This window comes from Mustela nigripes, chromosome 1 (genome assembly GCF_022355385.1).
Source record: "Mustela nigripes isolate SB6536 chromosome 1, MUSNIG.SB6536, whole genome shotgun sequence".
Taxonomy (NCBI): domain Eukaryota; kingdom Metazoa; phylum Chordata; class Mammalia; order Carnivora; family Mustelidae; genus Mustela; species Mustela nigripes.
Window position 1 is genome coordinate 246,285,175 of NC_081557.1, and position 72,089 is coordinate 246,357,263.

General features: G+C 40.6%; 1 protein-coding gene across 1 annotated transcript; it reads right to left on the minus strand.

Annotated features, from left to right (window-relative positions):
* Window positions 1–2,892: 2,892 nt before the first annotated feature.
* On the minus strand, window positions 2,893–46,662 carry KDR (kinase insert domain receptor). Its single transcript, XM_059384164.1, has 30 exons — window positions 46,286–46,662; window positions 42,011–42,104; window positions 39,913–40,109; window positions 36,809–36,939; window positions 36,415–36,583; window positions 35,671–35,810; window positions 34,870–35,047; window positions 33,332–33,446; window positions 33,080–33,243; window positions 31,081–31,234; window positions 30,037–30,160; window positions 29,406–29,514; window positions 28,210–28,551; window positions 25,951–26,097; window positions 25,464–25,595; window positions 22,761–22,867; window positions 22,199–22,334; window positions 21,736–21,840; window positions 20,287–20,400; window positions 19,620–19,708; window positions 18,471–18,624; window positions 16,442–16,539; window positions 14,097–14,219; window positions 13,834–13,945; window positions 13,449–13,548; window positions 12,945–13,050; window positions 11,733–11,884; window positions 6,842–6,941; window positions 6,255–6,340; window positions 2,893–4,471 (listed from the first exon to the last, which is right to left on the minus strand). Exons 1-30 carry the CDS (start codon window positions 46,350–46,352, stop codon window positions 4,249–4,251), a joined length of 4,068 nt encoding a protein of 1,355 aa, XP_059240147.1. The 5' UTR covers window positions 46,353–46,662; the 3' UTR covers window positions 2,893–4,248.
* Between the last annotated feature and the right edge of the window lie 25,427 nt (window positions 46,663–72,089).

Sequence of the window (72,089 nt, forward strand, 5' to 3'; positions counted from 1 at the left end):
TATTACTAACTAATTCTGTAAGATCAGACTCAGGAATGTTTTCTGGCATGACATCCTCAGGTACAAATGACTTCAAGAATGAAAACTGGGCTGAACACTGAAATTCACTGATGAATAAAGGTGATAAGAGAAGAATGGGGATCTTTTTTTCTCTCTTCATGACAGATCCTCAGGGCAATTTGCCAACCACACTACATAGGAGAGAGGGGGAAAAGGCACAGCAATATACCATGATCTATTCACAATGATTGAATAAAGTTCCCTTCAACCAACTTCAAGCACAGGCTACTTAAGAGGTGCTCAGGGTAGTTTATATAGGAGTACACTTTGATCTGTGAAACAGATGTACTTATGAAATGTTGCATGGTACCTGATAATATTCTGAAATACCCAAGAAGTCGTTATATAAAATAATCCCTACTGAAGAATTCCTAGTAAAACTAGTAACAATGATGGAATTTATTCTCTCTGCACTTTGGATTTTCATCCTCTGGAAAAGTTTATAAGTAGATCAGGAGTATAAAGGACAGCACAATGTTATTTACAATAAAACCAAAGGTTCCTTCTGTGTTGCCATACTATACCTGCCAACCTGGAATTCTGGAGCACTATCAGGACTTCATCTTGCTTTATAAGCCACTACAGACCTGAGAAAGCCTGTTATGTGAAGTAGCCATGTTATGTCTACTGCCCCTACAGGGAAAGAGCATGCAAGTGTGCAAAGGTGTATACGGAAACCAGAGTCTCAAAAGCTTTAGCCTCCTGTTTGCCTACATTTTATCATCTTGGAGGTTAATGTGTGGGTGAGAGGTAGAAAAACATGCTAGGGGGGGACATAGGAAAATAGGGTTAACTACAAAGTTGTGGGTTTGAGATTTCCACTTTTCTACTTTTCTTTCATTGAGGAGGACAAAGGAATGTGCCTTGTTAAGAAAACTTAGTGGGGTAATGAGCTTAAATCCCCCCACAGCTCTCTCAGTCCTGTGATGATGGAGGAGGAAGGCCGCAGTGGGCAGGGTCAGAGGGTGCGGGACAGAGGAAGGTTAGTGGAAATAGAGTAAGGGGGGAAGGAAGGTGAAGGGCCGGAGCAGTTTGAAAGGAGGCGGAAGAACGAAGCAAGTAAAGGGAGAGAAGGAGGGAGGCCCGGAGCCAAGGGGAGGGGGTGGCCACACCTAAACAAACCCAATGTCTCCAGTTAAGGCTCTGAAAATAAGAACGTGCAGGAAGCGCTTTCAAAAGCCACAAAGTTCTCTTCAAGGGCAAATGAAGAGAGAAAAGGAGCTAAGAACAAGGGGCATGGAAGACAGAAGAGAGAGGAAGGAGAGAGCCAAACCTCACCTCCGGATCATTCTGCCGGAGGTGCTGAAAGCAGTTCTTTATAAAGTGTGAAGTTTCAGCTGAATCCAAATTCCCAGCATCGGAGACAGCGCCAAGGGGCACTTATGAGAAACAAAATCTCTTTTTCCTTCAGCTGAAGAAAATTCTGTTTTTCTATGAGGGTGTCCTGGTCTCTTCTCCCATTCATTTACTGGATGCCATCATCATAACAGGAAAAGACAAGGTCAGGCCTGACAGATAGTGTAACAACGTCTGTCAGAGACCCTAACCCACTAATCCTGGCCAGTAGCCCACATCTGTAATCGCTGTCCCAGGAATCACACACGCCCATGGCGACCCTCCTCTCCACCATACAACTGCACAGAATGGCTCAATGAGATGACAGGGCTTGAAAAGAGTGCAATGAGCATTTCCCCAGCCATGGAGGCAAAGAGGTACATTTAATCAAGAGTACTTCTGTGATCGACAACTGGTTGAAGAAAACGAAGCCAGATTCCTACCTCACTCCATATAGATTTCATTGTAGTAGAAGAAGAACATTTAGAACTTATTTTAGAACTGAGGCAACCTTCTGCATCAAGACTGAAAAACCCAGAAGCCATCAAAAATGATAGGTACATTTGAGGGGTCCTTGGGTGGCTTAGTTAGTTGAGCATCTGACTCTTGATTTTGGCTCAGGTCGTGATCTTGGGGTCATGGGATCAGACCCCATTTTGGACTCCGCCCTCAGCATGGAGATTCTCTCTCCCTCCCTTCCTCTCCCCCACTCACAAGCTCTAAAATAAATAAGTAAATAAAAACTTTTTTTAAAAAATGTATATTTGACTATAAATATTGCAACACTTGTATAAAAAAATACCACAAAGAGTAGGGCCACTCATGGGTGCCAATGATTTTCAGTAATCACTGAATTCAGGTAAAAGTAATCACTCAAAATGTCAAAGTTGGGTCTGACCTCTGACACTGTAAGTATAGAGTCATCTTTGAGAACTACAAGTACGCTTCACACTTCCCTGAGGTGCCTGGGTCTGGCCACCTGTCTGGGGATCTCTCACCCCCTGATTTTCATGGTTGGCAATACAAATACTGTTAGAGTACTTTTATCTCTCAGTCCACGTTTTAAGAATCTCAAAAGTGCTCAGAATATAATGAGAGTTCACACGTGCATGAATTATTTGTGTAACCAAAAAGAAGGGGAAAAGCAACTACACCTCAAGCCAGAAGTACTTTGCCTCAAAATAGTCATGCAATATTATTGCGTTGTATTTTTTTTTAACTAAGCATACATGTACTGGTTTAAAAAGTATAAACTACTTTATAAAAATATTCTTTATAAGAAGAAGGAAACAATTAAGAATGAAAAACCACATGGCAATTTGTCTGATTCCCCCTCCTCCACTTTAGGAGTAAGAGAAATGATAAGAACAGAAATGCAAACTTGCAAAGGGACTCATTTAAGTTTTTTCAATTTTTTTTTTAATAAAATGCTGAAAGCATTATGGCCTTTGTTATGCTACATAGTACTGGTATAAAATGTGAATAGTACAAAGTTCATCATATATAATATAAGGTTTTAATATATTACATTTGTTTCTACATAAACAGACTATAAATATATGTGCCATAGCATGTTTTACAGTCATGGTTCCCAGCATCTCACACTATGGTACCAAATGAAAAATACATATTCTCTTTTAAAAAGGAAAGTACAAGGGCAGAAACCAGTAGAAATAGCTTGACATGTTAAAAGTCTAAATAATACAATAGATGTTGTTAAAACTTTGGCTATAAAATAATTTTGAAATCTGGCTAATAGTCCTTGAGAAAGTGAACAAACCAAATCAGCTCTTACTAGAGTGCAGAGGCCAAATTGCTAAAATACTGACTGATTGGGGTGAAAGGGGCCGAGTTCAGGGAGGGGAGAAGGAACAAAAGAGTAAAATCCCTCCTGAAACTTTGACACCACAGCTTGATACGGAACCTACTGCATTCAGGCTCAGACATATATCACATCGGGACAGATATGTGGGTTTTCATCCAGAAGAAACCAGAAGCTGGTTTATACAGTCAGAACTCTTCAACACGGCAGGGAGTCTCTGTCTGAATGTCCATTCTTTCTGGTGTTCTGAGTGAAGGATCGGCCTGGGAGACAAGGAGCCAGAGCTGCATCATTTCCTTCCTGGGGCTTGGCCAAGAGACACGTAAGAGTCCGGAAGGAACTCTCATTAGGAGTCGGAAACAGCTCAAGGAGCTCTCATTTAGCCCCACTGGGAAGAGCACGAAATCGTCTGAAACCAGTAGCCTCATCTGAAGCCTTTACGTTTCCTAACAGACCCCAGGCCCACCTCCCCCAGAGCCAACACAAGGCGTGCGCAGGCTCCAGTACACTCTCGAAGCAAGCCGACATCTTCCCTTCTGTCCATCCAAACCCCACACGTACGACTTGGCTCAGAACCCATATCCTGAACAAAGCTTCTTGGATGGACTCAGTCCTAAAGGTCTTTCCTATCTTCAACACCTAAAGCACTTGCATTGCTTGGTTTGTCTTCTGGTTTTACCGAGACGTGTCAACTCCCCAGGAGCTGCCACTTCACGGAGGATGCAGCCATTCCTTGAACTTCTTTTGTTAGAACCCACGGGGAGACCCACAGTAAGAGGCATCATACAGGCTTTCTAAATGCATAAACAGAAGGTCAACACCGGGAGAAAACACAAACACATTCTTGAGTCACAAACATCTTCTCAGGAAATGCCTACAGGACTGGCTCCCTGCAGTCTGAGGTCCTTTTTTTTTTTTTTGAAATGAAAATCAAATGTGGCTACTTCCTAGTGATGGAAAGAACAACACTTGAAAATCTGAGCAGCACCTCTCATGTGATTTCCAGGAGTGGGGGACGTGGGTGCCTCCATTTAAACAGGAGGAGAGCTCAATGTGGGCCCAGAGTCAGGCTGGAGAATCTGGGCCGTACTGCTAACTGGTGGTCCAATCTCCACCAGCTTTAACAGTTCAGCCTCCTCGCTGGAGTACACAGTGGTGTCTGTATCATCGGAGTGATACCCAGACTGGTAGCCACTTGTTTGGTTAGAGCCTTCGGATGCCACCGACTCCTTGCTTTTGCTGGGCATCAGTCCACTGTGGAAGAAAGGACAACCGAATGAGCTGGTGGCAAGAAAGCAGTTCTTTCCCGTTTTCCCCTAACCTTGTTCCTGACCCCGTGTGGGCTGTAATCTCCCCGGAGACACAAGCCCCTATCTCCCCCACTTGTTAATCAACGTATCAGGTTTACTCAGACAATGTCTATTTTCAGGTACTAGCATGAGCTAGTAGTTTCAGATAAGTCCTCTTATTCAGGTCCAAGTCTTTCAAGCCTGTGACGAGATGAAAGGCAGTTCTCCGGAGTGATGCAAAGGCTCCAACCAATGGAACATTTTTATGGCATTGAAGATTGACAGGTTTGTATACAATGATAGGAGCCAAGGGGACTCTGACCGTGTAAAAGGAAATTGGGATGTTCTGAGAGTCGATTTCTGCTTTCCTCGCAGTGTTGATTAAGGATTACAAGGCCTATGTACAGTGTTAATAAAGTTCTTGAGCAAATTTAAATTTCAATAACTTGAAGCGTGTGTGTGCAATCAAGCCAGACTGTCAAAAACTGCTTTTTACTCATCAAAAGAACATTCTTTGGAAGGACTGACGGCCTGGGTCACTCAGCAGCAACTAGAGAATGTTTTCAATGGCATGGAATCGTAACAGACCATAATCATGTCAAAGCCTAAAAGTGTAAGCTGTGCTGATCTAAAAAAATCAGGATTTACATTTTTCTCAAGCCATTCTGAGGTGTGGGCTTTTCCCCTTAATACATGTTTTACCAAATTATTCGTGTTAAAAACCACAAAAAGGATTTAATTAAGTCTATGTTCATTTACGGCTTAAAAGGTATTTCAAATAACTAGAAATACAATTTTTCTTTCAATTCAGCCTCAAGTAATTGAGTTTGGTATCTCAGACAATGGCATGGTACCGGGCACATAGTCACCACTGAATAAATATATTTTACATCAATGAATGAAACATGTCATTGGCTCTAACAAGTTCTCACCCTGGGCCTAAAGCAAATAATACAATTGCACAATGGCAATTTTTAATTTACCATTTCTTTATGTGAACATCCTTTGATTTTATTTTACCTTTTCTTTATGTGAACATCCCTCAATAACCCATGGGTGTTCCCATTTTATATAATGTTAGGTTATAAGTACATCAAAGTCTTCAATTCTCACTTAGAGTGAGTTCACTAGCAAATAAATGACTGCTCTTTATCTTAGCATTTTTATAGAGATTTTCATTTATGTAGTAGGTTAAAAACAGGTACATCTATTAAAACAACTATAAATTCCTACAGAACCACATGGGGGAAATCATATTAAAAACCAAATTTAATATTTTTTCCACAATTAAGCCAATGATAATAATAAGCCAAATAATTCAGCCAATAATGTTTAAGTATCTCAAACAAATAGATATTGGCTTATTTATGTATCACACATCTAAAGACAGATGCACTCATTTAGGTACAGGCTTGAAAATTCTTCAGAGTCCACAAAGATTTTAATCATCTCAATTTAAGGGATTACCTCCAATGACCTTTGTTACTTAGCCGGTACTACATAAACATAAAAATTCCCTGGTATTCATAAATTCTCTATAAAAACTGACCACATCCCCTAATTAATTTCAGATTCTTTTTCAAATGTGGCATGTAATTATTTGTTTGATCAGTTTCAGTTCTTCATTAGTTCAGTTGATGCAAACCAACAAAGACACAAAAAGGGAAAACTGTATCTACACTGAAAGTCCTAAGTTCCTTCTAAAAATTCCTGTTGAGATTTGTCTTTTCTATTTGACTGAGCCTTACCTAAAAGATGGAGCTAATTTGGTTCTGTCTTCCAAGGTTTTCAGCTCTTCTGATGCAAGGACCATACCACTGTCCGTCTGGTTGTCCTTTTTAAGAGACAAGGAGATGGCACAGTTGATTGAGTGTGCACACTGACCAACTACTTAATTAAACCGATTTCTTAACTCATCTATCAGACAATACGCTCCAGTGTTCCCCAGGGGCAGGTAAAGATATCATAGCCAGAAAATGGACCAGGTACAAGAAGAAACAACTGCTTCCTAATAGTAAACTCAGGCCTGGAAGAAAAGAATTCAAGAAGCAGAAACTGAGGAGACCTAATGCCATCCCACTTTTCATAGTGATACTATTTACACTTGAGTGGAACTGGGCATGAGGCTAGGCTATCTAGAACCTTGGACTAGGGGCTGTGCTTATGGAAAATCCAATGGGGGGGGGGGTACTGATCAGTTTCATCTCCATAACGACCCCATGACACATACCTTTATAACAAGGCTCCAAGACTCTAATGCTTGGGCTAATATTTATCTAGCTAATATTTCATCCTTTGTGTTATTTTTAAGACTATTTTTAAAAGATGTACTTACATCTGGGATTACTTTTACTTCTGGTTCTTCCAACGGGATATCTTCAAATGTTTTTACACTCACGGGCCGGCTCTTTCGCTTACTGTTCTGCAGATACTGGCTGCAAAAGAACCAATATTTTTATTTGGGTGGTGGTATATTTGGCTGCAGAGACCAAAAGTGATACCTAAATTCATTATCTTTCAACCACAAGTTTAATAGCAACCTTCAAAACATCCTTTGGAAAAAGAAAAACAAAACAAAATAAAAATCTTTCTCTGCTAGCACAGAGTGAAGGCTTCATTTCCTGTGAGGGCCTATTTAAAAGTATAATCTAAGTGAGGGGCCTAGATGAGCTTCTGTTCCTTTGAATCCTATTTCTGAGGGCTGGGGCTGGACTACAGACAACAACAGCAAACTAAGTGATCAACTGTCTTCTGCACGGTGTCCTGATTGCCTGAGATTCCTCCACTGGGCTCTTGACATATTACAGAGCATTGAACATCTTTCTGGCTACCTCCAGAAAAGTTTTTCTAGACAATGCCCACCAAACAACCATTCAGTGAAAGATGGGCAGAGGAAACACCTACAGATCTCACCCAGGTTCTGTAAAAGACACTGAACCCACCAGGATCTGGAGACAACCTCTTCTTTCTGCATGTAATGGAGGCTTAGTGTGTGTGTGTGTTGGGTGGGGAGGGGGGCTGCTGAGTCTCACAATCCCCTATTTTCAGCCCACAGAATGGCTGGTCTTGGAAAAAGGCAGTGGTTCAAGAGTTATGAGATGTTTCATCTATTTCAAAGTCTACTACTGACCACACAAACTTGGGAAAGACATGAATATTTCCACGCCTTTACTGCCCCGTCTTTAAAATGTGTTGGCAATAACTTTCCCTCCCTCACTCACAGAGATATCTCAAGGATGAATGAGGTGGGTGGCAAGTGTCCCTAGAAAGAATGATGCTCTATCAGCCAAAGCCTGTTTTCCTCCTTTGAGTTCCAAAGGGTACCAGTTTCTTTCAGGGGTTCAAAGAATAGGACTTATCAGATTAACGTATCACCTGTTTCCTGGGGGTGCTCCTTCCCTGCTATGTGTCTTTGGGTGAGTCTGATTTTGTTAAAAGCACCAACAATCCAGTGGAAAGAAGGGAAGTTCTTTTTACAACAAGAGACAGGAAATTCACTCTCCACGCTTATCCCAGCATAATTCCTCCCCTTGTCAGGCTTCTGGACATGTTATATATATTCCTGTGTTTTCTGTGACCAAGTGGAATGAGGACACACTTGAGCCAAACAAGGAGAATGGAAATTGGGTCTCCCTTCCCTGGAACCAGGAGGCTGGCTCCTCCCCTTACAGAAAGGAGAGAATGAGGTTCACTAGTGACATCCTCATCCTCATTCAGGAAATTCCACAAAAAAAGAGGACATAATATATACGGAGACAGAGAAAAGCCCACTTCTCCTGAGTCCAATCCCTGAAAGTGGCTGCTGTTAAAAACTACTGATACCACAGTTAATCATTCATTGATTCACTCATTCAGGAATTCTTTACTGAGAATCTCCCACATGCCGGGCACTGTGCTAAATGGTCCCCAACTGCTGTCTCATAGCATCTTCATAAATGATATCTGTTAGGGGTGGGTGTCAGTATCCAAGCTTCAGAAGAGGAAAGCGAGGCATAGAAAGGTTAAGGAACCTGTCCAAAATCACATAGCTAGACTGTTTGAGTTATGAGTATCCATTGAAGGATTTGAAGCATGAGACTGACAAAGTCAGATGCGCCCTTTAGGAAGCTGACTCTGGTAGAGGAAGGTGAAAACAGGCAGTGAGACCAATTTAGGGGCTCTTTTCCATGTCTCTAGAAGAAAGAAGGGCAGCCTGCCCAGGTGAGAGGGTGCCCACAGGGTTTGGGAAAGCAGATAAGATTCCAGAGATATGTGGCATGTAGAATCCACGAGAGGGGGTAAGTTTGGGCCATGATACAGTTGCCTTAGAAAAAAACAGTTGAGGAAGCGAAGACTTAGGGAGGAAATGGCTAGGACGGGGATTCTCGAAATTGGCCTTCAGATTCTAAAGCCCATTGTCTTGTTTTGTTCTGCTACCCTCCTCTACACTGACTCCCTTGGAAAAGCAACAGGAAGGAAAAACTAGAAGAGAACAATGGCTATGACAGTTCAAGTCTTTACGAAGCACCTACTACGCGCACAGCACTGCTCTCTCCCACGCAGGCACTGACCGTGGGGTGGGACCCGTGCAGGGGAGAAGACAGACAGAGGTGGAGAAAGGACAGTTTCACTGCAAGCAGTCTGAGACCACAGCCAAATCCAGGAGCATCTAGCCAGGAGGCTGTCCCAGACGTCAATCCACGAGGAGCACTTAATCATCACCAGCAATTAACCAAAATGAAGAAAAATGGTATGTGCCAAAACCTTTCTCTGGGAGAGAAAATAAATCTTTGATAAGCTGCTTGGAGTAGGAGGTGAGACTCCCGGGGGAAATGACGGAGCAACCACAGATGGTCCCCAAACTGCCCTCAAAGAAAGATGAGTCCAATTAATATGCGTTTTCTTCCAGAAAGCATGCAAACTTGGGGCCAGAGCTGATCCACAGGGGAAATTAGAGACAAAGCGAAGTCTAGACACTAGTGATCTGTCCTGTTCACCCTTCCCCCACACACCCTTCGGCCTCTTTGCTAAATAAATGTTGAACAAATATTTTTAATTAATTTGTAGGGACAGCAAATGATGAGGTACCCACAGTGATGCCTCTATTCAGCTCCATGTATAATGTGATGGGATTGAAAACTATCAAGAGGAAGCAAATGAGAAAGAATCCTCAGCTTTTCTACCTAACCGGAAATGGGGGGAAAAAAACAAAAAACAAAAACAGAAACAGAACAAGTCCACTGAGAAGTATCCCAGCCTCATCTCTGGTCCCCCCAGGGAAGCAGAACCAAAAGAGAGCCTCAAAACGAGGTGTGCCAGGTGCAGATGCCTCCATGCTGCATTTCTTTTAACCCAGATGATTAAAATGTGACTGTGGAGTCTTGTTTTTTATAAAAGGAGAAAGGGTTGCAGGGGTGAAGAGGGGGCTGCCGACAAAAGATTCCAATTTCCATTTTATTTTTCAAATTATGGCTGGATAAAAGAGAAACTGGACTGGAAAGACCCATTCGAAAATCACAGACAGAAAATAGGAGCCAGGCCTGGTGTCACATTTGTCCATGCTTCTGGGGATAAATGCTAGCAGCCCTGATTTAGATCCAGCATTGCCTTTGGCACTCCCATTACACAAACATGACTTCATCGACTCTCGGCACCATATGCAAAGCATCCAAGCGAGCCAAGAGACTGCTGCTCGGGTCCTCCCTCCACCTGGTCACACAAAACCCAAGGAACAGAGTTCATGATCAAATGTAGAATCCACAGGTAAAGGAATAATTAACACACGAGAAGGCCAGTGGAGCTTGAACTAGACTTTTTAAACAGGAGAGTGGAACTATTGGCTTTCAGTTCATTCACCTTTCTCTTTGAGGGTACCTCCTTCTCAGGGCAGAAAACAGGACAAAGAGAAAGACTGGAGGACCTGGATTCATCCTAGAGATGTGATTTTCAGCAGCTTGATGAATAACTATCACCTATCGAGTGCTCTCTAAGTGCCAGGCACATAGAAGTATGTTGTTATACCATGCAATTCTCAAAATAATCATTTCTGAACACCAGCGCCTTCACCTGGGTCACAGCGAAGAGGAGCGTCAGGTCACTAAGAGGCAGACTTAGTTGTCCAACCAGTTCTATCAGACTCTAAAATCTGGATCTTTAACCACAATTGTTTATGCCCACCAGGGGGTTACTCTTAGCCTCACATGCAACATCTTCAGCAAGAAAGATAATAGTTTCTCCCTTGCGTAACTGTACCAGTTATCATGTAGGCAGAATCTGATAACGGAAGGAAAAGTTCTTCGAAAAAATGCTGAAAACTCCCAACAGAAAAGTAACCAGCGGCTTATGTGTTGGCTTCTACCCACTCTGGCCGTGTTCCTGCCATCCTATGTGATTCCACAGAACAAACTGTCCGGGGGGCCTCCTCGCCCTTGACCAGGCGGCCTGGCTAGCCTAGAGCTCCGTGTCCCGCCTGCAGCCACAGCACTCTCAAGAGTGCGGGCTGGACCCTGTGATCAGGGGAGCCAGTTACAGGAGGAAAATACCCAGGGGGAGGGGTGGGGAACAAAGAAGTCCCAGGCTTCGTAAAAGGCAATTTTAATATCATAGTGTAGACACTGTATCAACTCTTTCCTCAGACACAGGTGTTGGAAGAGAGAAAAAAGAAAGCTGCCTTCAGAACCCCTTTACAGATCAGGAGAGGACAGCAGTGCATGTGTTTTAAATAAGTCCAGCATTCCTATTATGCAAATAAAATGCTGAAAATCAGACCAGCGAGGGGCTTCTGAAGATGTGCTGTCCAGTCCAATTCGGGACACATCCCCATGGCACCCTGCATCCTAGCCAGAGAGGCGTAAGTGTGTCCTCATATATGCATAAAACCCTTCCTTCCAGAATCCTTCCTAAGCCATTTAATTCACATTAATAAAAGAGTACATGGGGATAATTTAAATACAGATGTCTATATAAAATTGGTCTCTTTTTCTGGAGATTAACATACTGTGGCATTCCAGCTATTTGCAGCTGCAGGGCTTAGAATTTGAAAGGAACAGCTATGGCAGCAATGTGGACCGCAGATGGGGAGCAACTCACCTACCCCGGCCCTCTTCAAGGAGCACTTCCCCTGATAGCAGTCTCAGGGCTAAGGTTAAATATGGAGGTGAGAGGCAATCTTCCTTCCATCCCCTCCCCAAATGACCTTGAAGTGCCCCCATCCCTCCCCCCAGGAGGATGTTGACCATATACAGTACCTGATTCCTGCTGTGTTGTCATAATGGAATTTGGGGTCACACACTTCCTCTTCCTCCATACAGGAAACAGGTGAGGTAGGCAGAGAGAGTCCAGAATCCTCTTCCATGCTCAAAGTCTCTGATATCGGGAGAACAATGTAGTCTTTGCCATCCTGAAACAACAAACACAGCGTGCTATTGTTATGGCTCCTGCCCCTCAAGAACCTTTTCATGAGAAACAAAGGCCATAGGGGCTCCTTGGTGATGAGGTCGGTGGCTTTCCTATCTGAGTGCAGAACTTAAAGACAACATTAAAGATGGTTTGTCAAAAACAAAAGGGCACTTGAAAGGGATGTGTATATATGAAAGTATGTTAAAAGAGTTAATATAAAAACAAGAGGCGTAAGGGGACCGCCAACAACTGTGGTCAGGAGGAAGACAAAGCAGGCTGTGGCCAGAGATATGACAACAGGACACGGAGGGCTCAGAAATCATTTCTTCACGAAGCCCTACCTACCGAAGCCAGGTCTTTTAAAAGGCATGTCATCCAACTTTAGCCTCTACATTTCAAGGCAATGGAAAAATCTGATAACAGTCTAGAGAAAAGCAATAAATGTGCAGGAAAATGGGTCTTCTGAGAAAAGGTTGCACAATTTAACATTATTTCATCAAGAGAAAGAAAGAAAGGGCAATGTGATACCTTTAAACGTTTGAAAAGCTTACTGATAAAAACAGATTTGACCCATTGTCCCCCACCTGTTCAAAAGAAAAGTAGGAGGAAATTGGCTTCCATTCATGGTAGTAAGAGGCCATTGACTGGAGATTAAATAATTTCGTAATGGTAAAGATTACAATTCTAAAATCCTCCAGTATAAGTTCTGGGCGTCTGGGATTTTACTGAGGAAAAGCCATCTATTTTGCGGGCTTCAGATATCGTGCTGTCTGTGCAGTGTAGTAAAAATTCCTTGAAATTCTGTCCATTGTTGATAGTCTGTGGATCAGCTAATTTTTATTAATTAAGTGACTGGTTGATTTTACTTTAGAAGAGCATCTGAAGACAACAAAAAGATACATCAGGAGGAATGAGTGGTTTGGATCTCATCTGTCTAAAAGGGGAGTTACAGCTTTTTTAAAAAAGCATTATTGCTCAGATCTGCAAGAATATGGTGGCCATGAGAACATCTAGGGAGGAGAGAAGCTCTTGGACACACTTCTTGGATGGAGGTCACAAACCTGCTGAGCATTAGCTTGTAACAGATTTCCCAAGTGTTCCACCAGCTCAGAAAACGTGGGTCTCTGATTGGGCTCTCCGTGCCAGCAGTCAAGCATGGTCTGGTATCTAGAAGACCAAAACACTAATGTCATTAACTATCTCCTTCTTCCTCATCTGGTGCTGAGAAGAAGCACTTGAATGAATAAACATTTGTGAAAAGTCCACCATGAGCCCAGACACTAAATAGTAATATAACACCATATAAAACACATAACCCTATACTTGGAGCATCAAATATGTCTAGGAAATGTTATAAACTGACTTCCAATATAATGGCGGGTATAGATAAAGTGCTGTTGTTTCAAGAAGAGATGACTCTCTGCTTGAGATTATCAAGGAAGACTTCCAGAGAGAAGAAGGGCACAGACGGGGCCACGAAAGAGGTCAGTATCATGAAAAGTCTTCTGGGCAAGGGAAGTTTTTATGCATGAAGAAAGGATGGAAAGATATTTTCGAAGTCTTACATTTCTGGTGTGGCATAATCAGGGGCCCTCATTCGAGTGCCTTCTTTCAATCGCCTACAAAATTCCTCATCGATCTTTACTCCAGGATATGGAGAAGCACCTAGAATAAAACAGGAATGGGACATTATATGATTTTATTTTTTTCTTATAAAAAACCCTGACTCTTGAACATCATCCCAAATATATACATACATATATGTATGTATACACACACACACACACACACACGCATATATATATATATATATTTTAAACGATCCAAAGCTTCCAAGTAACCTTCACCAGATAAAGGTGGAATGCAGGAGAGGAAAAGATGCACTGGGGTCACTGACTTGTATCATTCTCTTGGGAGTATGGATGGAGGGACAAAAAACAAGTGACTTACCTAGCGAAAATATTTCCCAGAGCAAGACACCAAAAGACCACACATCACTCTGAATTGTGTACACTCTGTCAAAAATTGTTTCTGGGGCCATCCATTTCAAAGGGAGGCGAGCCTAAGAGGGTAGAAGACAAGGAATCAGAACCCAATTTAGCACACATCTGAAGAGAAAGCTTCCTTTGTTCCCAACGCAGGTCCTGAAGCTTGAAAAGACGAATTTGGATCCTGCAATTTAACAGAGCACTGGGTTCATCTTTGAAACTTACATCTCCTTTTCTGACATAATCTGGGTCTTTATAAATATCCCGGGCCAAGCCAAAGTCACAGATTTTAACCACGTTCTTCTCGGACAAGAGGATGTTGCGTGCAGCCAGGTCCCTGTGGATACACTGCAAAAAGAATCGTGGGTGCGTTAGGTCTCGGCACAGCTGATGTCTTCTGCACCTGTTGTGATCTCATGCTCAAAAAAGCCCCACTTCAGAAAACCAACTGATTAACAAGCACTGGGCTAATCTCTTTCATCAACCCTTCAAGAAAGAAGTCTGACTTTTGTGGAGGCACACATCTGCTTATCGCATAAAGAGTCCCAGACTTTGGAGTTAAATAATTAAGTTATAGTATGATGACGGAGTCATAAATAGACTTCTCTTGGACACAGTTACGAATGTGTTTCTGGTCACATCCACATATCCCTTTTGCTTGGCACCATATACCGTTAAAACCTGTTATTCTAAGGAGGCCCTAGAACGCCCTCCTACTCGGAATGAATGCTCAGAAACCAGGACAAGGGGTTCTCCTTCATTTGGTGCCCTTTGTTGGTTTCTCAGTTCCACACGGAACTGAAACTGACCAGCTCTGATAAACTTTCCCCTGTGAGGCTCATCCTGTTTCAAAGTGTTGGATTATCGTAAAGGTCTATGAAAGAGATTTCAGCTTCTCATGGGTCAAGTGGATTCTCTGGTGCACTAAAAAAGGAGAAAACCAAATTCGTCCTGCTTTCTCCCCACTCTTTTCCGGTCCTCAGTGTCTCTCTTCTTGATATCCCCATCTTCATCTAACCTCTTACTACTAGCAGCTTTAGCTTCACCTGGTCGATTTGTTGGGGAACAAGAGTCCCGGGGAATATTTGTAAATGAATGAAAGGCTCCGAGGAGAGTTCTGAAGCCAGCACCGGAGTGATCACAGGAGCCAGGCATAGCCGACCAGCCCACACCCTTGTCTCCGTGTAGCACTTCCCTCTGAAAGAGGTATATACGGAAGTCTTCGGCCAAGCATGACTGAGCAAGACAGGAGATTCCAAAAACCAGAAAGTCCTCTCTACTTTTCCCCCAACCAAAGTTTCTTTATTTCAGACCAAGAAACAGGTGGTTTTCAAGAAACCAGCTGGTAGATGCAAGGGAAGTTAGCGGTCCCCACCCCATTCCCTCCCCAGTCGAAAGTTACCCTGACTCAACGCATGCTCTGGTCTTTAAAAATAATAATAAAATAAAATCAGAATCTCCAAGAAAGGCAAAGGGCCTTTTTCTGTGGGAAAATCCCCTAAGACCACTCTGCTCTCCTTTCCCCTTGGGAGAAAGGAGACAAGAGCTCTCAGGCAGAAACTTTCCAGATCCTGAGGTTCTGAAAGCTATGACGAGCTTTAAGCTTCAGAAAAAGAAATGGGTTAGAGATTTCACTCTAATTTAGGAAAACAAAAACAGTAAGTCTTTCCTTCCCTCCAGGAGGGTGCAACCAATGCATTCCGTCAACTGATCATTTTTCCTGAAGCTTAATTTGAATTCTCCTTGTTTAATATAAAACCATCCGTCCTGCCCTTCCCAGAGGGGTGACTTCAACCGACCCCGCTCCTGCCGTGGTGTTTACAGCCTCTGGAATATTTGTAACTTGTCACGTCCCCACCACAGCCTTTGTTTGGCCTACTTTTCTAATTTTAGCTTTTATAATCGCTCTCATCTGAAGCCTGTCCTTCCTGCTTTCTAATTATACCACTAACAAATACTTTTTGATGGATGGGGATGAATGTAAAATAAATTAAAAATAGACTCTCTCACACCAAGATATCTGCAAGTCTCAGTTCCTCACCTTTCCTAGGTCGCTGCTCAGATGTCACAATCTTATACAGCCTTCCTGGTCCGTTCTGTTTAAAATCGGTGTACACAAACACAGAAGTGCATGCACACACAAACATACCATTCTAGTATACTCTCTAACCCTACCCCTTTCCTGCTTATTTTTCCCCATAGGGCTTATTCCCTTCCTACCTACTATGTAGTTGACTTGTTTATATTGTTCACTGCCTGTTCGGCCCAGTAGGATGTAAACTCCATGATGGTGGAGAGCTTTGCCTGTCCGTTCACACAGTATCCTTAGCACTGCCTGCATTTAATAGATGGTCATTAAATATTTACCACATGAATTAATTAATTTTATGAAATCCTTACACCTCCTTAAATTAGCAGGAATGGGGCCTTTCCAACAGAACTCTTTAAGTAGTCCCAGCAGTGGGGAACGAATTACAGTTCCAAACAAACACCGGTGGCTGGCACTGGACATCTTACTTCCAGATCTGCGATCCGAAGAGATACTTAGGGTCCCCTCTGAGCTGTCTTACCTTCCGTGATGCCAAAAACTCCATGCCCTTAGCCACCTGGAAGCTGTAACAGATGAGATGCTCCAAGGTCAGGAAGTTCTTGTACAGATCTTCTGAAACTGTGAGAAGATGCAGGAGGACAGAGATCAGTATTGCCCCCAGAAACTATTTCTTTCTAAGTTTGTTAGAGTAAGCTTCCTTTTAACACTTGGGAGTTAAACCTCTGGAAATAAAAGCAGAGAGAAAAATGCCTGTATCTTCTGTAAATTTGCTGAATCCTCGTATTATTAGCTTTCATCATACCCCTTAGCCAAAAAATGCTGGTTTTTCCATCTTAGTCAAATTGGACCAGCAAATCCAGGAGACACAAGGGAGGTGCGTTTGGCAGAGATGGCAGAGAGCAAAAGAGGACTTTTTTAAGTCTGCTGTTTTAAATTGTTTTTTTTTTTTTTTCATGTACCCAGAGGGATAAACAATAGTTTCATATCAAGAACTCTAAAAATAAAACAACAATATTCAGGGTCATTGAATCTTTTCTCTCCAGGCTTTGTCCTGGGACAAAGGCCAAAGGTCAAATTATAATCTACAACAGATAACTAAAAATATCAGAAATATATTCACTTCTCTCACTTTCAAGCTGAGAAAGAGCTGTAAACACATTAAAACAGGCCTGCGAGGATGCTCTTTTCCCTTCAAGGATATGAAGGAGAGGTGACAGGAACATCGAGAGAAAGATGGTTTTACATAAATTGGTGGTATTTATTTCCATGCAGCTGGTACAAATAAACACTAGGACATTAATGGGTGTTTCAACATGATCACTAAACTCTGGTCAGATAAGATAAGACATGGCTTCTCTCCTAGAGACAAATACCAGAGTAAATGAAAACTCGCTTGTAATAATAACCTCGTAAGTATTAAAAAGACTGAGAACTTTTTCTCAATGAGTTTTTTTAAGCTTAGGGTTAGAGGGCCCTCGGTGAGCCATTAGTGAAACGCTTTCATTTTCCAAATGAAGAAATGGAGGACAAATTCCAGGCCACACCCTTTCTTCTCCAACTGAGTAGCCCAATCCTTTGGGTTTCCAGCCCACTGGCCGCCATTTTGTGAGAGAGAAGGATGAGACAGAGAGGGCCCCACTTGGCATGGGCCCAGTTACATGAGATCTAGATGGCCTCTCCATACTCTTCTAGACTGAGACCCAGCATCATACACCCTGCTCGGCTTCTAAGAGAAAGAAGCCAGATTGAAGTTCTATCTGTAGCCTCATGTCTAAGGAAAGGGAAACAGGCTTCTTTCACTATTTCATGACTGGGTTCTGCTAAGATCATGCCTCAAGAGGAGCCAGATGTCAGGAAGCCCCATCTCTATATCCATGGGGCTGTCTCTGCTCCTTCTAAGGGAAGCAGATCGACAGTGTATCCAGGAGCTGGAAGAAATCCTGGAAATTAGACTGCGAACACAGCTCTACTCAGAGAGAACACTAAAATATCACTGGAAGCATAACTGGATATAGAAAAATATGCTTACCAGGACTCTTCCGAGGAAGTACGGTTTCAAGAAAGACTCGATAAGCCCCTTGGAATGGGGTAGAAACAGCAGGTAACCCCTACACTGCCTTGAAGAGTTTGGGTGACTTCGGCAGAGTGGGGCAGAACTGCTCAAGGCAATGTGGAGGCGATCTACTGTCAGAGAGCCTCCTTTGTCCTTAAGGAACAAAGCACTGAGCCTCACCTGCTACTAGATGCTGAACCAATGGTCTCAAAGCATTAGTTTGGTTGTTGCTGACTGTTGAGCCCGCCTGGGGTACTGGGATTTCTCAGGCTTGCCCCGTACTGTGCCTCGCAACCTAGACAGCTGCTTAGTTAGGGCTTCCACAACTCACTTTTGGGAAAACTGAATGGAAGCAGTCTAGAAATGGAGGTCTCTTCCAAATATTAGGGCGTACTGAACTTTTCCCAGGACAGAATTTCTCATAACACTCTACCACCTTCTCTTTCCTGCAAGAGTATGTGTTCATGTTAAGTGTGGAAAAAGCAATGGCAGATACCTTCCTCTTCCTCCACATCACTGAGGGATTTCTCCTCCACAAATCCAGAGCTGGCTGAGCTCTGACTACTGGTGATACTGTCCAAGCGGCGTTTGGGATCCATAGTGATTTCCCCAACGTATTCTTTCCCTTGACGGAATCGTGCCCCTTTGGTCTATAAAGAAGCAAATGGACACACTCCTTGAATACAAAAGAGATCTCTAGAAAACAATTATAGCTAGCTATTAAAAGCAGATAAGAAGGACATCAGTTTCAGGAATATGGAATCTTTGGGCTAGAATCTGGGGAAAGAGTTCTACCTAATAGATTTTCTTCCATAAAGCCTAGTTTCTTCTTTAGCTTAAAGAAATAAACACCTTGTTTCGGGTCTATTCCAGACATGCTTCTGGCATTAGGACATTAGGGTGCTCTTTACCAAGGGACTGACACTCCAGGGGACCAAATACTGCTAGGAGAGAGAGAAAATAATCCAGAGAGACCAATAATCTGGTCTCTGGATTATCTGATGCTTTCCTCATGTGCACTTGACCTTTGGAGTCCCTCACTAGGCTCTCCTTCTTCTCATGGCTCTGCCCTGAAATGGGCAGTTGATAGTCAGCTAGCTACAGCATCGTTAGGGAAGGAGTGAAATACGGTTGTCCCAGAAAACTGAAGAGTTCTGCTCTGGGATGGTGCTTTTTAAGTTAATTATGAAAAGGAGGCTAAAAGCATTTTAGGAAGTGAGCCGATATATTCATCAATAGTTTATATTTTTCTGAATTGATCTGTTTGTGTCCATGTAATGGCTTGCTTTCTTCCTTACTCTTTACCATGCCTAATTCCCCAGAGGACTGAAAGTTGTTCATCACATAAATTTTCTTATGAGCTAATAAAAAAAAAGAAATGCAAAAAAAAAAAAAAACTTTCCAATTTCCTTTCCTTAATTGTGCCTACCCTCTCCCCTCCTTAGGCACCATCTCTAATGGGTCAGTAGATGAGAGTCACAAAAACAAAAAACCAACCATGAGAAGATATGTGCCCCAGCAGGTAAAGAGGAAATTAAAACAAAGAAGACTCCCCACAAGTTCTTCACAGCATTTTAACAGCGAAAGATTAACCTGTATTTTCCTCCATTTTACAATGTGGTCAGAGCTGAGTTCAATGACATACCTTGTAGGGGACAAATTCATTTCTTTTGTTCCTTAAGTAAGTTGACAGGTTTCCAAACTTGCAAAATTCCACTATCACCATGAGTGGCCCTGCAGACAGCACAGCATGTCAAGAAAGGAAAATGTTTCCATTCGTGTATCTCATCAAGTGTTTAACACATGGATGAACCAGAAGGACACTACATAGAAGGACACTACAAACGGTCACCAGGACAAGATCATCAAAATCAGCTGGTCGCAATGCCCTTATAATGTATCTTTTCTTTTACCAACTGGCAATTCCGCAGCAAGAAGAACCAAAATTTCAGAAGAAAATCCAACCATTTGCTTTTCAACACAATCACTTAAGATGATTTCATTTTAGAGGGAACTACTCTTAAGGTCTTTGCTTTCAAGTTTTTTGAGAAGCTTACTTTTCTCATCTGAACCTCTTATACAAGGAGCAAACTGTGGTATAACAAGAGGGCATTTTTTAATTCACAGGAAGTTCTAGAATAATTTATAGTGACCATTAAACCTCCATGAAATATATTTATATCTAGGAATCTGGCAAAGTATCCTAAGCTAAGGAAATCAAGGCCATGGGAGCTGAGTGGTTTCCTTGAAACACCCGCAGAAAATCATATGCCAAAATCATTAGGCAACCAGAACCATCCACAGATACTCACCTCCTGGCTTGGTACAGGCTCCTAGAAGATTGACCACATTGAGATGATGGCCAATATGAATGAGGATCTTGAGTTCAGACATGAGCGCTCGGTGTTCGCTGTGTGTTGCTCCTTCTACAAATATATGGCAGAGTGAAATCATAAATGTGGGCATTAGCTTAGGAGGATCAGTGCCCCACTGCATGCATGTGTGCAACTTACCCTCTAGGGATAATAAACTGTAACCAAATTTACAGACTAGGTACATTGAAAGTCAAGTATAAATTCTATTTCCATGTCTAAATCCAATCCTTACTTTAAGTGCACCCAGAATGTTTGATATTTAAAGGAATCCATTGTGAAGTCTTTTGCAAAGTGGGGAATACATCTGCAAAGGGAATCATGCCCAGATTTTCCTCTCTTACAAAATTGGATTTTCATATATCAGGTTGACTATGCTTCTTAGGGCCTGATTATTTCAGTCCTTCCTGGTAAGGAAGCAACACCATGTATTAAATACCCTTATGTGTTAGGGGCTATGCTGAAGTTCCCGCCAATCAGTGCCAAGAAGGAAACTTAACAGGGGCCAGCTGGCAAGGCCAGTTGGCACAAGAGCCTGATGAGGCTAGAACTGCAAGTGTGATTCTGCACAGACCGGTACAGTTCCCTCTAATTCACACACATGGTCCACACCTCAGACCCTGATGAGCCACCTCAAAACTACACACTCCCTTAGCCACAAGGAAGAATAGGAAAAAGGAGAGAGATGGCTTTGAAATGCACACGACCTACTGGCCAAGGGTCTGTGGCACTGGCCTCATCATGGAAGCACATCACAACTGGAGCCAACAGCTATAGATGCATCACCTCCCCAAATTAAAATGACAAGACCAGAATTCCATTACATTAGGGCAAACCATTGTTCATAAAGCTTTTAAGCTCTTAACATGTCACCTGTGGTCCTTTTTTTCCCTAGTGTAACCATTATCTTTATAGGAGAAAATCTTTCACATATTCCAATTCTAGGAAACATGCTGTTTTTGTGCTCTACTATTTTTACTTATTATATTAAATCTCTTTCCATGTCTCTACATGGTCTATAATTATCTCACTAATGCATCATAATAAATTAAGAAACAATCTTTACATAACCAAGGTATTATTTTCTTATAGTCAGGACACTAAGTACAGTTGTATAAGCTATGCCCTGCACAAGGGCTCTCAGGCAAGTTGGGAAAGTGGGTGAAGCTGCAGCCCATCCTCAACTTTGCCTGCCAGGCCATGCACCTTGCCAGGGGGCTATAAAAGAGGAACTTTTCCTCAATCTGTACACAGGTATCACCTAAGCCAGCTGCACACTTGGCTAGTGGGCTCACCTAACCACAAAGGTGCTGATGCAAGGCTTTCATCATGTTTCCAGACCAGACGAAACAGAGAGAGGGATATATCACCATTTAATTTTGCCTTTACCTTTTAACATTTTGACGGCCACTGTCTTGCAAGTTGCTGTCTTGTCGATTCCAAAGGCATCTGCTTCAATCACTTGGCCAAAGGCACCACGGCCAAGAGGTTTACCTACAGTCAGTAATGACAGGAAACAAAACAGACTTGGACAAAAGTGGCATGCAGAGATTCCAACTAGATTGAGTCATCACACATCCCAGCTTAACTTGGAAGAATTTAGCTCAACTCCCTTATAGTGGCTTCATTATTTAATACCTCCCCCTTTGCTCTCCAAATGTCCTGCTTTGGATAATTGTACAGGGACCCTACTTCTAAGTGACTAAAAGGATGATTACTCAAATTCAAAAGACAGAATAAATATTCTGAACCTGGATCCAACATGTGAAGAGACTAGATTTGTCAACATCCTAAAGGAGGAAGAGAAGTCCTAGTAAATCCAACATCAAATTAATACCACTTGAAAACACACCTAGTTTCAGCCGGTCTCTGGGGAACTCCCACTTGCTGGCATCATAAGGCAGGCGTTCACAGTGCTCATCCAAGGGGAGTTCATCTGGATCCATGACGATGGACAAGTAGCCTGTCTTCAGTTCCCCTCCATTGGCCTGGAAAGCATTATTCCTTCCAGTCACATACACTCTGTTGTCTGGCTGTTGTTTTTTTGTGCTTATTATTGTTGTTTATAGAAGCCCCATTCCTGATGTCTCATTTTAAAAAACTCATGAAGTTTGAGAGTAAGTCCTATTATAATCCTGTATAGAGTGTCCCCTCAACCCCAAATGAGCTCAGAATGAAGTAGTTAAATCTTAATTACACTAGACAGTCCAAGCCCTTGTCTCCTCTAGTGGCTTCTATCAATTAAAGTCCAGTGGTCCAGCCAAAAGAAAGTGGGAAAGAATGTTATTGTATTGAAATAAAATTGTGCCCATTGAGCCAATAACAATGGGAAGAAACAACTCAAAGAGCCCCAGTCAGCTTTCATTAATCATGAAAACCAACGTACATGGGATGGAAGGAAATGATTTTGTTACCCGCTTAACGGTCCGTAGAACGATGACAAGTAATAACCAGAAGAACATGGCAATCACTGCTGTGCCTACTAGAATAATGACTTCCAAGTTCGTCTTCTCCTGGGCACCTGGAAAGATGAAATTGAATGAGTATCAACAGTTGAAAACTCATACTTTTTGATATAAGATGACAAAGTTCTACACTAAAGTAAGATCTCAAGTTTACCAACTTGGAAAAAAATCCTAGACAATAATAATCACAAGCCTCTAAGTTGGAGGGAGTCTGTAACATTCTTAATGGATAATTAAAGTTTGCAAAGCACTGCCCATGAAAACTTCCAATGATAAAATTCCAAAGTTTAGGATAGAAATTATTTAACAAATAACATGGAGGACATGGGGAGATGGAGAGGAGAAATTGGAAGGGGAGGTGAACCATGAGAGACTATGGACTCTGAAGAACAACCTGAGGGTTTTAAAGGGGCAGGGGGTGGGAGGTTGGGGGAACCAGGTGGTGGGTATTGGGGAGGGCACGTATTGCATGGAGCACTGAGTGTGGTGCAAAAACAATGAATACTGTTATGCTGAAAAGAAATTTAAAAAATAATAAAAATAGAAATTAGGGACATCAAGAATTGAAATGTTTGATGTCTTACAAGAAAAATATACGAAGTGTTTGGAGGAAGAGGAGACTTTAATGGAAAGAAAACAGATCACATTCTACAGGGAAGAAAAGAAGTATGTTTTAATTCACAGTCAGTTCTAAAATAATTTATAGTGACCTCTTTCTGGGGAAAATGAAACTCTGGTTCTACACAGATAGTCTGTTTTCATTTGTATAGAGTTTGAGAAAGGATAATATGAGAAGACAAGCGGCCAGTGAGTGATTGGTTGCCATGCAACCCCTAGGTGCTCATCACTTTAAATACACCATCCCACTTAATCTTCTCAACAACACTCAGCTTTCAGATGGAGAAACCAGCTCAGAGAGGTTAAGCTCCTTCATTAAGGGCACACAGCAAGCTGGGGGAATGGTCAAGAGTTAAACAAAGTCTGTCCAACACCAGTTAGCCATCACACTACCCTGCGCTTGTGTGGCAGGAGCCTGAGTTAGGAAAAGAGAGAAAGCCGAGAAGAGAGCGTCCCTCACGGCCTGGCGAGAAAATGAGTTTAAACCACCCATGAAAGGTAAGGCAGAGGTCGGCCAGGAAAGCTGTACATGCTCAGGGCTCCAGAGGACAGCTCTGAGTGGAAGAAATTAAATGCCAGCGGAGGCTTTCAACTAGGAGTGATTAGCAAAGAGGTGATAAGGAAGCAATTATCACCTAGGGCCCCCCATTGGATGAGTGCAGTGTGAATCAAATAAGCTGTTCAAGTGGCCCAAGGCAGCCTCAACAAGGCAGAAGGACAAGGAATGAACTAGTTAGCCAAGTAAGAGCTAACAGTGAGAACCAAGGACCAAGCATGGCTTGGAATTCGATACTGTTTCCCCGGTGGTCCTACTGAAATAATTTTCTTTTTATACACAGAGGTCTAAAAGTCCATTATACATATAAAAATTTCAAAGATTCAACTGTCTATATACGTTAGTGTGTTAATATTTCCATGTTAACATTTGGAAGGCAGCTATGCGCACCACTATACCACCAACGCCCATGTTAACATTTGGGAACTTAACAGAAGAATTAAACATGGATCTCTCTCCTTCTTAGTATTCCGTTTTGGGTACGAAGTAAATATAAGCTCTGCGGGTAGCCCACTGCAAACAGCCAGCAGAGGTGAGGCAGACAGAGCATGAGAGAGAGCTAGAAGTCCCCACTAGGATCTGCCCTCAACATGAAGCCCCTTGGGAAGTGACAAAAGCACCATGACACTTGAAATTGTTATTTATTTCACGCACTTGAAATCTTTTTTCCAAGTGCAGTTCATGAAATGGTAATAAGCCTACAAATTGGAAAACAAGTCATCAAGATGTAACAGATTTGACAGATGAAGGGAACTAAAATCTAGACTTTGAGAGACAAGTTAGGATGAGTTCATAAAAATTCATCAGTTGTTCCTTCTGTTACCGTGCTTCTTTCTTCCCCTTGCATACCATTCCTTTCACCCACATAATAGAGTTTCATTGCTCCCCTGATAGATTATTTTTTAAAATAGGAATACATTTCTGAAGAGAAAATATCCTGTCACAAATTACCTTCCCATCTGGGGAAATGCCAGATTTCACCTCCCTCCTCCATACAGGAGTTTCCTTTCACATTTAGACACACTAAAATTCCACGTCACAGAAGCAAGGGTCTATTGTTCACAAATAAATTTTAATTGTCTGTAGTCCAAGGAAAACTGTGAACCCTTGTGATTATCTGGATGACATTGATTTTGATGGTTGAGCAGTAATTCCAATGTTTTTCCAAGTAAATACAGGGGTATCGCTTCCGCCACAAGTTAACCGAGCCATTCAATGAAGAAAAAATAAAGGCAAGGTGGGTAATTCCACCTGTCGGGCTAAGAATTTTTCCCAAGCGAGAACTGCAAGGACAAGAAATGTGATCCAAGCAGAATTAAAATAGCATTGATTATGGTTTCTGGTTAAAATAATATGTACTTAGAGTAGAACATATACAAACTACAAAGATTATTAACAAATCACCCAACGTGTGTGAGTTTATATACGATACAAGCTAAGTTCTTAAAACCATGACGTGTCCATGCAACTCCACTGACCTTCTACTATGAAAAATGCCTCCACTTTTGCACACCCAAGAACACTGCATGCCTGGCAGGTATAGAGGCCTTCGTCCTCCTTCCTCACCCTGCGGATGGTTAGGTTCCGGTTCCCATCCTTCAGTACAATACCTGAGAGATAAGAAAAGTAATTGTTTCTATTTGTGATGTGATCTGGTGGAGTTTTTCAGGAAAAAAAAAAAAAAAATCTAAAAATATAAATGGGGTCCTTTCCTTGGACTAGTGTCTGATTCCAAAGCGTGGTACAGGAGACACTGCTGACTCATCATCCCCGGCTTCCCTGAGAATTCAACAAGGCTCTAAATACTTTAATTCGGAGTCTAGAAAATGAGCCAGACCATGGACCCTAATTTGCTTTTTTTTTTTTTTTTTAACTATCTAAAACAAATCTAGACATAATGTGGGGTTTGGGGCATGTCTCCAGGAAAATTCTGCAACCAGTGAGAGAGAGACATATTTTATTCACCTGAGTCTTCTACAAGTGTCTCATTATCTTTAAACCAGGTAACTTGTGGAGGGGGATTCCCAGATGTGGTGCATGAAACTTCAATGGTTTCACCAATGCTTGTAGTCTGATTCTCCAGGTTTCCAGTGATCATGGGTGCCACACGCTCTATGCACACACACAAAAAAATCACACGTTTAGTTCTAACTTTTGAAATGGTTTTAGCATCAGTAAACTAATAAACAGTGTAAACTTCATAAACAGTAGGCTGTTGATTTACTAAACTGCAAATACACAGAAGTTGATGATAGTACCGTTGGTCACTGAGTAAAGTTAAATGGAACAAGTCAGGATGGTTGAGATAAATCACTACATCTCTTTGAACAGTCCTATTAGTGATTCTAACTGGTTGTCATATCACAAAATAAAGGTTGTCACTTTTATGTTTTTTTCCTCTAATTAGACACAATTAGATTAATTAGCTTCCCCAAAGAGAAGCTTTCCCTCCCATGAAAGTTCTAGCCAGTGACACCCATGAATTCCACCATGTTTCTCTTGGAAAGTGTGAAACTTCAGTGTAATTCAACAAAGAATGCCCTATATTTATTTGGCACTTTTTACAAAACTCACTTACACTATTTCTGTTGCTCCCTATCAATCTCAGAATGGACAATAATATTAATCTTATTTCACAGATGAAAAAAAAAACTGCAGTTCAGGAGGTAAGCAACTTGTCCAAGTCCCTGTAACTAAGTAAGTGTCTGAACTAATAACAGAATCTGGCAAACCTAAAGGACTAGTCCAGTGCCATTTCCACTAAAACACAAATGAGCAAGACAACCATCCCTAAAAAAAGTCAAAGGTTTCAAGAAAATTAAGCCCATGGGTATTTCTTGCAATGTACAGCAAAACTTGAGGTTTGCCCTTCCATTAAGGGTTTATAGAAATATCGTGTCCAAAGTAATCAAAAGGAATCTAGCTGAAAGGATCCACTTTAACATTTAACAAAATAAGATTACCTCACTGGTGAACTACATTGGGGTTTAAGCAAATGTCCTGGGCTCTAGTCTATTCTAAGAATAGTTCTAGGAAAAGAACTTGGGAGTTGCTAGAGAAGCAAACCAGTTCCATGTGAGCACAAATTTTCCAGGCATGTCCTTCACGTCTCTTTCTGAATTCTTCTATTACTTTGAAACCAGACTGGTCACCAAGGTGAACAGAAAACACATGGTCCTATATATGATATGATAAGAAGGGCTCTGGGAATGACTTCACCCAAAAATTTTCCTTCTTTTAACATCTTAACACTAGCAAACACTATCCTAGAGTCTGTCTGAAGATGACTCTTAAAATATGCCAAGCCCTCTGAGGAAGATAGTATTCTTCTAAAGCCTTGGTATAGATTCACTCACCTGGGCAGTTTGTTTCCCTTCTTAAGAGTAAAATCAGACAACACCTGTCTCCCAGAAATTGGGAAGGCACACGACAGAGAGGAGAAAATGGAGAGAGTGGACACAAAGAGATCTTCCTAAATTTGTCTGATTTCCCCAGAGACAGAGGCATGACTGCACAGCTTTTGTGTAAGACCCAAGTTAGATGAGGTGTGGAGAGTGGCTCCCTGGGGGAATTTACAAAGCTACCTGCTCATTAAAATGATCATCCCATAGATCTCTACGCTGGACTACATAGGATGACCCAGAGGGACAGGTGGTCCCATCGGCTCTCACATGTCCTAAACAACCCCCTAATCATACTCTTCATGTGGCAGACACCTTACTGAGCACCTCGTATGTGCCACTATGTTCTGTGATGTGAGCTATAGCAAGGAGTAAGACAGAAAACAATTCCTGTCCTCATGGACACAGAGACCTCAGTGTGCCATGACTGTCCAGTGGTTGCCTACATTCTCATCTCGTCTACCTACTCACCACTGTGAACTTCTGAAAACTTCTTAGCTCACAGTAGGCATTCCATCAGTATGTGTCGACTGAAATATACTAATGTCCAGAGTGAAGCAGGAATTTTCCCAGTTTAAGCTAATCCCTTATAGACATTAGTGAAATCCTATCATCAGAGCTGGAAAGAAACATGTTATTTTCTCTCTTTAATACATCACTTCACCACTATTCGCCCCCTTCTGCCTCAAGAACCCTCAGTGAATAGGTAAGTGTGCACCACTCTACTTCATAAGCTCCTATAGGACAGTAATCTTATAGTCCCTAAAAGCACGACATTGAAGGCATTCCAACTGTCTTTGATGACCCCAAATTGCCTCCCTACCTAATACCGTGAGCTGTCGGACCACGCAATGTCTTTTCTTGGTCTTCCTGTCCTGGGCAAAGCACACATAGTCTCCTTGGTCCTGCAAGGATGCATTCTGGAGCTCCATGATCAAAATGTCACTTGTGCCATTAGTGAACTTATAGGCATTCATTTTCCAAAGAGCATCCAAGTTCTTGCAAACAGGTGTGGGCAACTCTCCCGCATGGCTTGGCAGAGCCTGTGAGCTAATCTTGTACCACGTGAGGTCCTCAAACATAGTTCTGTCTGCAGAGCACTGCAAAGACACTCTCTCCTGCTCAGTTGGCTGGGCATGAGGTTGCAAAGTGACTTTAGGGCCCCCTGAAATATAAAACCCATGGTTAGAAAATGATGATTTAATTTGGGCAGCACACGATTCTCTCCTTATTGTCTTCAGACTGCTATAAAGCATCAATTAAAGTGAAGCTCTAGCAATCCCAGGCAATGTAATACAAGAAAACAATCAAACTAGACAGTTCCGGCCCTAAAATGTATTATTTTACCAAAATGCAGTCCACAGATACACATCAAATCTCCACTTTGAGCTCTAAATGCAGTTTTTTGAGATTGAAAAAAAAAAAAGCACCCCAAAACATATTCAAAGCAGATAATTATAACATGGAACTTTAAAAATTAGTTCCTCATTGACAATTCACACTCAGTGACATTAGAGCTGTATTTATGAAAACAAATTAGCTCGGACTGAATTCTTTCACCTAGTCCAGTCAGCTAAAGCTTATCCATAAAACTGAGATGAACAGGCAGAATCAGCAGCATTGGGAGGAAACTGTCTCTATGCCATTATAATTCCCTCCAGAAAACTCAATGCTGTCAACTGTTCAGCACCAAGCCCCCTGAAGGAACCCCAAGAAGCCAAGTGCGGTGTTACACTTGGATGGTGGAGACATGATTACGATGCAGGACTTGTGGCTAAAAACAATGTGAAACAATTCCCTTTCCTGAGGGAATGGGAGTGTCAGTTGCACTGACTTCACATGAGCCCAAGAGCTAGCAGAGTCTTCAATTACAAACAAAAGCACCCAGAATCAGTCCAAGTCCTCTCCTGAAACACCATGGCACTCAGGAATGGCAAGGATCACAGAGTATCAGAGAGCTTAGCGCCAGCTGGTGAGAGACCCCACACCCCCTCCCCACACACACAGAGCGGTACTCACTGGTCACATGGAAGGAGATCACCCTCTCTCCTCTCCCAACTTTGTTGATGGCTTCACATTTGTACAAAGCTGACACATTTGCCGCTTGGATAACAAGGGTACTTACAGTCTATTTAAAAATAAAAAAAAGAAAACCCAGGCCATAAACCAGGGAGGCTGTGTTTATGCACATGAATTCAGACTAAAATTCAACCTGTGAGACCTGCGTACTCCATTCCTACTACTGCACTGACCTCTCTCAAATCCACACAATTATAATTACGCTCGTGTGGTTCATGCATTACCCAAAACAGACACTGGAAAACGAAAAGGAAATAAAGTGTTTTAACACTATGCATTTTCTCATTGCCGTATTTGTAAAATCAGAATCACCTTACACAGATGTACAGATTTAATGGCACATGTGTTTTACCATCCTCTGGTAAGATATTCTTAAGTCGATGGCACTTCTAAAAGTCAGTGGTGTTTTCAAAGTAACTTAATATGTTAGTATTTTATCGTACAATTAATGCGACTATCCATCTTCGATATCCCTCCCATAAGATTGACCTTGGGCTTCCATTCCGTCCTTCTATCCTTCCAGAAAAGAAAAAGAGAGAGAGACTTTCAAATTAAAGAACTTCAAACTCACTTTGTTTTTTCCCTCAATTATGGCAAATTGATTTTTGTTGACTTCGATTTTATTTCCCCCCTGGAAGTCATCCACATCTCTCCATCCTGTACAAGTCTGTGGGTTTGTCATTAAGGCAGCGTGGCTATAAGGAAGAAATAACAGCTCTTATTATGACTTAATTTTTCTTTAGTTCACATCCACAGCAAGGAAAGGAGTCCGAGGTTGGTTATTATGTTCTTAGAAATAACTTTCAGTGCACCCTACCGCATTACACAATTTGGCGCCAATTACAAATAGGCCTCTGCAAAGAAGAAAGAGGTTCTAGGTAGATTCTTCCAGGATACAGGAGGGAAACAGCTATTCTGGGAACAAACCTCCATTCATAAATTGAATCGACAAGACAATTCAAGTTAATTTAGTTCAAAGGAAGACAAGGAAACTAAGAAGTCATTGGGCTTCTTAAAGTAATCTCCCTGGGACTGCAGCCTTTGTGTAGGAAATGGTCAGCATCTGAGGAAGAAACTAGTAGTGGCCATCTCAAAAACAACAACAGGAAGTGAACTGCTCGGGGTGGTAGTGGGTGGCTTGTTGTTTTGTCTTCCTAAGGATGTCTGGACTTGTGTGAGAACCTGATAAGCTGGGCCTGAGAATCCAAAGGCTGCAGCCAGGTCTGAAGCTCCCTCATATCAACCAGCTCTTCCTCTGAGATGGACCTTCTCCCAGATAAGAAGGAGAGAGAGCGGTATTCACCAGTTGACTGGTGAATATAAGGAAAAACACCAAAGTTTAGCAATTGCAAAGTGAGCAAAGGGCCTGCGTTAGGAGACGTCTGCGCACCAGGGCTAAGTTAGGGAGAGAAAGCTAGCTGATCTCAAGGTGGGACACCCCAAGGAAAGACATGTCCTAAAACATAAGACATGGAAATAATAGAAGGATAGTGAAAGTATAACTTGGGGCATAACTTTCTTAGGAATGGCCTTCTCGGGGCGGAACGGCATCATACCACAGTGTAGCTGTTAAGAAATGCACAACAGCAGGAAAAAGAGGACGTGGGCTACTCACGAGGGCTTGTAGGCGCACTCCTCCAGCTGCCAATACCAGCGAATGTGATGTGGCGGGGGGACAGAGTAGACCGTGCACGTCAGCATCTGTGTGGTGCCATACTGGTAAGAATCCACCAGAGAGATCAGGGACTTCTCGCCGATCTGTGGTGGGACTGGACAAGGGGGAAGCCACATTTTAATGGTCAATCCACTTGGAGAAACATAAAGTGGAAGTTTTCATGAACTGAAGCCTGTGTTTCTATAAGCATATGATTTTGCCCTCTTTTTCTTTTTCAAAGAACATCTAGACTGCGAATTGGGAGATATGACTTCTAGTGATAACCATCATCCTCCTAAGTGGAGGACTGTGTGCAAGTCTGTCCATCCTCTGCCTCAGTTTTTCTCTGTCTGCGTGACAAGGTTAACTCTCCTTGGGCTCCCAATCTCAAAAGATCAGAAAGAAAGAAACTCATTGGGACTAGCACAGCAAATACGTTCACTAAGTGCTAGCCATTGTTACAAGTGCTCTGCATAGATTAATTCACTTAATCACACAGGAGAAGAATGAAACAGAAACATGAAATGACTTGCCCAAGGGAACCTGCTTATCTTCCTTCTCCCTCCTCTTCTTCCACTTCCTTCTCCCCCTCCCTCCACACACTCTCCCTCCCTTCCATTTCTTCCCTCCCCCCTCACCCCTCCCCCTCCCTCTTTCTCACTTTTATTCTCTCTTTCCTTTTTTTTTTTTCTTTTTCTGGTTCCAAAGTCATTAATGCAAAACTATTCCCCCATTGCTACCAACTTAAAGCCTCAAGTTATACTCTCAAATTTTGACTTTTTATATTTATCTCATATAGCAGGGTAAATGCTAGGGTGAATCGTATGTTTAGTGACTTCATGAATTCTTGAGATGGGGCTATATACAATGTTCCTTTTTACATCTTTATTTTGTGTTCATCTTCTTCTCCCTACCCTACTCATTAGCTTTTCAGCTTCTCACCATTCCCCAATGTCTGACTCCTGAGTGGCTTCTGAGTGACATTTCTGAAACCTGTTCCCTTTAAAATTCTCCCTGAAGCTGATGTCCCAGAAAAGAAATGAAGCAAAGCTCCGCAGACGTACAGAGTGGTGGCAGGATATATAGGGAAACACTTTAATTTACAAAATAAGATCCTGAAGTTTTCATATGCCAGGCCAATATGGAGAACAAAGAATTCTAACAGAAAAGCATTTCCCAAACTGTGCATGGGGCAAGAGATTAATGGATTTCCAGGGTGAAAAGGGGATGCTCTGGTCAAATATCTTTGTCAAACCCTTCATACTCTATGTGTCTTTCCCTGGAGAATGGCAATATACATGAACACGTTAAATAAAGGTCCTGATAAGTCCTGCTAAGTCCTGTTTTATTCCCTACCCAGAACACTTTCAGTTTGGGAAAACAACGTTCAAATCACCCTAAATCAAAAACTTAGTATCTTCCCTTTATAGCCTCAGAGTCAGATAGATCTTAGACTCCTGTTTAAGAAAAAAAAATAAAAATAAGTTTCAACAAGCCAACAATGTCAACCTGCAAAAGCTTTCTGAGTTGGAACCTGTCTTTGCATCATACTAGCAGCTTCCCACAAAATTCAAAAAGACTCTTGCACATTTGCATGCCAGGTGCAATTTCATAGGACAATCTCATGAGATAAGAGCAAAGGTAGTACAACAACTGTCCCTGTAGGCATTCTTACTTCACAGCATAGAGCCATCAAGTCTATCATCTATGTGAATATCGCACTTGACACCAAAAAGTCCATTTACATGGCCTCTTGGGCAAACATACCCTGAGCGCACTGCCCTACACCCCATTTCAACTCCACTGCTCCAGGTCATTTTTTAAAAATAAGAGCCTATTCATGATGGGAATGGAATGCTGCAACAGGTGACAAAGGAAAAGTGGCCTGGCTGTTTAAGAAGATATAATCGTACTATTTATCATTAATTTTGAGCAGAAAAGGAAAACTGAATAAACTCACCATTCACAACCAGAGATACCATGTGGCTCTGTCTCTCCTTTGACATGGGGTTTGTGAGGATGACAGTGTAATTTCCTGTATCTTTTTCACTCACTTCCGTAATAACCAGTTCCTTCTCCCCTTTTATTGTGTGATTCGACTCAATGGGTTTTCCATTTTTATACCTTGGAGGAAAAAAGTTCCTAGAATTAGTTTAATTTAAGGGTTTGCTTTCAGGTGGAACAACGCTTTGCATTTATCTGCAATACTTACCATTTTATTTCAGGGGTAGGGTAAGCAAGGTACTTCACGGGGACTTTAACACGGTCTCCCACTGTGGCTTCCACCAAAGATTCCATGCTGCTATCAAAAGCAATAAAAGGTTTTTCTGGAAGAAAATAAAAATAGTTATCCTCATAAATGTCAACTTGTTATAAATGGTCATTTGGTTTAGTTTTTCATGTCGAGTGAAGAGTCAAAGATCTAGGGAGTCTGAGCTGCCACGGGGCAGGGATTTCCCCACACTTCCTTTCGTTGGTCACGGTCCAGCTTCTCCCACACAACTGGCCTCTGAATTTGCTTTCCTCTCTCTCCAGGTGCACATTGCAAGTCTACTCTACTGACTGCTCAAGTTTCCGTTCAAGAGTTTGCTCCTCTGGGAAGCCTTGGAAGCCTCCAAGTCCTCCAGAGACCTTAGGAAGCTCCTTCTCTACTCCCAGGGGACCTTATCCCTTTCCACCATACGTCCCAAGACTCAGTGCTCAGCCACTTCTCTTTAGCTACACCCTCCTGCAGGCTCAGCCATAAAGTGCCATCCACATTACTATTACACTTGTATTTCTTCCTCTGACTTCTCAGGGTTCAAGGTGTATATATTAAATATCTCTATTTGGATGCTTAGTGGGCATGTCCAAATAAACAGACCTAACACTGTTTCTCCAAATCTTACTTTCCTGTCAGTCTTCCCTCTCTCAGTAAATAAAACCACCATTCGCTCACTAGCCCACATTGATTCAAATCATCTTCTATTCTTTTTCTCTTACCCCACCCCCCACAGCCACTGAGTCAAAAGGCAAATCCAGCTGGCTCTATCTTCAAAAATATATCCAGAATCAGATCATTTCCCCAAGCCACTCACCATCTCTCACCTGGATGCCTGCAACTAGACCCCCACTGGTGTCCCTACTTCTGCCCTTACTTCCCTAAAGTATTTCTCAAAAAATACATAGGAATCCTACAAAAACATAAACCCAGAGCATGTCTCTGCTCAAACTCTTCCATGAGTTCCCATATTATAAAATCCAAAATCTTTACCAAGGCCTATAAGTTGAGTGCCATATGAATTATCACCTAAACTGAGATATTTATGTGCTATTATGTGACATTATTTTAAGTGGAAGAGAATAAATAAGAAATTAGTTATTTGTTCAAAGCCCCAAAGACAGTAATTAAATCCAGGCCTCCCCAATTACAAAGCCCATGAATAAACACAGACCTCTCAGCCTTGCCATAAAATGAAAATTTAAAAACTATCTTAGATCATAATACTTTGCTTATTATACTACTAATCATCAACAATAATCACAACAAGTAAAACTTAGTAAGTGCTTACTGTATCAGCTCACCTCATTATTAAAGTTGGGATTTGAACCCAAATTGTGCTTTTGGCCTCTAGGTCATATGGTGTCACTAGCAGGAGCTCAAAAATGTCTTCTGAATGAACAAAGTAGGAATCACTAGCCAACCTTAATTTATTTAAAATATCTCACTTTTCAAGGCACTGCATAACTCCGAAGGAGATCTTAGCTTACCGTGGACCCTGACGGACGTGTTGCTTTTCACGGTCATCATCCCACTGGAAGCTTCACAGATATACTGCCCTTGATCACTCCGGGTTACACCATCTATAGTCAAGGTGCTCAAAAATTTCTTCATCTCACTCCCAGACTGGGTTTTTAGGTCCCGGATGACAACTTTTTTATGCCGATGCTGAAAAAGAGTTCACTGAACTTTCAAAGTCCAGCACAACATTACCTGGTAGCTTTTAGATACCCCCAAGATCAAGCCTTGGCCCTTGGAGAACACTATTCATGCCAAAAATAAGGGACCTCAGCACACTTCATAACATCTAGACAACCAATATATTTGGTTTCAGGAGAAATCAATGGGACCAACTGAATTAAGGTTTTTAAAGATGAGATGGATATGTACTGCACAAACACAAGCAAATACGACCACTGCTTAAGGAGAAGTGGGTTTTATGCCCTCTCTTGAAGAAAAATTCCCTTAGAGGGAAAACAGAACAAAGACTTTGGACCACAGAGAAATAATGCAACTTGGAAAGATGTAACCTAGAGAAAATTCATCTTCACAGCCTGATAGTAGCAGAGTGGGACCAAGTTCTTGGCGTTGCATTAGTTTTCCGTGGACGCTCTATGTTCTGTGGTTCTTTTAAACTGCGTGCGTGTGTGTGTGTGTGTGTGTGTGTGTGGGTGGGTGAGTTAAGGGCCTTACATTTTATCTGGCCAGAGAGGTCCCTATCTCTCAAGTCAACTCCATTGCGGCTTATTATCAAAGTATTGAGAGGCCTGGCTTTGCAGTGTTAGTGTTACCTTCGAAGAAGGGTATTCCCAGTTGAAATCAATCCCCACATTTAGTTCAGTCCTTGCTGTACAGTTTAAGACAAGCCTCTCTCCAACAGACAGCTCAACTTCAAGAGGGGGGCTGACAACCACATCATAAATCTTATACCCTGGAGCAAGGAAATTGAAAACACAGAGAAAGAGAAAACAAATCTATAACTTAGCATGTATTTTTTCAAAAATGATGCAACTTCAAAATGTGCCACATCTTTTTTCCCTGAGGGCCTCACCAATACTTGGTACTTCCCAGCAAAATGGCCTACAGAGACTTACAAAGCAAAACTACAGAGACTTACAAAGCAAAACTACATCTCAAAGATGTAGCTCAGTGGCTAGAAAAGCAGTATTTGTGAATACTCAATAGCCAACAAAGCCATCCTTAGTAAATTATAGAGCTTTCCATAAAATAGGTATAATTAAAAGAACTGATGCCAAGCAATGTTCTTAACATTGAATTTTCCATAAAATATGCTCCAATAATAACACTCTTTTCCATCCTTGCTTTTGGCAAGAAAATAGAAAAACTCAGTTGTGCATAGGTTTATTTAGTAGAGAAGAGTAGATGTAATGGATTGCCCCACACTAGATCTTGAATCAATATATTTTTCAATATCTTTTGTCCTTCACCCAGTACCTTAATCTCCAGGATCTTAATATAGGAAGCTAGTCTTTAATGTCTGATTTAATGATACAGAAAGAAAACTGACCACTTACCTACAACCACAACTATGTACATAATAGACTGGTAACTTTCATCATTAATTTTTGCTTCACAGAAGACCATGCCAGCATAGCTGATCATGTAGCTGGGGATAGAAAAGCCTTTCTTACTGTCCCAGGAAATTCTGTTACCATCAGGAACAAACCTCTTTTCTGGATACCTCTGGGTAGAAAAGAAATATCAAATATTGAATAAAGTGCTATCCAAAAGTGAAAATCATGTAAAATGATCACTAAAGAATTCATCACTAAAGAATATAAACTGGCTTTATCATTTTGACCCTTCCCAGAGGATCTTTAAAACATACGGCTGATAATGTATTACATATAGGCTACCCACCTTAACCTTATGAAAACATGAGAAATGACTGAAAAAGATGTAACTTACTGCACAAAGTGATACATTGAGGTTGGAAATGGACCCAAGACATGGAATCACCACAGTTTTGTTTTTCTTCTCAGTGATGTAAACAACTTCATGTTGGTCACTAACAGAAGCAATAAATGGAGATCTGTAATCTGGAAGAAAAATTAATTCCCTTAGTTAATGGCATTTACTGAAAAGTTGATTTTGCTTCCAGTTCATAAACTCTAACCAGAGAAGCAAATGATTGAGAATGACATTTCACAGCAGGCAAAGGAATCCACAGACTGGTCCGCTGGTAGATCTCTGGCTCCAAAGATATGCTGCAGAAAGGGTGTGTGTGTATATGTGTGTGTGTATGTGTGAAAATCTGAAAGAAAACCCCTAGAATGAAATTGACTCCTTTCATTAGGATCATCAACAAGTAAAATGTATTTTATAGGTTCCACATTGAAACAGATGAATCATTATGATTTTTTTCAAAATGAAGTAGCATACTTCATTTTTCATATACATTTTCATATACACATATATATTCTTCATAGACACTAAATACTTTTCAAGTACATTAAAGTAATTTTTTAAATTTTAAATTAATTTTGAAGTTAAATCTGTAGTTTACCTACTGAATTTTATTGATGCTTACAAAAAAAGCATATTCTCTTTTTAAGCAAATAATGTCCAAGGGCCATGAAAATAAAGCAATGGATTCCAAAGGATTTTTAAAATAAGCAGAAAACAACTTTTTGATTCAATTATTCAAGAAAAAAATGATGTGGGTATTTTAAGATTGTGAGCACTAGGTATGGGATTCTTTATAAAATAATGATCAGTGGTTTGGGGTTCAGTTTAAAATTCAGCAACCATTAAATCTTCAATGACAAAAACTCAAAAAAAAAAAAAAAACCAATGGCAAAAAGTGAGAAGAAAACTAAAGAGATTTTAATGTCATTCAAACATTGTTCCTACGTATGAATACACCTCTGGAAAAATAGTCCACTCCCCAGAGACAGAGTCGCTGTACTGTGAAATCGTACTTGAAATCTCACAGAGATAATGATTCAGACTGCTATGCCCAACACACCTGATCGAGCATTTCCAGAGCTCTTCAGGATGTCTGGTCAAAGTAAAGAAAGAGTTAATTAAGCCAGAGGGAGAAAGGCAGCTAATTCCCTGCAACAGCAGAAGTTTGATTTCCTTCCCAGCTGGAAAGCACAGAAAGGCAGCCAATCCAGCCCACCACATGCCATAGCCATTATCTTATGAGGCCAAGACCCACTTCCTGGCTCCATCCATTGCTGGAGGGAATGGGGTCAGAAGACGAAGGAAGCAAGGTAGGGACCAGAAGGGACATTAAAGGGCCATCCATAAGGAATACTTCAGTGCTTTCTTTCTCATTGTTAACCCTCATGACAAAAATCTTGGATAGCTCATCTCCTAGAACATTAGGCTTAGACAGGAAGCAGAATTTAATGGTATACCCAAAGACAGGCAATGCATAAATAAACAGTGCCAGGGATTGCTACTTCTGAATATTACCTACTTTCATCCACATACTATGAAATATTACCAAGCTTGCTTACAGAACAAGTCCTTGGGAGCTAAGTTAACCCCTTACGTAAGACTAAAGCTATTCAGTAAATCAGTTCTATTTCAGTATTCCAAAAAAAGGAAATAAACAAAAGAAACCCAAACAACCACCCATCCTCTCAAAATAAAATATTTACTGTAACTCATGAAATGAATTTTCACATGTCTTCAGGTTTCCTGACTTGGGGAGAAGGAAATAACGAGATACTATGGGAGAGGTTCATCTTGTAGTATTTCCAGACAGGCTAAAAGCAGGAAATCCTTGCAATCTTCTGAGAAAGCCTGATCTCCCAAGACTGCCAGATCAAAAGGAGCCAGAAATTCTCGAAGATCTGAGCCTTGTCTCTTTCAAATTCTGCAGAGGAAGGAGGAGGGCATAGAATTCTATCTTGGACTGTGCTCACCCTGGGCAAAAAAAATTCTCAAATATTGTGCAGTCCAGGAATGACATACGTTATTTTGATGTAGTCTCCATTTTCCCACGGCACTGGCCATATTGCACTATTGATGTGTAAATGGAGATATCCAAGATGCTTCTGGAAAAAAGTCTAAGCTATCTTCACCTGCCTCAAATCCTCTGGGATGAAAAAATTTATACAAATATGTAAATAAAATGTCTAAACAGCTCATTTTCACTGAAAAGAAAAATATTTAGTATACCTAAGCAAAGTACTAACTAATTAGTACTAATTATTGTTAATTAGTACTAATGTTAATAACACTAACATTCCCCAAAATTGTATGACAGAATTATAACTATCATCAGTCAGGTCGGGTTTCCACAGGAAAATTAACATAGTAAAAGATTTTTGAAACACTAAAGAAAAATAATTTATATTGTACATACTAAATACATGTAACATTGTGTTTTATTCTACATGGATGTTAAATTGACCTCCATGGTGTCAATCCCAAATTGCAAACTCAAGAAAGATGTTGTATATCATCCAATACCTCACACCACACCAGCAAAGGAAAGAAACACTGTCCTCAAAAAGCCCTTTACGGCAGTATCTTCATTTGCACAAGAGGATGGAAATTGTTTTTCACGAAGTGTAAGTCAGAAAAGAAAAGTTCTCATATACATAAAAGCTCCAGAGCCCTTGGCTGTTTCCCTGGACATTCTTGAGAAAATCTCCTACCCTGTTGTAGATAACCTATCTCTCCACAGAAACCTCTCCGTAACACACCCCTGAAGCCCCCTTTTCAAGGATTTCAGGTTCTTTTTCTCAAATGTCAGAAGGCTTTTTATAAATCCCCGTAGCCAATTGTGAACACAGATTTCCCTTAGAAACAAAGAGCAGAACCACACTAACTGGGCAAGAGATGTAACGGGCCCAAGTTCCAGGACGAAGCAATGAATCTGATTTTCTTTCTCAGAGGAAATCTTGAGAGAAAAGAACTTTGTGTATTCCTCTTGGCAAACAGCCTTTGGAGCGAGCCTTTTGTCACATTCCATTGTCCTTGATTCTTCTCTGCCTGTGGTGTTTTATACCTGGTAAATCAGCTTGGGAAATGAATTTGATGTAACTACTTACCTTGAACATGGACATAAATGGTTGAGGCCTTGTCAGTGTCCCGGTAGAAGCACCTGTAGGCTCCAGTATCATTTCCAATCACTTTTGGGATTGTGAGCGTTTTACAGAAGGGGCTGTCCTTGCACTCAGTCACTGCCACTCTTTTCTCAGAGCCACTCTGATTGTTGGGCCAGAGCCAGTCCAAGTCCCTCTCTCCACTGAAAAATTAATTCCAGGGAAGTAATCATGGGTAATGCCACACTATGAGGCGGTTTCTAAGAAAACAGAAGGTTTGTTTCTCACACTTTTATAAACTCAACAGATAGATTCACCACCTTCTACCAATGACAGACTGAATGGGCAAATGACAAAAAGCCATAAACTCAGCTTCAGACACCACTTATAAGAATTCCTGAGTTTTCTATTAATTAACTTATTTACTCAACAAATATTTCTTAAGCGGATGCTATGTGCCAAGTGTTGTTAAAGTCTGGGGACACAACAATGAACAAATCAGACAAAAACCTATGCCTTTATGGAACTTCAGTCTAGTTAAAAGAAACAGGCAATGAAATAGTAAGTAAACCTCAATGAAGCTGAATTTTTTTTAGTAAAATTTATGGTGTAAGTAAAGTGTAAGGTGGTGATAAGTACTGTGGAGAAAATATAGAATATGCAAAGAGTAAAGAGTTCTGGAGGGAGGGGGCTTGATGAAGCCATATAAACACAGGGAAGAACAGTATTCCAGGCAGAGGGAACAGAAAATGTAAGGGCCTTGGGACAGGAATATCTGAAGTATCAGGGGAATGTCAAGGAAGCCAGAGTCGTCAGGTAACAGTGGCAGGCAGGAATATAAGAAGTGAGGTTCAGAAGGAAGAGGGCGCAATTGTTTCAGAGCCTCACAGAACCTTATACAGACTGCATTCAAACAAAGATTACTTTCATTGTAGCATTTCCCTGCAAAGCCCTAAGAGAGATAGTCCACATTAAAAAAGAAAGAAAAGCAACATCATTGATACTTCTTTCAAAGAATCTGAACTTTCCACAAAGTTGCAGCTACATGAGCAAAGTTACCTTAACACACTCCATGGCTTTTCCAGGACCTAAAAAATTCTTTTGTATGAGTTTTAAAAGGAAGTATGGGATCTTTGGGGATTTTAAATACCCTCTGTTATTGAAGATGGAAAATCCACTAAGAAATGTGTCTTCGGATAGCAAAGCTGGAGAAATAGCACAATTACATGTCTTTTCCCAAGGGCTGGATATGGGTTACCTACCCTTGATAAGGGGATGAGAGTATCCTTTGCAGTCTACAGTCTGAAATAGACCTGTGTCATGTTGACCACTGGTGTTCATCAAGTGTAAGCAATGGCAGTAAGCTGACCAAGGTTCTCTGTGCACCCCTGGTGAGGGCAATATCACCACCCCACATCTCTGCCAAAGACACACTGAGAGGTTCCTGAGACGTCTCCAGGTCACTGCATTAAACCCCCAAGTCTTCTACTTTTCCTTTGGGGGTTGAGGCTATGACACAAAATCTAAATGCTTCTCCCTTTCAAAGAACCTGGCTTCCCCTGTTAGCAAAAAATCAATAGCACGACTTCTTGCTAGCAAATCTTGCTAGCAAAATTCCAGAACATCAAGCCGAAGCATGAAGTCCATTACCTGTACGGAACATGCACTCAGTAATATTAATGACCAAATATCAGACTGCTACTACAGTCATAATTTCATCAGAAAGTAAAATTCCTGGCAAGGGCTAAACAAATGTCCAAGAGCCATTCTGAATATAACAAATATGGTCCCAAACTCCTTCAACTCCATCCCTTAAGGGTAAAAGGGAAAATCCTCAATTTCACTTATTTATTCAATATTTATCAAATGTCTACTATTTACTGTGGGGGGGAGCAGAGAGGAGCAGGAAAACAATTCCAGAAAAATCTTACAAAATTTCTGAGAGAAGAGCTTTCTCATTTTTCATTATTAAATCACTTATTAAAAACCTCACTATTTACAATTACTACAACTCTACTACAATTCTGCTTATGCAGATTATTTTTCCCTCAATAAACAAGGAGTTACTTAACATAGGAAATCTGAATGTAAAATGAATCCTTACCTGCAAGTAATCCGAAGAGTTGTATTAGCCATAATTGTAAGTATGTCTTTCTGTACACTGAGTTTGGGTAGATCAGGGGAAACACTAGGCAAACCTAGAAACAAATTAAATAAATGAATATGGTTGCCACTGAGTCAGACCCAATAGGAAACACCTTCCATAAACAATGCACACTCTATACTTTAAAAGGCCTCTTCAGCAATTCATTGTGTAAAACTGTGAATTTACTTTTCACCATTCCCAGTAAAAGTTCACAAACTGTGTCATAACAGGAAGAATGGGCAGATGGTCATAAACCAACACAAAAGTTCTGCAATTCATGGAGCTAGGGTGGAGTTCCTGTTTTCCTGCATTGCCAACTTCAAGGTCTTACAAAAGGATATAGGACATTGAAACCAAATGAACCTTCATCTGATGATCTCACTCCCTTGGGAAAGGACCCACTGACATTTCTTATAAAGCATAGGATGCACACAGTTGACTAAATTGCTGATTAATGAATACCACTAAGAGAGATTTCTATACAGTTCATCTATGTACCCTGAAGGGGGGAGGAGGGCCCATGACATTGTCTCATTTTCCTTTATCAATTCTCTAGAGCACTTCCTCTGGTAACTGAACTGCCAAAGTTGGAAAACTGTACATTAAAACTAGGTGAGAGGAACTGGGCGGGGGGTGGGGAGGAGGGACATTTGCCAGTGTCCATATCATACACCTTTAATACACTTTTCCTTAGAGAATGGAACTAAAAAAGTGTAATACTAATGAATTAAAATTGGGGAATCTCAAGTTATTAAGCAAAGCTCTGAGCTATCCCTGATACCAAGCTTAGGATACAAGACGCTGTCTTCACCTAAAAATACTGCAGGACAGATTCCTCACCATGGATCGCTCCCCAGCAAGAAAACAGAGTTCTTTGTGAACTACAAGCGAAGAGCTAATAAATGATGACAATCTATCCAAAAAAGAAAAACTGTCTGTTATGCTAGGGCCTTAAGAACAAGATCTCAAAAACATCACCTTAAAAAGTGATGGATGCTGGGTAAGCTTGCAGGTTTCATACGATCCTTAACTCACATCAACTAAGAACAAATGATTCTCTACCCAAAGAAAATGGAAACACTAATTCAGAAAGATACATGCACCCCTGTGTTTATCGCATCATTATTTACACTAGCCAAGATAAGGAAGTAACCTAGTGTCTGTCCATCAATAGATGAGTAGATAAGAAAGAGGTAGATGTCATGGGATATTACTCAGCCATAAAAAAGAATGAAACTTCGCCATTTTGCAACTACGTGGATGGAGCTAGAGAGTATTATTCTAAACAAAGTACGTAAGTCAGAGAAAGACAAATACCGAAGATTTCGCTCATTTGTGGAATTTAAGAAACAAAATAAACAAATAAAAAACAGACTCTTAAATATAGAGAACAAGCTGATGGTTACCGGAGGGGAGGTGGGTGAGGGGACGGGTGATACAGGAGGTGCAGATTAAGAGCACACGTATCATGATGAGAACTCAGTAATGTATAGAACTGATGAATCACTATATTGTAGACCCAAAACTAATAGAACGCTGGTATGTTAATTACACTAGAATTTAAAAAATAAGTAAATAAAAACATTTTTAAAAAGAACCACTGACTCTCAAGGTCTAAACTGGCACTGATCTTGGTGGGTAAATAAGACAGTATTAGCAAATATGAAAAAGTATGAGTAAAGAGACTGAGCAAATATCCAGTGCAAATACCCCGTATATTGAATCTGTGGACCTCAATGTGAACAGCTGCAGACAAAATGAATAACTGCTCACACCTATTCCTACACGCTCACTCAGATGTGCATTTGTAGATTTGTTGATAAATATCATAGGTTTTTTTTTAAGAAAAAAAACTAGAAATTAAGTTATATCAATAAATCTCAGAAACTAATTGGTATCAGTACTGATTTGTGTTTGGGCTAGTAATTCTTAAACTTTAGGATGTGTAAGATATCCTGAGCCCTACAAATCTGCATTTTCACAAATATTTCAGATGACTCGATCACCCACAGTCATAGGACACTCTTGGACAGTTATTGACCTGGCTTATCATGTTCAGTTACTTAGCACAGCATTTTTTTAATATGGAAGGAAATAACTGCACCCAAAGTAGATAAACAATAAAGTGAAGTGTTTAAAAGCAATAGAAAAGACTTTTAACGATGGTGTCTCACTTTAAGATGAGGAAAATGAAAACAACTCATTTGGATGAGTACAAGTATCAAACCTGTCTGGGAAACACTAGGTTAAGAAACACACTGAAAACAGTAACTTAACACAATGTGTACAATAATCCAAATGAGAAGGAACTTAATTATTCACGCACATGAGAAAGAAAATGGTAGTAAAAAAAAAAAAAAAAAAAAAAGCTCTAAATAAGGCATGTTCATCCTACCACCAAAATAAGAGGTTCTTGAAGATCTCTCTTAAATGATTATCAGAGATTATCTCATACTCTAGACTCACTTTCTTATGTTCAAAAAATTAAAGATATGCTCTCCATTCATCGGAAGCTAAGACAATACCATATTATTCTAGAGACATGTATACAACAAAAATCTTTGCAACAAGGCTTTATCAATAAAGATATCTTTAAATTCCTATCTGTAGACCAACCAACATTCAATTTTGTTTTTCTCCATTAAGCTTCATTCATTTTCATCGGCAAGTTTAAGTTCTACTCTTCGGAAAATTCTAAAGAAACAACTGTAAGAAGCACATATGCTGCTACTCAATAAAAAGCCCTTCTATGTTCAAATTCCCTAACCAAAATTAATTAATTTGTGCACTATTACCCTTCCAGCTCAAAGACAGGAAGGAAAAACAACAGTGCCTCTGTTTCTAGAATTTGATGGCACCAATTACAGCCCAATCCAATTAAGCAAGTCACACACTCCAAAAGGGCAACCTCATCATTATATTCAGGACAACCCGATTACAGTTACTAACGCTGCGCTATGAAACACCCCCGGCTTAGAAGCAACTCACTTCTTTGTGGGATACAGAACAACCACATGTTCCAGACCATAAAGGGGGAGAGAGAGGTCTTGTCAGGGACAAATGAGCGTCCCTGGTGGAGCTGGCCCTGATGAACCAAGTCATTATTAAGAAAATTTAATAACTATAGACAGATGATCTTTTTACTGTATATGAGTGTCTTTTTTTTTTTTTTTAAGACATGTGATTCTTTCATTTCAATATAAGGAATTTCTCTCTGAATTATTTGACTTGTTTTCCCCTCCACCTTCTCCCCTTCCTCGCCCTCCAAAGAATGGAAGTCTGGAAATCAACAAACTGTGGCTACAGAAAAGAGATATGAGAAAGAGGCATCGGGCAAGGAAAGCGAAGAGAGAAAGGCAGACATTTGTTGCATCAAGAGCATGGGTGTTCTTAGTCCTGAAGGAGTCTGAAATATACGTGGCAAGGAAAGCGCGGAGTGGAGCTAAATCTAGCTACCTAGTCCCGCAGAGTTAAGTTTTCAGAACGTGAACTTCTGACCATGCGCTTATCCCAAGGACCAAAGCTTTGAAAGGTGACTGTTAACTTGGAGACATTTGGGGAGGCTGTCACAACCCCGGCTTGGAGCCCAATTTCACCTCCTCTCTGCAAGGGAAGTATCATCTTGCACCAAAGAAGGGGGGAAAAGTTTCCCTGAACTGCACCTCATACAGTGGGTATGTTTGTGGGTTCCGACCAGAAGGGAACAGCCCACCGGGGTCCGCTCGACTCCTGCAGAAGCAGAGCTGAGCGCACCATACAGGCGCTCGAAGCAAACCGACTTGCGCTCCCTGCAAGGCGTCCTTCCGCGCGCCCCGGGCTGGAACCGTGCAACCAGCGGGACAAAGTTCCACCGCCTGTTCCCGCCTGCGGGGGCACCTCCTGCCTGCCAACCCCGGGCGCCTGCCTTCCCACCCCAGACCTCTCGAGAGCCTGAGGGTGTGTCGGCCCCGCAGCACTCGCTCCAGCCCGAGGCCCGGTCGGAGACCATAGTCGGGAGCGTGGGGGAAAGGAACTGGGCTCGGGAGACCACCAAATCTCTGGATAATCTTAAACCAATCAAAGAGCCTCAGTTTCCTCATTGGTAAATGAAAAAACTCAAAGTGTCAAGTCACTTTCATCTTTCCAGCTCTCTGATTCCGAGTAAGATCGGCCTCCAGGACCTCTCCGCATCCCCCCATCTCTCCGCCCGCACCCGACCTTTCCGCCTTCCTTGAGTGGGAGTGGGCTCCTTACCCACTGAGGCAGCCCTGGTCTCCACGCAGAGCCACAGAGCGATGGCCAGCAGCGCCTTGCTCTCCATCCCGCACCTCGCGCCGGGCGCAGTGCCCAGGACCCGGGCGCCGGTTCTTTCCCCCTGGGCCTGTCCCGCGAAGAAGGCGCGGAGGTGGAACGGGCGCCGTAGTGCAGGACTGTGGGCGCAAAGGGGCGGGTGCCCTGGCTCCGGCCCGGCTTGCAGGGGCGTCTGCGGGGGCTGGGAGGACAGGAAATCCCCGCTGCGCGACCGCTCCGGGCTTTCGGCAGCGCGCAAGTGATGCTCTGCGCGGGCAGAAGAGACACAACCACCCACCGCCAGCTCTCCCGGGGTCCCGGGACTTAGTGCAGTGCGAGAGCTGGAAGCCGAAACTCTAGAGCTTGGGGGCGGGACTGTGAGGGGCGGGGCTGGGGCGGGGTTCCCCTCGGCCGCCGGCCCCGCCTCTCAGCCGGGTACCAGGCCGCGACCCGCTGCTTCCCGTGCGGATTCGGTCTCCCGGTCTCCCGGCTTGCCTGGGACTGCGTGTGGCCCCGAAACGTCCCAGGCGCACCAACTCCCGTAAGGGCTTCCGAAACACTCCAAGCTTGAGTAGGCTGGGGCCCTCCGAGAGGCGGGTGGGGGCTGCGTGATATCGAAGCAGGGGTCAGCGCTGCTGCAGCGCTGCTCCAGTGCAGGCGAGGGACACGGAGCCTTCAGGAGTACCGAAATTTGCGACCATCTTCTGCGCCCGCGCGTTCCTGAAGTGGCTGGGGGACAGACCGTGGATCAGCAGCAGGTTGAAGCGACCAGGGAAAAGCAGATACTGAGCCCAGGAAAATGCAGGATCGCAAATCGGCGGTGACTGCAGCCTAGTTTGCTTGCCTAGGAAAAAAAAAAAAACAACAACTATAGTTTAAAAATCCGACTCTGAATGTATTTAGTCAGAATATACACATGCTAAGTTCTCCAGCGTGTTTCCTCTTTCTTTCCTATTTCCTCTTACACCTGGCATCCTCAAATGTTTTTAGGTTACCAGCCTAGTCCCCAAAGGCACTTAAATTTGAGACCCTTTACCGGGCTTTCACCAAAAACCTACAGCAGAGAGCTGTAGGCACCCAGGGCTCTAGCACACCCGCACTGTGAGAGCCACCCATCCGAGTGAGGCTCTCTCCTTGACAAGGGACTTTTGTCCACCTTGTTACCTGACAAGGAGCCCCTACTTGACTTTTCCTGAGCTTTTGACCAGGCCCCTTTTCAGGACAGAGCTCCCAGACAAGATACCCTCAGGCCGAGGCAAAGCAGGCCAGCTTCAGTGGAGATGGAATGAAGCAAATGCTCCGGGATCAGACTCCGGGCACACAGAACACTCTGTACCAAACCTCACAGCGATCTCTCTGCATGCGTAGACTCCTCATGGAGCTGTTTGGAGAATTCAGGTCCTTTAGATGCTTTTTCCCCCCTTCTTTTCTCTCCATTTCTCCTCACCTAGAGAGAGACACCAAATTCCTCAAACTTCTTTAAATAGGGATCTTGCAGATCTCTCTGTCTTAAAGGACCATCCTTCAGGGAGATGAAGAGGTAGAATTATTAGTTCTGCATCTAGGCTGAACCCCCCTTCCTGAAATACCCAATGTGAAGTATTGCTTTTCTTCTATTTTTAAGATCACCAAGGGTGGCCTGGGTATAAGTATTGTGTGTTGGCTTTTTTTAATTTAAAATATAACTTGAGGGATGTCTGGGTGGCTCAGTTCACTAAGCATCTGCCTTTGGCTCAGGTCGTGATCCCAAGGGGAGCCTGCTTCTCCCTCTCCCTCTGTTCCTCTCCCCTGCTCATTCTCTCCCTCTCTCTCTCTCCTAAATAAATAAATAAAATCTTTTTAAGAATATAATATAATATAACTTGAAGATCATTCTACATCAACCCGTAAGGTTCCATCTTATTCTTTTTAATAGTGGCATGATGTTTCCCAATAGAGATGTACTAATATTTGATCCAGGAGATAGTTACTGGGAAGAGGCACAGATCTCCTTAAAGAAACTCCTCCCTTCCTGCGAATAAACTTAGCAAATAAAACAGGACAGGCTCTGGCAAAGCTGGACTGGGGAAGGGGGTTGGAACCTGGCTTGGAAAAAGCCATTTTACTCCATTTCCATTTCCATCTCCAAACAATTCTTTTTTTCTCAGGCTTATTTACAATTCATGACACTTCCTCTTCCAGGTCTCACTTAGGAAGATAGTGTCTCCTCCGAATGCAAACCAGAACCTGCAGGCCCGTGGTAATAGCCCCCTTTAGAAGTCTTGGAGGAAATGATGCGTCTTTGATGGCCACAAGACCAGAATTTGGCAGGGTCTCAATGAAATCAGTCTACCACATTCCCTCCCACACAGTACTTAGAAGTGCCTTATGTTCATGAAAAATGACAAAGTCTGTTTTTTGAAAAACGCCTGGTCTATGGGCAACACCCTCCCATTATCTGGCACCAATGAAGTAATTTCGTGACTTAATCCTGCAGTACAGGTACAGCCACGGCCTATCAAAGTGCCCAAGTCTGTTCAGTGCTCCAGAGATGGGATTCAGACACATTTGGGGGTGAAGCAGCAAAGAGTGCCACAGACTCTGGGACCACACTACCTGGGCTTAACCCTCAGATCTACCTCTTACTATCCATGCAATCCTTACCTATTTATTGGTTGCATACCTATGAGACACAAAAGATGATAATAGTACCTACTTCATAGGGTTTTTTGTAAGAATTAAATGAGTTATTTCACATAAGGCACTTAGAATAAGACCCAAGAGCTGGTGAGCACACTTAGTACATAGTAAGCAACTAATACATAGGAAGCATTCTATGAAAATCAGTCATGCTACATACAGTGTGTGGCCGCCTTTGTGCTACAGAGATCTACACTGAAAATAAGGCTCACTCATTCAATAGCAGTTTTTGAGCACCTACTATGTGCTAGGCACTATAATAGAGACTACAGGGTTTTGGGTTTTTTTTTAAGATTTGTTTATTTATTTATTTCACAGACAGAGACCACAAGGAGGCAGAGAGGCAGGCAGAGAGAGAGAGAGGAGGAAGCAGGCTCCCCGCTTGAGCAGAGAGCCCGTGCAGGACTCGATCCCAGGACCCTGAGATCATGACCTGAGCCGAAGGCAGAGGCTTTAATCCACTGAGCCACCCTGGCGCCCCTAGAGACTACAGTTACAATGCTGAAAATAAAGGCAATATGAGCAGAAATGAGCTGTCATCACGTAGCTCCCTTTAGGGCAACTTTAACTCAGTCACAGAGTGTTCTATATTCTAGCTACTTCTTTGGGTTTCATGCACACTGAATATACATTGTTCATATCACCAAAGCATGCTACATAAATTATACTCCATGATGCCAAATTTGGCTCCATCACTATAAACATTTTGGACTTCATATGTTAAAAAGTAAAAATGAAGACTAGCAAAAATTTAATAATTGTGGAAACTGGATGTTGAGTATATATGGGTTCATTTCATTTCATTTCATTTCTCTTTACTATTACATGTTTAAAATTTTCCGTGCTAAAAAAATTTTAATGTAACTTACCCAAAATGATGCCTGATCTAGTATACTGTCACTAACTTTTCCACATCAGTATCTTGACATTACCTCTGGGACATGGTTGAGACAAAGAGGCAGATGGATGAGAATTTCTATACCACTTCATCAAAAGAAGAAAGTGTTACTTTTATAAATAAAAAATATAAAGATCAACTCTCTCTTCTAGTGTCTGTTATATTTTCAAATACTGCCATTTGTTGATTACCTATTTGCATAACACTTTCCCATGTTTACTTCTTTTAATTTGTGTCCAATATTTGTTTATGTTGTAACTTACAAGAGCTTATGACTTGCCAGATGTTGGCTTGATTTCGTAGCACATCTGTACTCATGACTATCATGTCATGGGAGATTATAAACATACCCTTTATCTCTCATTCACCTTCCTTCCACACACACATTTATTTCACTCTCTGTGTGACTTATTTTTTTAACTTAAACTTAAAATATATGTGTATATTCAAGGGAAAAAAAGGCTATGTCCCCGCAAAGCCAGGTTTGACTTGCATGTTTCTATTAGTGGTTGGTTTTATTCCTAAACTCTAACATTCTAATAAATATAAAACAAATTCCTTTTTGTGAAATGGATGAAACAGAATCTAATTACTTGCCACCCACAAAGGAAAAATCCCAGTTACTTTAAATAATTATGTCTATGTGCCCTCCCCAAACTATCCCATTCAGTTTCTTGTTATAGCTCACATACATATAAATAAAACCATTTTTTAAAGTGGAAAGCAAGCAAGGAATTTAAATAATCAACTGAAAATTCACACAGCACAAGAGAAGGATGTTAGAAAATAATAAAAGTAGCCAACATTCATCACGTACCTCCTTTGGGCAGACACTGTTCCGAATACTTCACTTCATCCTTTGCTTGAACCTTAGAACATCCCATGAGGGCAGCAATCATTATTAGCAAATCTTAGTAGAAAAAAGAAGTAGGGGTGCCTAGGTGGCTCAGTGGGTTAAGCCTCTGCCTTCGGCTCAGGTCATGATCCCAGAGTCCTAGGATCGAGCCCCGCATCGGGCTCTACGCTCAGCAGAGAGCCTGCTTCCTCTCTCTCCCCACCTGCCTCTCTGCCTACTTGTAATCTCTGTCTGTCAAATAAATAAATAAAATCTTTAAAAAAAAAAAAAAAGAAAAGAAAAGAAAAGAGAAGTAAAGACAAGAAATTTTTTATTTTTAACTTCAGTAGTATTCCTTTGCCTTCCTAAAAGTCTTGCCCCAAAAGTGCTTTATCTGTTTGCAAATAATGGATGCATAATTTTCTCACCGTTAATCAATGACATAATAGAAGCCAAGACACTCTTTACTTTTTTAGAGAAGAAGGAGGTGGAGGAGATTTGGGGAGCACTTACTATGTGCCAGGTAGTTTCCTTGGATTATCTTCTTTTAACATTTACAATTACCCAATGTAGAAGATACTCATAGTGGCTTGTGGCAAGGGCGGGGGTTGCAGGGGTGAGGTTTAGTTTTAGCTTTTCTAAAATCCCACAAGAGGTGGAGTCAGAACTGAAAGACAGAGAGGTATTAAACACCCAAGAGAGATCCCTCCAAGCACATAGAGATAGTTTCTTATTGAGGGTTGGTCTCTTTCAAGGGATGAGACTGTCAGTCAATGCCACTGGCTTCCACAGCCTCTCTATGATGATCACTTCCATTTTCCCAAGCAGATAGTAGGCCAAGGGTGACTTAGGAGAATCACTCTGGGACAAATGACCAAGAAAGAGGAAACAAACTGAGGGTTACTGGAGGAGAGGTGGGTGGGGGGGATGGGGTAACTGGGTGATGGGCATTAAGGAAGGCGTGTGATATAATGAGTACTGGGTGTTATTTACAAATGATGAATATGAACTCTACATCTGAAACTAATGATAAGTAATTGAATTTAAATAAAATAATAATAAAAAAGAAATATATGTTCTACACAGGGAGAAAAAAAAAAGAATGAAGGGCAGGATCTCCCCTTTACCCACACTAGGAATCCCAACCTGGTGGATCCTCACGTTGCTTCCAACCTCTGTCCCACTGATCCTTTCCTCTAAAGGAAAGTAGTTTTTACTATACACATAATTATTTGTGCATTTAGGACTTGGGACATTTCTTTTCCATCATGGATTTTTATTTATTTATTTATTTATTGGTCCTTTGGTCTCCTGGAAAAATTTTAGTCAACCTTCAATACTCAGGTCAAACGTCCTTCCCAAGTGGTATGTTTTAGTTTTCTGTTTCAAGTCTTCTTCGATTGAAATCTTCTCAGAAGAAATAATCAGGGGTTAAGTCTTACCTGAGCAAGTAGTTGAGTCTAAAAGGATGGTTTTAAGTTTTAATAAGAATGGTGAAATGCATAATGATTATGCTTATTTAGTAAAATGTATCTTCTGTACTATAGACTTATGGGGACATGCCTAATTAAACAGAGCTATTGTCAAAGATACCATGGGGTGCAAATTATATATGCTAGCTATGTATCACATATCTTACATTCTTAAATTCACGTTTAAGTAATAGCCATACATTTAATAAATATATCCAGAGCTTTGTTGAATTTATACTTTTTTCTAGACAAATCAATATGAATTATTATGTTATTCACAGAGCTAAGAAATTGCTTTCCTTTTCCTGTATACACACAGCACTTACATGATATGATACATAATATATTCATATGTTTATGTGAATGATTCGCCCTCAAAAGCAGACATTAGATCAAATTCATTTTGTATCCTTAGTGCCTAACATTTCATGCATACTCACCTCTCAATACATTGATGGATTTCAAATGATTTTTGTCATCTTCCTTTCTGCTGGTCTTTATTTTTCCTTCGCCTTTTCCCCCCCAGAATCACATGTCTCTTGGGTATCCTCACAGTTATCTTTACAGAGCGTGACTTGTTGAGATAAAGAAAACTATACAATGGCAACATAGACACAGGCAGAATGAAAAAGTTCTTAATTTCTTAAGCAGGGTCCATTGGAGTTTTGTTTTTGATCTTAAGTAATGAAGAAAAAGGAAAAAAACATTTATTAGATTTGCATGTGCTATACAAGAAATGTGTGACTTGAATTTCACGCCAGTGTCTTTTGCAGATTGTAACCATTTTCCAGTGAATTAAGACCATCTCCCCTTTTAAAAACTTATCAAAATTTTTCAAGAACTGAATAATGCTTTTGTTTTTTAAGCCTTTGTTTCCCAGCGAATAGTTACAAGTCACTCATCCTTCATAGGAAAAATACATGCACTTCCAGGTTAGTCGTACAAGATTTCAGTGCTGTTCACATTTTTACAGAATAAAGAGTGTTCCCAGTAACGTTGCTTCACCAGCACTAAGAGCTAGTCAATGACAGCAGAAAAGTTTTATGTTCTTTGTATATAAATATAGTCTTCAGAGTTTCCAAAACATTGGTGAGTAGTCCCTTGAGGCACAAGTAAAAATTCTCTCTCTGAGCAGTATTTTTGAACATTCACTTCTAATACTTCACTACCTTGGTGCACATTTTAAAAAAGAAGAGAAAAGAAAACCCACCAAATGAAACTACTCACCAAGGGAAACTCCACACAGAGGGAAATTTTTAAATAGTATAAAAAATACAATTTCAGATCTAACTGATAATCATCCAAAAATTGGTCAGGCTGGTTATAGGCACAGGAAAGGCCATAAGGGAGTCATTTTATGCATCTGACCACATAATATAAATAGAAGTTCCAGATGTGGAGAAAATGAGTCTAGTAACAAAGCAACACATCGAAAATATTAGACGTTAGAATAGTCTTTGGATTGTGTACAGAAACACTTGCATTTCTCTGTCCTAAGAAAACTTGACCTTGCTTTTCCCTAAGGTACTTCATTGTCTGTAACTTTTACCTTTCCTTCATCATAGAGGTTCTTGAAAGAGCAGAGGCTGTCCTTCACCCTCTCTCTTCAAGGACAATAGCTTCTTCTCAGTCTTGACTCTGCTCAGCATCTCTACAATATCCATCCTGCTGTCCATCCCCTTTTGAAGCTCTGCCTTTGTCTGATGTTCATAATACTGCACACACCTGTATCTTCAGCCATCTCCAGCTTTCAGAGGCTTGAGCTCCCTTGTTCAACTCTAAACACAGGGAATCTCCACATTCATTTTTGGTCATCCTCCTATGTGCTTTTCTACAACTTTCTCAGGGAACTCATTTCCCTTCACGATGTTAATTATTCTCCTTGTGGGAATCACTTACAAAATTGTGCTTTCCATCTCTGATGTACTGCAGTAGCTCCAGACTCTAATCTCCAACCCTTCCTACACTTCACTGTGTGTATGTTCCACGGATGTCTTAAATTTGAAGTGTCCAAAAACTGAACTCTTCATCACTTCACTCCCACTCTGCCTCCTCCAGCATTCTCAAGGGCAGAGTCCTTCTCGACACTATACTCCGTACTTTATAGGCACAACATTTCCTTGTCTTTCCCTTTCCACCCAAATCCAATCTGATCTACATTCTGTCCATCTCATATTAATCCACTCCTTATTTCTGTTCATCAAACTGCCTTGATTCATGACCATTTTGCCTTTGTCCTGGAATATTCCAGTCCATCCATCACTCTGCTGCCAGAGTTATCTTTCTAAAACACAAGGTTCAGCTGTCTTTTATCTCTGACAGTTGGCACTTACACACAGCATAAAGCCCCAAATCCTAAGCCTGGTGTTCAAAGGCTTCATTCTTTGCCAGCTTCCTGTTTTTCTAGGTTACCTTTCAATGTACCATATACATACTGTATAGTCCAGCCAGACAGGGTCCACTGACCTCTTCCAGAAAATGCCTCAGATTTTCTTGTCTCCAGGCTTATGCTCAAGATGCTCTCTTTGCTTGGGATGTACTTTATTCTATCTGCCTGTAGGAGGCTAACATCTCTTCAAAACCAGGTTCCAGGAAGTTTTTCCATCCCTGCCCTTCCTGCCCTGCCCACGTGAATTACTGTCTCCCTGACTACAACAGTCAGGATTTCTTGGGTTTTAAGCAACAGAATAGTTAACTTGAGCTGCCTTAATGTAAAGGATCATGTTGCTGTAAGTTATAAAACTACCTGGCTTCAGGTAGTTTTGTCGAGAGTCTCAGTGTGTCATCCTGCCATTTTTCTGTGATCTTCTCAATTCTGCTCTCAGGATCTCTTCATAGTTGAAAAAAAAATGGTTGTATATCCTCATAATAAACTGTCCACAGAAAGAGAAAATTCTTTGCTGGAAGAACTTGAGAAATACTGAAGAAGACTCTTTGTCTTCAGGAAAAACTTCTTGTATCTCATTTGCCTACATCCCTATACCAATTATAGGAACAGTGTCTTAGCCCATTCAGGGTTATTATAACAAGAAACCATAGACTGGGTGACTCATAATCAACAGAAACTTATTTTTTCCAGTTCTGGAGTCAGAGAAGTCTGAGATCAAGTTGCCAGCAGATTTGGTGTCCAGTGAGGGCCCACTTCCTGCTTCATAGAAAGTCATCTTCCTGCTCTGTCCTCACATGGTGCAAGAGGTTGAGAGGGTCCTCTGTGGTCTTTTTTATAAAAACACTAATCCCATTCATGAGGACTCCATCCTCATGAACTAATAACCCTCCCAGAGACCCCACCTACCAATACCATCAACTTTGGAAGTGAGAATTTCAACATATGGATGGGGGGGGGTGCACTTAAACATTTAGATCGTAGCAGGCAAGAAGGATGCCAATAGGATTAGTTCAATCAGAATCCAACCCTGCAATTCAGAGTGGGGTTGATAACATCAAAAACATATCACTGAAATGAGGAAGGGATTATTTCTCAAAGAAAAATCTGGAGGACTTTTTTTTTTTAAAAGTAGGCTCCACACCCAGTTTGGAGCCCAACACCGGGTCTGAGATCAAGACCTGCGCTGGTATCAAGAGTCAAATGCTTAACCAACTGAGTCACCCAGGTGCCCCTTGAAAGATTTTAAGAAAGCAAGGAGAGACGGTTTTTAGGGAGACAACCAACCAATGACCCCAATGTTCCTCATACTCCCAAAACCCATCATTCAGTATCTGTTGTGGCCTATATGATACTCTGCTTTACATCAGATTTATTTGGGTTATGTGTGTCTGTCTTCCCCAAAATATTGTGAGATAGAGGGCAGGCTTTGTACAGTTTTCATAATTGTTTTCTCTAAACTTCTAGTTAATTAAAGACATGACTTTTCCTTCTTCCTGTGAAATAATTCCCTTTCATCCAATGGTATTATTATAGCAGTAACTAGCATTTATTGGGTTACCATATGTCAGGTCCTGTTGTAAACACTTCATGTGTTGACTCCTTTAATCCTTACCAACAACCTACAAAGTAGATACTATTATTGTCTTTATTTCATAGATGTAGAAACTAAGGCTCAGAGAGGTTAAGTAACTTGCCCAATGCTATATAGCTTGTGGTAGAGCCAGGAACTTGCCAGGGCAGAATGAATCCAAAGTTACACTTGAAAGAAGACTCTTAATGCTGGTTCATAGCTTAATAAAATATACCTCCTGGTAAAATAGTCATGAAGCTGCTTCTTGTGTTTCAGCTCTGAGATCATGACCTGTGCTGAAGGCAGAGGCTTAACCCACTGAGCCACCCAGGTGCCTCATGCTAGTTTGTTCTTGTATTAAAACAACCATCCAAGTTTTGACAAGGCTCCTGGGATGATGTATCTGAGGATCATTCAATCTCATATCTTCACCCAAAACTATCCTCTGGGCCTCAATATCTTCTTCCTGATCTGATGTCCAATATCAAATGCTTCATGTCTTTCAGCTCATGATCATAAGACAATAAACCCATGAGGAACTAAGGCTGGGTCATATTTGGAGTTATTCCTGACAATAATTCTTACAGGACAGTGTGTTGGTTGACTCCTTAGAGCTGTTCATCCTGTGAGATGAAATTCATAGAACTATGGGGGCCCTCAAGAGATGATACAACCCAGTCTCCTGTATTCAATGAATCATTACCTTCTAAAGACAGATCTTGACTCTGTGCATTGAAAAGATCTTCCACAGCCACATTTGGCAACACAGAATTTCTTCCAGCATGTGACTATGACAGAGTCTTCCTGAGATGTCAACACCATGAGGTCTTGCACCATGTTCTGTACTCAGAATTCTGCTGTAGTGCCAGAGACCTGTTCCTTGAGTACAAGTAGCAGACTGTCCAGTAATCTCAATTCTCTCATGAAATTATTAATTTCCTTTTTAATGGCAAGGTAATCATGACATATCAATGAAAGCACCAGAATTTTAGACTTTTTGAACGTATTCCCCATGAATTAGCTATATCGTTCATGTTTTATGTAAGAGAATTTATCTTTATTTTTATTTATATTTATTATATATTTGTATTTATCTTATATATTATAATGATATACTTATATGTTATTTATACTATCTTATGTATATGTATTATATACTTATATGTAATATTTAATATATTGTTATTATATTCTTATATTATATTATATTATATTATTAATAATAATACTTAATATATTTTATTTTTATTTTAAAATTTTGTTTACTAATTAATATATTCAAGTATTTATTAATGTTAAACCTGGGGTTCTCAATCCTGACTACATGTTAGAATCTCCTGAGTCTGAGTCTAGGGAGCTTCAAAAAAATCCTGGTACCTGGCACCGTCCTACATCAAATGAATCAGAATCTCTGGGAGGAAGACCCAAACCATAGATTATTCTGTGTGTTCTAATGTGATTCTAATCATTCTAACTTCGTTAAACTCTTGCTCATGAGAACAGGAAAACGTCTTCCAAAACTTAGAAGTAAAAACATTATAACTCTAGGACTACTTCACCCATTGAATACTGTCATTGCAGAGAGCTTTCCTAAGAATACAAAAAATATGTGAGAAATTTTAAAAGTATGACTCATTAGAGCAAAATAACTTTTACTTAGAAAACTCAAAATTATTTTTTAAAATACTGAGCAAAAAAAATAGCTATGATAAATAGCTAAAATAGCCCAAAAAATCTATTTAATGTGAATGGATTTTAGGTGTTTGCCATGATTCAGCATAAATTCTCCAAATGTAGGAACATCCACAATGTTGAAAAGTCTTAAAACACCCTTGAATACTTCAAATGACAATTCAATATTTACTATGCGTAATGTTCCTATCTAGGGCTGAGAAAATACCAAGAAAGTAAGGTCTAAAGTCAATAGTCTGGTAACAACAACTCATTTCGATAGAAAGAATTACAACTTTCCAGGTCCTAGCTTCAAAGAGAGGATAAGCTTTTTATATTTACTGAAGCAACTCTTCCATTTTCTTTTTCTGAGTTGTGCTTTTTGTTAAATGCTATTCTGAATGAAAGAACTGGTTGAGGGAGATCGGGAGGGAGGCAGACACCAAAATTGAGTTTCAACCAAGATAAATCATACAAATCAGTTTCCCTGATCTAAAAACACTGCTGAATGCAATGTATCAAGTGATGCTGCTTTCCACCCTTCCTAGCAACTCAAGTCAAAAGCTAAATTCCAATGAATGGCAGCAATCGGTAGTGCTAGCTAGCTCTTATATCCAGATACAAGAATTCTTTGAGGTCTAAAATGAGGACAGCAGGCCATAACAATCTTTAAAATTCTTTTTTTAAAAAGATTTTATTTATTTATTTGACAGACAGAGATTACAAGTAGGCAAGAGAGGTAGGCAGGGAGAGAGAGGAGGAAGCAGGCTCTCTGCGGAGCCGAGAGCCCCATGTGGGTGGGGCTCGATCCCAGGACCCTGGGATCATGACCTGAGCGGAAGGCAGAGGCTTTAACCCACTGAGCCACCCAGGCGCCCCAATCCTTAAAATTCTTTATGAGCTTATGTTTCATAAAGTTTTAAAATGTTTGTATGTGTGTGCTTGTGTACAGCACACAGGCTAAAAGTACACAGCAGAATTTTTTAAAGATTTTTTATTTAGTTAGTTGAGAGCAAGAGAAAACAAAAGCAGTGGGAAGAAGCAGAGGGAGAGGGAGAAGCAGACTCCCCACTGAGCAGGGAGCTTGATGTGGAGGGGGATTCCAGGACCCCGGGATCACAACTTGAGCCAAAGGCAGATGATGAATGAACTGAGCTACCCAGGTGCCCCCACATCAGAATTTGACGGTGATTATTCTTCAGAAAGAAAATGTGGATGACTTAAATTTTCTTCAAGAATTACATAATACTTTTCATACATATATGCATAGAAGTCCTGAAGGGCATATGTGAACCCTGAAAATAATTATCGCTGAGGACCAGGATGGGAATGGGAGCGGGAAGAGATTTCATTTATTACACTAAACTTTCTTATATTTTTGAATCTTTTCATTGATAAACTATAATTTTACATTATAATTTAAATAACAATAAACATGATAATTTTTACTTATAATTTCTGAATTTTATAAAAGCTGCCAAAGAACACATTCATCTTCTCTAATGTGGAGGTGTCTTGATTAACATCCTATTTGCCCAGGTGGGTAAGGGAATGTGAACAGAATTGCTTGCCCTTCTGCCCGCAGAGGATGGAATGGTTTTTTCCGTCTCCTCGTGTGTTCCAGGGTAATGCCAAAGCAGAATCTTGATCTCAGAGAACTCGTAAGTTATCTGTAGCAATTCATTTTAAAAGCTAAAATGTATTAAGCTCCTGCTATACAAAACTTTTTAAATATATTGTTGTATTTTTTCTTCAAAACAACTCTATGAGGCTTAGAAAATTTAAGCATCTTTAACAGTCAACACCACTGGTAACTAGAAGTACAAGGATTTAAATCTAGATCTTCTAGCTTCACAAATCAGTGTTCTTAAATGGAAAGAAATTGAAATTATGAAACGATCAAGAATTTTGAATACTAACTGGGAATCAGTCTAAGATGGTAATATTTCTGCTGACACAATTCTCTTAAATATTTTGTAGTTCTCCTACAACTCGTCATTTTTAGGGCAAGGAGAGGCACTAGAAAGAGAGGGAGAGAGAAAATGTTAGGCAGACTGTATGCCCAGCATGGAGCCCAACACAATGCTTAATCTCACAACCCTGGGATCATGACCCGAGTCAAGATCAAGAGTCAGATGTTTGACCAACTGAGCCACCCAGACACACCTTTCCTACAGCTCTATTTAGAGATTCACTCTATTAGTCAAAATTGACATCCATAAATCTCTTTGAGGTGAGTGTTCCTCTACCTTGGGCTTCTGCTAACACTGCTGGGAAATTATAACCTTAACATTTCTCAGAAGCCCAGCTGTTTGACTGAATAAGCTCTGAGACAACATCGGAGATCTTTCTGCTGAACTTTCTGCCTCCAGGGTCCGGCAGCCTTCTCAACTGCCATTATGCTTTTGCCATCGGAGATCTTTCTGCTGAACTTTCTGCCTCCAGGGTCCGGCAGCCTTCTCAACTGCCATTATGCTTTTGCCACTAATCTCATCAATTTTCTATTTAAAAAATACAATTCCTCCTACACATACATATTTTAATGGTTTAACAAAAATTTTATGTGGGAAAGCTTCAAGATACAGGGTTTGGTCTATTCTATATTTTAATTTTATATTGATCAATTGCATTTTTTTATTGATGCCTGTTCAATTCTTCAGCATGGGTCCTTTCTTCAGTATTAGCTCCTAAATAACTATCCCCATGACTAGAATGGGGGAAATCCCTTAAAATATACTCTACATGACTTTGAAGGGAGAAGAATCCTCAAAATATACAGAGGATTCACATTATCTTACACATAAAGGCTGTCATTATTTCTTACATTAATATCCTATGGAATAACATACAGTAACATTTAGTCTCCCATAGCTAGTCCTGAAGACATTTTTCTCTTCCCAGTCTTCCATATTTGTTTGAAAGGGAAGTAGCTTTGGAGGGGTGGGAGCTTGGGTGCCAGATGAACCAAGATTAGATTCTCAAAGCCAGACAAAGATACCATAAGAAAAGACAACTACAGTTTAGTATCCCTGATGAGCACTGATGCACAGATCCTCAACAGAATACTAACAAACTGAATTCAACAGCACATTAAAGGGATTATACACCATGACCAAGCGGGATTTATCCCTGGGACACAGGGATGGTTCAATGTACAAAAATAAATTAATTAAAAATCAATTAAACCACATTAACAGAAAGAAGGATAAAAATCAGATGATCATCTCTCCAATATTCTTTGGGCTTTCACTAACGTGATTGTCAAAGTCCTGGTAGCCTCTTCTAACTGTCCTATTATTCAAAAGCCACTCTCACATTTTTAATTTTTTTTTGCCTTTTTAAACTTTTTTCTGTTTTTTTTTAATTAACATATGTATTATTTGTTTCAGGGGTACAGTTCTGTGATTCATCAGTCTTACACAATTCATAGCACTCTCCATAGCACATACCCCCCCCCCATGTCCATCACGCAGCCACCCCATCCCTCCCCCACCTCCCCACCAGCAACTCTCAGTTTGTTTCCTGAGATTAAGAGTTCCTTATGGTTTGTTTCTCTCTCTGGTTTCATCTTGTTTCATTTTTCCCTCCTTAAATATTTATTAAGGCAGCACCTCAGTACTACACACAAAAACCTGTGTTCGTGTCTATTGCTGCATCAAAAAATTACTCTGAAACCTAGTGGTTTCAAACAGCAAGCATTCATTATTACAAAGTTTCTGTTGGTGGTGAGTGGGGTTCAGGAGCTGGGGATTAATTTAGCTGATTCTAGTTCTGGGTCTTTCAAGAGGTTGGAGTCAAGATGTCAGCCACAGATGCAGCCCCAGGAAGGTCTGACTGGGGCTGAGGAATCCATATCTAGTGTGACTTACTCACATGACTATTGAAGAAAGATTCAGATTCCCCACTGAATATCAAGGATATCCATAGGGCTATTCAAGTGTCCTCATGACATGGAAATCTACTTCCCTAGAGCAAGGGATCCAAGATAGCAAGGTGGAAATTGCAGTGTGTTTTATTACTTAGAACTAGAGGTCATACGCTGTCCTGTGCACAATATCCTGTTGGCTACATAGCTTAGCCCTGTTCAGTGTGGAACAACAGTAATACCAGAGCTTACATATCAGGAGATAAGGGTCATTGGGGATCATCACGGACTTGACTACAGTTTCTCTCATTAGTGCCTCATAAATTTTTCACAGATTCCTTTTACTGAGCTGAGGAAGTTCCCTTGTATTCCTAATTTATTGGAAGTTACTATGAATAAATGTTGAATTTTGCCAAATGCTTTTTCTGAATTGATTAAGATAATCATATGGTTGTACTGGCAAATTGCATTGATTGATTTTTGAATGTCGAACCAAACTTCCATTTCACTTGGACATGACGTGCTTTTTTTTTTTTTTTTTTTAACATTTGGCTAGCTGTGATTTGAAAATATTTTGTTAAAGATTTTTAAATCCATGTTCAGGAGAAACATTTGTCTATAATTTACTTTCATTGTAATATCTTTCTCCAGTTTAGTTATCATGGTAATGGTAGTCTCATAAAATTAGTTGGGAAGCGTTCTCTTTTCTTCTATTTTTCTGGAACATATATATTTACAAGAAAAATGATATTATCTTGGGTTTTCTCAGGAATAATTTGGGATGGCAGAGGGACGAATGTGAATATAGGTAAAACAAGATAGACCATGAATTACTATTAAAGTTTGGCAGTAGGTATATAGAAATTTGTTATACTTTTCTCTGCTCTTCAGTATATGTTTGAAATTTTCAATAAAACAACATTTTCTCTTAAAAATAGATCAGTGCCCTTTCCACAGCTCTATCCCACTTTCCAGTTAGTATGCTGAGAAAGGAGTATGTCCTAAAATTTCAGCAAAGAGGGAAGCAGAGGTTTAGACACTGAGAGCTCCCGAATCCTTTTAAAGAGTGGACTAGTCGTGAGTGTATCTAAATGTGTATTAGGAGAACAGTAAGATCATAGATCAATTACAGCTTCAATTTAGATGTGTGATTTAAGACAGTCTTAATTTTTTGGCTGTTTCTTCATCTTAGATTTAACAAATTCTATCCTGTAATGCAACGGTTGTCAAATACTAACATATAGGAGAACCACTCAAAGGACCTCTTAAAACAGAGATTGTTTAGGGCAGTGAAACAATTCTGTATGATACTGTAATCTTGGATATATGTTATACATGTGTCAAAATGTTTGGGTAGTAATGATGTGTCAATATACTTTTGTCAGTTGTAACAAATCTACCACTCTTGTGTGGGTGTGTGTGGATAGTGGGGAAAGCTGTACATGGAGGCAAGAGTTATGTGGAAACTCTCTACTTTCTGTTTACTTTTGTGTGAATTTAAAACTGCTTTTTAAAAAATCTTTTTTTTTTGGTCTATTTGACCCATTATGTTACATTAGTTTCAGTTGTACAACGTAATAACTCAACAACTCTATACTTTATGCTCTGCTCATCCCAAGTGCAACTACCATCTGTCACCATCCATCACTATTACAATATTACTGACTACATTTCCTATGCTGTACCTTTCATCTACATGACTTATTCATTCCATAACTGGAAGCCTGTATCTCCCACTCCCTTTCACCTGTTTTATTCACACTGCCACTCACCTCCCCTCTGGCAACCATCACTTTGTTCTCTGTATTGATAGGTCTCATTCTGCCTTTTTTTTTTTTAAAAGATTTTATTTATTTATTTGACAGGCAGAGATCACAAGTAGGCAGAGAGGCAGGCAGAGAGAGAGAGATGGAAGCAGGCTTCCTGCTGAGCAGAGAGCCCGATATGGGGCTCAATCCTAGGACCCTGGGATCATGACCTGAGCCGAAGGCAGAAGCTTTAACCCACGGGGTCACCCAGGCACCCCCTGATTCTGCTTTTTGTTTGATTTTGCATTTGTAAAAAAATAAAATCTATTTAAAATCTGACAATGAAAAAACAGGTTGTTAAACTCCATTTTAGAGTTTCTCATGCAGTAAGGTTGAGATAGAGCCCAAGAATCTGCATTTCCAACCAGCTCCTAGATGATTGTGATGATGTTGGCCCAGCAACCACAAGAAAATTACTGCTTTAATGTAAAGCCTCTGATTTTGGAAATTTCAAGATTTCTCCAGTTTAAGTCCTGGGTTCCATCCAAATAGAATATTATTTAGTTCACAAGTTACATTGACTCTAAATTCTGCTTGATTCATTTTGGCAAACTTTGTTTTGGACATTTACCATGTACCAAGCCCTATGTTAGCCTCTAGAGATATAAGAATACATATTAATTGCATTTTCCCTACCCTGAAGATTTTATAGTCCAATTTCCTTATTTTTAGTCCTGTTTATTAATTTTAGAAAAAGTTTTGTTCAATTCTAAGCTAAATATTTCATAAAGTTTAGTGGAACATCACAATTTAATTAAATTATTGAAAATCTGTGTGAATCAAAGGAGAAAAGGTAGAGAGAAAAAGATGAAGGGATGATGTAGTGGTGGTGGTTATAGTAATGGCGCTGGTAGTAGTAGCAGCAAAATAGTAGTAGGAATAGATAACTTCCTATATGCTACAGGCTGTGACTTTCTTAGAACATTCCCTCTTCTCAATAACCGTATGAGTTACATACAATTATTATACCCATTTTACAAATGAGGAAATTGAGGCACAAAAAAGTTTACTAACTTATCAAAGAGACATGGCTTTTGCACTAAATTCCATCTAATGGACTTGGGTCTAATTAAACCCCCCAAATGTAACCTAATTCTGCTAAGAGAAAGAATTTAGTAATAATCGCTCTGTAGAGTTGCCTAGTCCTTCAAAGCTCCAAGTTCTTTTTGGAAAACTTGACGACTCTCAGTGAGATAGCTGAAAACCAAAGGTTATAATAAATCTAACAACTCTATTCTTCTGAACAGATCACATATTAAACGGTAAAATTTCTTCTGCACTTGGGATTCATAAATAGGTCAATAGGCTTCATTGGAGTGAAACCCATACCAGGTACACACACAGACAGAGACACATACACACACACCCTCATTCAATTTCATGTATAAACAAACATTACCTTAGACCCTTGGGAAGTATTTTTAGCAATCTCAGCCAAACTGGTTTCACTTGGCAGACCACAGCCCCTACAGGTGGCACCTATTCTCTGTGAAGTGCTTCCTTTTCCCAGAACTGAGACATTGGCACCACATACCTTCTTACACTTTGCAACATCTGTTTCTACTTATGTGCCAGCTAAGGCCACCTGACCTGTAAAAGGAAACAAAACAAAGGTCCGTGGTCATTGTCTACCAAAATGTCATGTTTTGGTTCACCCAGACCCTGGAAACACAGATAGGGAGACTCAAATGAGATGTCAAGCATTGGTCTACCTTACAAAGGGGCTATGGGGGGAAAAATACTTCCTTTATTTATCTGTTGATATTGAGTAGAAAATAAAGTAGATCTGGAGCCCAGAGAAATTAATTTGTAAAGTGACTAAGTAGTCACTATCCTTTCCAAAGCATTGCATGTTGCAGCAGAGGTGCTACAAAGTACTTAGAGAGATAGAAAGCTTGTCCTGAAGAGGTTCTAAGATAAGCAAGGCAGAATACCTAACATTAGAAAATAAATACATAAGGCCAAATACACAGCATGTCAAATTTACAAGACAAGCAGTAAGTATCATTGGCATTCCTTAAGAGCAAAAAGTCAGGGCTGGAATGACAAGTAAACCTCCAGTGGCAACACCTGAAGAAGAAAAAACAATAACAACTTACTTTGTGACAACTGGAATCACTTCCTCTAGCTTACCAGATTGAAACTTACTAAGCCACATACCTCCTAAGAAATGATCCTTGGGCGCCTGGGTGGTGCAGTGGGTTAAGCTGCTGCCTTCGGCTCAGGTCATGATCTCAGGGTCCTGGGATCGAGGCCTGCATCGGGCTCTCTGCTCAGCAGGGAGCCTGCTTCCCTCTCTCTCTCTGCCTGCCTCTCCATCTACTTGTGATTTCTGTCTGTCAAATAAATAAATAAAATCTTAAAAAAAAAAAAAAAAGAAAGAAATGATCCTCATGGCATCCAAGAAAATTTTTGTCCGTATTCCCTAAGTATGTTTCTTTCCTGCTTCTCTTGTTTTCCTATAGTCAGCTTTCAATTACCTGTAGCAGTTCAAGAGAAAGACTAAAGGGGATAGCTCTAGAGGTATGTCATACCCTTTATTTCTGCCTTCAGGCTCTGTTTCCAGTTTTTAAAACCTCATCAGATTTGCCTAACAAACACCAGAATGTAGTTATTTAAAGATATACATGTGGGGCACCTGGGTGGCTCAGTCGGTTAGGCATCTGCCTTTGGCTCAGGTCATGGTCCCGGGGTCCTGGGATCCAACCCCTGCATCAGGCTCCCTCCTTGGCCTTGAGTTCATTTCTCCCTCTGTCGGTCCCCTCCCCCACTTGGGTGCACGCTCTCCCTCTCTCACACACACACAAAATAAATAAATAAGATAGAGACTATGGACTCTGAAAAACAATCTGAGGGGTTTGAAGTGGCGGGGGAGTGGGAGGTTGGGGTACCAGGTGGTGGGTATTAGAGAGGGCACGGATTGCATGGAGCACTGGGTGTGGTGCAAAAATAATAAAAACTGCTATGCTGAAAATAAATTTAAAAAAATGAAAAAAAGTAATGTAAGGAAAAAAAAGATGTACATATGCATCTTTTGTACATCTACATCTTTTGTACATCTTTTGTACAATCTACAGAATTCCCACAACAAGGATATACATTACAGCATTAGATGATTTGAAGGCTTAAAAGGTGGAAAAAACCTCAATACGTATCAATAGGGAGGAGTTAAATATATTGCTGACGGAAAAAGCAAATTGCCAAGCAGATGTGTTCTCATATGATCCATTTAGTTAAAACAAAAAAGGACATCACTACCTCATGAAGGCACCTCATGCACAGGAGGCAATATAAGACATTGTTAACAATGTTGATATCTGTGAGTTTGGAAACTGACTTCTTTTTTTAATTTTATTATTGTCTGTGCTAGAGGAGATTTTTAAATCTATATTACATGTACACTTTTTAAAAAGTTATTAATTCACATGTATGTATCTGCATAATATTTACATTTTTTCTTTTCGGATACTCTGCTTTACCAACAAATGACCTAGAATCATCAACTTAGAGTGGCCATAAAATAAACCATTATGCATGAAGAATCATAATTATACACAGGGTTGTTTTTTGTTTTTTGTTTTTTGTTTTTTTAGTTTACAAGCATTGGTCATTGCCCCACAGAAGATCAAATTTTCCTCAAGCAACAGATGAAGGAATATTTTGACTTTTTGGTGATAATAAATAATTCAAGACCTCAGAAGCGTGAATATCAAAGCTAAAACAACACATAGCTCATGGAACTGATCACAAATTGAGAGGCTACAGGTTTAAGTGGGAAACATGTTGATAGGGTGCTCCTCCGTTGGCTAACGCCATTCTATGACAGTTGCTGGCCTCGAGCAAGACTGAGGAGTGCTAGATGTCCAAGTGGCTTTTCTTCTCCTTTACATGCTGGGAGCTCTGAGCAGGGCAGCAAGATGGGTACAAACTCTGTGTTTGGGACCTAAAAGCAAGTGGGAGAGGCTCAGCCCATTCTGCTGATGCGCCAGTTTAGGCAAAGTTAGTTGACGCAGCCCTTTGCCTTCCTCTTGGCTTGAATCAGATCCGGAAAAGTGGTTTAGATTCAGTACTTTCTCTGCTCTCCTCGGGGTCCACATGTTTCCTGACCCTTGACCTTTTTTTTTCTGCCCAAGGGCAGTCACCTGAGCTTAGCTGACAATGACATCCTGCCTATCGCTGTGTCCTGGACCCATCATTGGACTTCATCAGTCTGCCCACATCTTCTGCAGGAGACTCGCTGCATGTCCAGCCATTGACCGACCACACCATTGCCTAACCATGCCGCCAAGCTGGTTTTCTTGTTTAACAGCCACAGCAACCTTGGAAATGGGAACATTGGAGGGAGTCTCTAAAAACTCATGAGCTAATTTACATAGTAAACATAACCTCCAGGAAATTATTATAATTCAAAGTATGAATACTGTTTTGCTCCAGAATGCACTCCTTGGAATCTAACCACAGAAATGCTAGCACTGGTGTGAAAAGTCATATACACTAGGTCAGTGCTCAGTCTGCAATGGCATATGACTCTTTGGGGATCTGGTTAAAACGCAGATGCAAATTCAGTAGGTTGTTGCTGGAACCTGAGATTCTGAAGATTTAAAAACTCCCAGGCGATGCCAATGTTGCTAATCCATGGGCCACACCTGAGTAGCGAGGATGTTTATTATAGCACTGTCCATTATAAAACTAAATCAATAACCAGAAATAATGAGTGAACACTCATCAATAGGCTCAATATATTGTAAAATATTCACATCATTGAGTATTATACAGACATTTAAAATATTGAAATAAAGGAACACAGGTTGATTTGGAGGGAGTTCCACAGGGAACATACAGAAAAATAGTATAATATGATTCTATTCTTGTAAAATAGCGACACAAATTCCATTCGCGTTTGCGTGTATGTGTAGCATTTTATTATCATAGGTAAAATACAAGAGAATATTTTTAGGTTTTGTTTTTTTTTTTAAGATTTCATTTATTTATTTGAGAGAGAGAGAGAATGCACATGTGGGGAGTGGGGCAGAGAGAGAAGCAGACTCCCCGATGAGCAAGGAGCCCGACGTGGGACTTGGATCATGACCTGAGCCAAAGGCAGATGCTTAACTGACTGAGCCACCCAGGCACCCCTTTCTAGGGTTTCAGTATTAATTATCTTGTGGAGGAGACAAAGGTAATGTGGGAAGGGGGTAGAAGATAAGCATTAAAAAGGGGGAGAATCCAAAAGTTTATTCTAAAAATAGCATGTTTATAATCACATTAATGGAAATTACTGTATTGGTTCAAATACATGCATAAGTATTTTTCTATTCTAAATGTGTCAGATTCAAAAAAAAAGTTAAAGGAATAAGACATAAGCACAATAAAAATAAACCAAAAAATCGAAATCTAGATTCTTATCTCCTGAAATTAGTTTTTTAACTTTGGTTAAGTCACTTCCTTGAAACATTTAGAGATGCCTTAAATATCTCTAATAATTTTTGTGGTCCCATTGAAGTCCTAAAATTCTATGACCACAGTCACTTTGGCAAACAGCCTGGTAGCTCCCAAAAGGCTAAGTATATGACCCAGCAGTTTCCCTCGCAAGTATATACCCAAGAGAAATGAAAACATGTCCCCACAAAAACCTATACAAGAATGTTAATAGTAGCATTAGTCATAATAGCCAAAAAGGTGAAACACTCCAAATGTCCATCAACAGATGAATACATATATACAAAGTGCAATATCCCTACAACGGAATATCATCAGACGATAAGAGGGAAGGAAGAACTGATAGGTGCTATAGTAAAACTTTCAAACAGTTTGCTAAGTAAGCAAAGCCAGGCACAATAGACCACATGTTGTATGCTTCCATTTAAACAAAATGTTCAGAATAGCCAAATCCATAGAGACAGAAAGTAGAGTAATGGTTAATGTGCTTTTTAGTACTTGCATGATATTCTATTAAACAAATCTATTGTAATTTATCAATTATTCCTTGATAAGTATTTGGGTTGTCCACAACCCCCCTGGGAAATAATGCTACAATAAATCTTATAAGTTAGTTCATGTATCTGGTGCTTTTGTTTCTTCAAGTTAAATCCTTAGATGTGTACTTCTAGGTCAAAATCTAGGTCAGTTTAAATTTTAATGGGTACAAACACGTTTTAGCAATTCCTAAAATGTTTTAGCACTTCATCTCCCAACAATATAGAAAGAACATCTTTGCCCCCAGCTCTGGCCTGTGTTGGATGTTATCAATATTTTAAACTTTGAACAATCTAAAGGGGGGGTGTAAGTCATTTCATTGTTATTTGCATTTCCTGAGTACTGGAGAAATTGAAAACACAGACCTACAGCCAGATAATATCTCAGCATTAAGCTAATGTACATGTTTTCTGTGGGGTTTTTTTTTTTGCTGATACCTTTGGACTCTGTTGGCTATTTTTCTATCACCCACTCCCACCCCCATTCTAAGCTGAAACAAAGACTCAAAGAAACCTCAGGTCTACAGGCAGAGTAGGGAGGCTTTAATGCCTGCTTTTCCTCTCCCCAAGATTAGATAGGACAGTGGCTAGAACAAGGAAGAAGCATAAATTAGGAACAGAGAATCCATCCTTACCAGGAGCAGAGAAAGGGATGGAAAGACTAGAATTCCAGATCCCAGGGTGGAAAGGAGAAATACCTTCCACCAAAAGAACCAGGAAATACAGCAGCAAGAAATCCCTGCCAGGTAGTTCTCAAGAGTGTGCTTTCAACAGCTCACTCCCCAACCTCTAACCACCCTCCACCCCAACATCCTGGACTCTCCAAACACAGGAAAAGGAACTTATTATACGTCTTGAAAGATAATAGGGGTGGAAGGTGGGTGTTGTCAGAAAGAGGGAGGGAGGAGAAAAACCTAGCTTACTGACCAAAGGGAAACCAAACAGAAAAACTGGGAGGTTCCCTAAAAGCCAATTAGCACCCCACACATTGCCGCTGCTAAATATTTATCAGCCATTTGCACGGTATCTCCTGTGAATTGCCAGTTCGTATCTATTGCCCATTTTTTAATTGGACTTTTTCTAAATGTCAGTTTTATAAATATTCTTTGTAGATTACAGACACAAACTCTTCTTCTGTCAAACGGGCTGCATATGTATTTACTCTTGCTTAATCACTGGACTTTGCTGATTTTGCTTATGGTATCTTGTCAGTAAGTTTTTTGTATAATGTCAGACTAATGTTTTTTCTTTATTTCTTCCGGATTTTCTGTCTTGCTTAAGAAAGTTTAATTTCAAGATTACGTAACTCTTCCTTTGGATTATCACTTTACAGTGTAGTAGTGTTATAAAGATGTTGTTTTATACATTTAGGTTTTTCATCCATCAGAAATTGAGTTGTTTTTAGTTTTGGGGTTTTTTAAGTTGGCTCCACACCTTGCATGGTTTGCAAGTTAAAACTCGAGGCTTTAACTCACGATCCTGAGATCAAGACCTGAGCTAAGATCAAGAGTCAGACACTTAACTAACTAAACCACCCAGGAGCCCCTGAAATTGAGTCTTTATATGGAATAAACCAGACACTGATCTAATTTTACTGCCCAGGTTCAAATCCTGACTCCCCAACTTACGAGCTATGTGACTTTGAATCAGTTCCTAAATTTCCCTGTGCCTCCATTTTTTCTTCTTCAAATGGGGATAACAAGAGTTTCTATCTTGGGCTTCCTGGGTTAAGCATCTGCCTCTGGCTCAGGTCATGATCTCGGGGTCCTGGGATCAAGCCCCACATCAGGTTCCCCACTCAACAAGGAGCCTGCTTCTCCCACTCCCTCTCTCCCTCTGTCTCTCCTTACCTCCCAGATGGTGCCCTCTCCCTCTTCTCACTCTCTAAAATAAATAGATAAAATACTTTTTAAAAAGAGCTTCTATCTCAAAAGGTTGCTCTGAGGATTGAGTTAATACATGAAACACTCTTAGAATAACATCTGGCATGTAGTAAATGCTCACTAAATGCCGCTATTAACTGACCCCGCCAAAAAGTCCTGCCACCATCTATTAAACAAAATTTTCAATTAAAAAAAAAATGCTCCTTTTAGCAATATAAAGATAGCATATGTATATTTGAATCTGCTCCAAGCTCTCCTGCGTTCCATTGACCTCTATATGAATAATACATTGTTTATTATTAGCTTTAGAGCAAATTTTAACATCTGATGAGACAAGTTCTTCTCCCTAATCTTCCTTTTCATACTTTCTTGATGATTTCCCATAGTATTTTTCTGAGGGAATATTTATGCTGTATTTATTCTCTCCCATTCATTCACTCATTCGTGAATGAATGTATCCCACTGTTTGACTAGGCATTGCTCCATTATGGAAATCTAAAAGTTTACACCTGCAAGACAAGAGGACACACAGGCAGAACAAGTCACTCACAGGCAACTCTTTGACCAAACTGTCCTTAATTTGGAGAAGAGTTAGCTTCTCCCAACACTCTGCCCATGGGGCACAACGTAAGGATTCTCGTGTGTTTACTTTAAACTGTGTTTGCATGTATGCTTTCTAGGATAACACGGTTTATCAGGATTTGCAAAATCATTTCCTGTCGT

Excerpts from the sequence above, each read along its gene's own strand:
- KDR (XM_059384164.1), bottom strand. The coding sequence starts at position 46,352 with ATGGAGAGCAAGGCGCTGCTGGCCATCGCTCTGTGGCTCTGCGTGGAG. Across the intron at positions 35,811-36,414 it reads GTACATAGTTGTGGTTGTAG|GGTATAAGATTTATGATGTG; the intron begins GTAAGTGGTCAG and ends TCCTTGCTCCAG. Across the intron at positions 26,098-28,209 it reads CCGACAGCTCACGGTATTAG|AGCGTGTGGCACCCATGATC; the intron begins GTAGGGAGGCAA and ends GTGTGTGCATAG.